At 31.6% G+C, this 72,089-nt stretch overlaps 6 protein-coding genes across 6 annotated transcripts; 3 read left to right on the top strand and 3 right to left on the bottom strand.

Moving 5' to 3' along the window:
• Nucleotides 1-13,634: 13,634 nt before the first annotated feature.
• Nucleotides 13,635-15,696, bottom strand: LOC106451691 (uncharacterized protein At4g06744-like). The gene is made up of 2 exons (XM_013893653.3): nucleotides 14,463-15,696; nucleotides 13,635-14,318 (listed from the first exon to the last, which is right to left on the bottom strand). The coding sequence occupies exons 1-2, from the start codon at nucleotides 15,569-15,571 to the stop codon at nucleotides 13,742-13,744; spliced, it is 1,686 nt and encodes a 561-aa protein (XP_013749107.2). The 5' UTR covers nucleotides 15,572-15,696; the 3' UTR covers nucleotides 13,635-13,741.
• A 13,080-nt stretch (nucleotides 15,697-28,776) lies between these two features.
• Nucleotides 28,777-31,502, top strand: LOC106455022 (transcription factor bHLH95-like). Its single transcript, XM_013897085.3, has 3 exons — nucleotides 28,777-29,657; nucleotides 30,508-31,017; nucleotides 31,107-31,502. The coding sequence occupies exons 1-3, from the start codon at nucleotides 29,331-29,333 to the stop codon at nucleotides 31,209-31,211; spliced, it is 942 nt and encodes a 313-aa protein (XP_013752539.1). The 5' UTR covers nucleotides 28,777-29,330; the 3' UTR covers nucleotides 31,212-31,502.
• A 6,452-nt stretch (nucleotides 31,503-37,954) lies between these two features.
• LOC106453789 (eukaryotic translation initiation factor 3 subunit B-like) lies at nucleotides 37,955-39,136 on the bottom strand (the record flags this gene model as incomplete). The annotated part of the gene is made up of 1 exon (XM_022720327.2): nucleotides 37,955-39,136. A coding segment is annotated over one exon (1,068 nt), but the record flags the coding sequence as incomplete, so codon positions are not given.
• Nucleotides 39,137-54,061: 14,925 nt separating this feature from the next.
• Nucleotides 54,062-55,315, top strand: LOC125608918 (probable carboxylesterase 5). The gene has a single exon (XM_048779567.1). It carries the CDS (start codon nucleotides 54,105-54,107, stop codon nucleotides 55,143-55,145), a length of 1,041 nt encoding a protein of 346 aa, XP_048635524.1. The 5' UTR covers nucleotides 54,062-54,104; the 3' UTR covers nucleotides 55,146-55,315.
• Nucleotides 55,316-56,028: 713 nt separating this feature from the next.
• On the bottom strand, nucleotides 56,029-58,212 carry LOC106455023. Its single transcript, XM_013897086.3, has one exon. The coding sequence runs from the start codon at nucleotides 58,180-58,182 to the stop codon at nucleotides 56,191-56,193; it is 1,992 nt and encodes a 663-aa protein (XP_013752540.3). The 5' UTR covers nucleotides 58,183-58,212; the 3' UTR covers nucleotides 56,029-56,190.
• A 7,134-nt stretch (nucleotides 58,213-65,346) lies between these two features.
• LOC125609228 (polyadenylate-binding protein RBP47A-like) lies at nucleotides 65,347-68,089 on the top strand. Its single transcript, XM_048780372.1, has 6 exons — nucleotides 65,347-65,893; nucleotides 66,217-66,697; nucleotides 66,769-66,836; nucleotides 66,911-67,041; nucleotides 67,130-67,223; nucleotides 67,691-68,089. The coding sequence occupies exons 1-6, from the start codon at nucleotides 65,549-65,551 to the stop codon at nucleotides 67,817-67,819; spliced, it is 1,248 nt and encodes a 415-aa protein (XP_048636329.1). The 5' UTR covers nucleotides 65,347-65,548; the 3' UTR covers nucleotides 67,820-68,089.
• Nucleotides 68,090-72,089: the final 4,000 nt, after the last annotated feature.

Here is a 72,089-nt window from a genome sequence, read left to right as displayed (position 1 = left end):
TCAAAGTTGACCATTGTTGTTATCAAGCTTCTCACAAGTGGTGGTTGTGACAAAAAAGAGGCACATCGATGACACCTCCGGAGCTTCAGAACTAGTGCCACAGTTTTGAATCTCATCTTAGAGTTTGAGACAGAGGTGTATCTATTGAAAGAGAGAGCTTTTATACACCATGATTATACCACCATCAGAGATATAACTTGACATATCTCAAAAGATATGTTGGATAATAAAGATATTGATTATGAACATATTTTCTGAAAAAAAATGTTCTGGAAAACTAACATTCATTTTACAAAAGGAAAAATAATGAACTCAAGAGGAAGAAACGAAGAAGAAGATACCTGGGGTCCATTTTGTTTTGTCTCTTAACTAAGAAAATATAGAAAAAGATATATGGGACTCATTTAGTTAGTGTATTAGATATTTATTTAGTTAAATTGTAACAGGAAGTAGGTTTTGGTTAAAGAAAACTACTTTAGTAGTGAGAACTGCTCTATTATGTTAATAAAGACTTAAAACTGCCTTTGGATGTAATATTTTCACTCCTCAATGTAATTAACTTTGGTGTGTGTTACAGAAAAAAATGATAATAATTTTGGTGTTCGGCGGTGACTTCTTTACCATCAGTCGCCACTAGAACCGATATTAGCAATTTCTTCGCTAGAAGCGTACATAAAAAAAAAAAAAATTCCTTGAGAGAGATCTAAAATAGTTTTTATCACAAATATAGATCTCAAATATCAAAATGACCAAAATGTTTTTTTTTTGACGTCAAACAGCCATTACAAAAATGTTTTATTAAGAGGTGTATTTTTGGGTTTAAAATTTAGAATTTAGAATTTATGGTTTAGAGTTTATGATTTAGGGTTTAGAGTTAAGGGGTGGGGTTTTAGAGATATGATTTCAAATTTTAAAAACTAAAAAAATATTAAAGTTTTCAAAATAAAAAAGTCTATTTTGGTCATTTTGTTTTTTGAAGTCTATTTTTGTGACATAAACTTTAAAAAAGTCTATTTGAAAGAATTGTCCATAGAAAAATGTGGCCTATAATTAAAAATTTTCCAAAAATCCTTCATTTTTTTATCAACCTCCAAAAATCCTTCGGCAGAAAATTGAACCCACAACGTTAAGCCTATATGAATAATAAACCCAAACGCTGACAAAAAAAGAAGAAGACTTATTCTTTGGTTCACCAACCAATAGGATTGTGTTATTTTATATTTGACATGTTTTGAAAAAAGAAATTAAATATTGTCAAGTTATATTATATTTTTAAAATAAAAAGATAAATAAAAAAATAAATAAAAATAGTAGTAGTTACAAAAAAAATATTTTTAACGCCGTCAGCAAAACAATAAATCCTAAACTCTAAATCTTAAATCCTAAACTCTTGGGTAAACCCTAAATCCTTAGATAAATCATAAACTCTAAATTAAAAACACTAAACACTAAAACACTCAAGGTTTAGGGTTTAGTGTTTTGGTGTTTACTGTTTTTGATTTAGGGTTTAAGATTTACCCAAGGGTTTAGGGTTTACCCAACGATTTAGGGTTTAGGATTTATGGTTTAAGGTTTAGTGTTTTACTGACGACAATAAAAAAATTTTAATTTTTTTCGTAACTAGTATTCTTTTTATTTATTTTTTTTACCTTTTGTTTTAACAAAATAATATAATTTAATAATATTTTATTTTTGTTTTTAAAAGATATTAAATATAAAATAACAAAATCCAATTTGTTTGTGAACTTATATCTTCATCCTAGGGGATGAACATGAACCCAAAAATAACTCTCGGTTGAATCAGTCAATGGAATTTTCATCTGAAAAAAATGATGAAAGTTGGGTTAGCCTATACATCTTTATAGTGCCCTATTGGACTTTTCTCATGATAATGAAAATGGACCGACAAAAAAATTAACTTCAAAACAACCGAATCTTTTGTTTGTTTATACTTTTATTAATATTTCTAATATCTTATTTTAATTTTCTTTGAAATAAAGTTATTCCATAATAAAACTAAATTTCATTTCAAATGTACTGTATTTTAAAATCCAAATGCAATAATTAATGAAAATTAAATATGTTACTTTATTTATGAAATAATCTCATTTTATTCTATTTTAGAGTTACAAATAAAATATAAATGAAATTGTTTTTATTTAAATCTCCATCTTAGTGGGAGAACCGAATAAAGATTGAAGATACTCTAATTAATGCAAGTCAAAAGTTGTCCTACGTTCAATCTTCTCACACTTACATCATAAATCGTACATTTATACTAGATTTTAACCTGCACACCCATGCGAGTAACATTTCATTTATAAATATAAAATTTTATATTATTTTTATATGATAATATATTGCTGTCATTTTAAAAATAACTAAATAGATGATATATAATTCTAAATACTAAAATTTAACATATGTGAACAATTTTATTTTTTGTAAAAATTATTACATAATTTATGAATATTAATCATTTTAAAAGGTGAATGATATTTTAGTCACTTTAAACGCTGAATGATATTTTATTTATTTATCTTAATGAAAGTATTTTTTCCAAAATATATTGGTTTACCAATTCAAAATAAATTTAATATGTTTGCGCAAAAAAATAATTTTAATATGTAATTCATTAATTACTTCTATTTTAATATAATGTAAAATATACTTATAAAATTTATAAAATTAGCAAATAATTTCATTATTTTATTTATAATAAAAATGTAATTAAAATTAATTTATAATAACATTATACTACTAATTACGAAATTAATCACTGCATTAACTAAAAACATTTTAAAATTTTTAAAAGATTTTGTTAGATTTTTTCTCAACAGATTTTGCTATTCCTAAAACTAAAATTTAAATTTATAGTTAAAATGGATTTGTTATTAATATCCTTATAATTATTTATAAATATTATACATTAAATAAACTAATGTAAACAATAAAAATATTATTTGAATATATGGACCTAGACTTCTAGTATGACTATTTTGTAGTAGATAAAAATAGTATTTCTCTTTTAATAGAGAAGATATTAAAACAACATTTTGTGCAAAAATAACACAGAAAAAAAATTCTCAAAGTAATATTTATTACAAACTATATAATATTTGAGTTTAGAGTTTAGTGATTTAAGTCAAGGAATTAGAGTAATTTAATTTTTAGTAAAATGAGTGTACTTTAGAGATTTTTTCTTGGCGATACATTTATTATAAACTTTAAAATGTGTTATTTCGGTGATTTTTCCTAAATATTTCATAATTAAAATATTAATATTGTATTATAAAGAGATAAAATAACCATTTTACTTTTAAAAGTAAACTGAAATATGTAAAGATATTTTAGAAATACCTCACAAGTTATCAAATGAAAACTATTTCTTTCTTTTTCTATTTTAAATTTTAATTAGTATTTTAATTTATATGCTAAAGAAAATTTTGGAAGTACTTTCAAAGCAACCATATCTTTTCAAATGTTTTCATTCAGAATTTTCAAAATTGTTAAAATATATTAACTGGTTGACAAAAAAAAGTTAAAATATATTAACTGACATGAATTCGCCTCTCTCTGATTTTGACTAAAAGACAAGTCAAAATAGTGATACAAACTATCTATATTATTAAAACTGAAATACCTTTTAATACTGTTTGGATATATAGATAACATCATAAATGAAAATTGTTTAAAAATATGGATAGCAATATTAAAAAAAGTATATTGTATTTTTAGTAATTTAATTAATATATTTATATTAATTATATTTCCATATTTCACTCAGTTTAACAATTTCATTAATTATATTATATTAAAAATACATCACATCATTAATTATATTACCATAATAATAATAGTGCATATTCTTATTTATTAGTCAATCAACATTAACTTTATGCCAATTATAAAATGAAATATGAAAAATAACCAGGTTTTGCATATGGTTAAACGTTTGGTTTAGTTTTTTTACTACAATTTTTTTTTAATAATTTTAGTTTCAATTGGTGAAAAATTATGTAGCCAAAAACATAATTCAAATACATGTTTTGTGAATAAAAATAATAAAATGTATTACATTTATTGTCACTTAATTTTCACTCCATTTAATTATCTTACTAAATAAAAAACTTTTTTTATTTCACTTACTTTAGGCGAAGACATATAAAGAGTCTTTTTATTAGTTTATAAAATCAGTTAGGCATGAACATTGGCTATCCATTTAGGTATAAATTGTTTTTTCGGGTATTGTTTTTTTTTTTTAAATTAGGCCCCGTTTGAATATTATATTTTGAGTTGGGTCCTTTTGGGTCAAGATGAGTTTGGTTCTGATGTATAGGAACCTAAAAATATTTAATAACAAATGTATCTGAAACGAGTTCAGATATTTGTACCAATTACCTGATTCGGTCCATGTCTTTTGAATACAATTAGTTATATTACGACTCATCTAAAATATATAACACTAATTATGAAAAATAAATATCAATGTATTAAAATGTAATAACTAATATCCGCGCGGGTGTGCGGATCAATCTCTAGCACATTATTAATAGTGCATGATTAAAAATTTAATATGATGAAAATCAATAACATGTTTAGAGATAGTTTCTTATATGGACAATGAAAATTTATCTGTAATAAAAAAAAATTATCTGTAATGTGCTCTCCACACTTTGGTTATGAATCTTTGTACGTAACGAGCTGCTTGGTTCTATAAACGAAAATAGGAGAAGTCGTTGCATGATAACGTGAAAATCATGAATTTTTAGGCCTGAAAGCTTCAAATTCGTCTCGTCTATACATCTACTAAACTTTGAAGCGTACCCATCTAGAAATTTTATTCCTTCAACCATCACAAGAATTCTTTTTTTTTCTTCCTTGGACAACCGAAATATCGGGACCGGCATCGTTCCATCATCTTTGTTATGTAACTCTTCCTTCTGCACAAATCAGGTAGATCCATCCTTGACTTTGCATTAACTAAGCACCTTGTTGATAAGATTATCAAAGATTTTTTTTCTCAACGTGTATGAAGTCCACGTTGTGGCAAAGAAAAAGGTTTTCCCAATACTGAAATTCCCATAAAATACTCTTCTTTACCCAATTGTGATCTTTTCCATACCCGTCTATGTTGCTTGCAGATTTCTCGTGTCCATTTCCTCCACATTCAACAGTTTTCTTTAGCCCTTCGATGTTGTTGAATCTTTCGTAGAGAATTTCTTCTCTCAACCATGGGGGAGGATCATCAGTTTATTGTCTTCCCCCTTCTAAACGCTTGGACATTTCTCCTGTAAAGATGCTTTTTAGGCCAAAACATTCGATGACAAACAAACCAGCTATGCTTCCTTCCATGTTGCAAAAAAAAATGACTGTGTATCATCTAGACAAGCTAAACGACCATGAGTCATCCAACCTGACATCATGCCATAAGTGGGAAAGTCATTAATTCTCCATATTAATGCGGCTCGCATCGTGAATTTTTCCTTTCTCGAGATATTGTATGTTTTTTTCCCCGTGACTCCACAAACTTTGCAAATCTTCAATTAACGGGTGCAGATAAATATCAATGCTCTTCTTTGGATGTCTTGGCCCGAGCACTAAGACTGATAAAAAGAAATATTCCCTTTTCATACACATACCGGGAGGTAAGTTATATGGAGTAACGATTACAGAACATACCGAGTGGGCTTCACCACTCATACCAACTGGATTAAAGCCATATGTTGTTAATATGATCCTAGATATATATCCCGACTTTCTTCAGCGAATTTAGGATATACCTTGTTAAAATGCTTCGAAGCTGCTCGATCAGAACGGTGAGGCATTTCTCTTTCGGGGGATTCATGTTCTGTGTGCCATCGCATTAGTGATGCAGTTACCTCCAGTTGGTACAACCGCTTCAACCTCTCTGTAATAGGCATGTAAAACATTCTTTGTTTTGGCTGCTTTTTTCCCTTTCCACGGTTCTGGTGATATATATTTTTCCCACAAAACTGACACAGAAACAACTTGTTAGCTTCATTCTAGAATAACATGCAGTTTTCCTCAAATATCAATCTTCACAACAGGGAGACCAAGCGCCTTTGTCAACTTCTTCGTCTCATAATATGATGCATGAGCTTTGTTTGGTTGTGGAAGAACATCTCAAAAGTTTTGTGATATCTCATCCAAACATGACTCCTGTAAATTATGATCGGTTTTTACTTTCATTAAACGTGACGCCAAGTATAACTGAGAAATACCTTCAACACATCCTTCATAGTTCATTAGCGGCTGCAAATGCTTGAAACATGCCTTCTTCATATTGCTCTGCATTGGGTGCTTCCATCACATCCTCCAATACATGAGTTGATCCAATCTCTCCTCCCAGTACATTCGGAAAGTTCTCCTGATATGTCTCTTCTTCTGTATGTAGTGTTACTTCTCCCATAAATTGACCTCTTGTCGATGATTCACCAACGTCATAGTAACTTTTTCCATGGCTTGACCATAAATAATAATTACTTTTGAACCCGACTTGGTAAAGATGGCGAGACATGGTTCTCGAGTGTCGTTGTTATCGATTTTGACATCTTGCACAAGAACATAACATGGATTTCCCCTCTATAAAAGAATTTTGCAATTAAATGCTATAAAAACATCAACACCTTCCTTAAACTCACGAGAAACACAATTATTGATCGGATCAGTGTGTCGATCTATCCACTCTCTTGAATAAAAATAATCAGACATTGAACTCTCAAATTTCCCCCCACCGATATCAAAATCTCTTGAATAAAAACTCTCTTAAGATTGATATCAAACTCGTTGTAATGAGAGTGCAGTGCTCGCTTGCTTTTATAGAAAATAGCTTGTCACAATTTTGGTACGTTTTGCTACTGTACTTGCTACATTTTTTTGCCATGAATTGCTACTAAAATGCTGCGAATCTTGCTACATTACGATTTGGTAGCAAGCTCCTAAATATCTTGAATTATTTTGCCTGCACATTGCCGGGCCGAAGGGATGTTACATTTAGAGCAAGCCACGAATTTTGCTACTAAAACTTGGCGTGTTTTTTTTTTGTTTTTATCCCCGACACTTGCACACGATTTGACTGGTGGGGCGTTTTTGGTGGGTTTGCTACGAATTTGATACGGTTTTCTTACCGTAGCTAAGGTTTCCATTATTTTTTTCAAAACTTAATCTACGATAGTATCGAACAAATTCGTAGCTTATTAACACACAAATTGACACATTTTTTATCGTAGCATGTTGTTGCCAAAGTTTGCCACATTTGTTTTTTTTGTAGCAAAAATGTAGCAATATTGCTACGATATAGCTTCTATTTGCTACGGTTTTCCTTTCGTAGCAAAAAGTGATAAGTTTGTAACTTTTGTTTTTGCTACAAACGTACCGTAGCACCTTCATTGCTATTTGTGTTTTTTTACTAGTGATAAATAATAAGTTCTCGTTTGAAAACCTTTAAAGTATCCACATTTTTTTAAATAACTTAAATTTTTTAAAAATTATATTAATATTTAACTTATCTATACTATTAAAACAGAAGACCCGTTTTTTAGGTACCCTTATGTTTTGAAAATATTTACAGACCACAATTTTATGCAAAACCTATGCTTTTTTTAATTATAGATATATTCAACAAACTACCATTTAATCCAAAAAATATTGTTTGATTTACATATTCCAAAACAATATTTTCTCTTAACATATCTAACAATAATTATATAGTGTGTATTTATTCAGTATTTTTTTATTTATATTTTTTATGCAAGCTAAAGTCACCTTTTCTTTTTGCCATATGTTTTTATTGAGTATAGTTTATGCTTCTCTTATAGATTATAACAAAAAAAAAATAATGCAATACATAATGTATACATATGAACTCACATATACTTTGACCAACACACTGTAATTTCATAAGATTTACATATTAAAAAGTATGGCAATCATATTGGATTAAATAAGTTATGTTTATTAAACTTTTAGATTTACTATTTAATGTTTTAGAGTTGAGGATTATGATATTCTTGAAGTATTAAAATAAAAAAATATATAATGGCCATATCGTGATTATAGACAAGTTTACACTATTTATTTAAAAATATTTAAGAATTTAAACAGTTTACAATATAAGTCCATTCAATCATAAAATATTAAAAATCTAAACTTAAGGAACAAGAAAGATTTGGGTCATATTTTTTTCCCTATTACAATCACATCTTATCCATTAAAATAGTCTGTGACAAAACAAAAATCTGTTAAAATAGAATTCATGACTTATTTCATATATGATTTTGTTTATTTGGACCATTACTGAGAAATTTTATTAAACGTAGTTTATTAAGACTAATAATATATAGAGTCTATGAAATATTTTAATCATAATATGTTTTGATATCTTTTCATTTCAAATATAAATATATTTATTTCGAAAATTCATACAAATCTGTTTTAAAAGATTTTCATAAGATCTTGATTTTCAAAATTTTTATTTAAATATTTTCACTAATTTTAAAATTAGTTTTGAAATATTATTATACATTAATATATTCAGTTATCGTTTTTAAAATGTAAAATAAAAATTATTTCCTATGTTTATCTATTGTAAAATCATAATCAATAATATTAAAAAACAATTATTATATTGAGCTAAATATTATAGACATGTATTAAATTTTTAAATTTTATTTTCATAAGTATAAAATATTTTTGTTAAAATAAAAAAAATTATACGTTGGTAAGACGGATTAACATTAGTAAACTATATAATATATGTATAAAAATTAACATGTATTTCATTAAAGCTAATATAAAAACAATGTATACTTTAATCATGGTATCTTTTTATTATAAATATAAATAAACATTTATATATATATATTATATTCTAAAAATTCTAATAAATATGTTTAAAACTATTTTAACGATATCCTAATTTTCAAAAAGTTTATGTAAAAATTTCCACTAATTTTGTAATTAGCAATGAACTATTATTATGCATTAATATATGTTAAGTTTTTGTTTATAAAATGAAAAATTAAAATTCTAGATATTTTTTATCTACTTTATAATCATAATCATCAAGTTATAATATAATTATTATATCCACCTAAATATGATAAAAGTATATTAAATTGATAAAATTTACTTTCGTAAATATAAACTATTTATGTTAACAATATATATTATTTTATGACAAAACAGCTTAAAATTAGCAAACTATATAAGATAAATTTTATGTTTACCACTTTCATGCTATCACGTTTCTTCATTAAGTGTTAAAAAAACTCTTATATCATTGTTCTTTATATATATAATAAAGAAATATTTAAATAAATAAAAAATCTAAAAAATAATTTTAATTTTTTTCGAGTTATACTATTTCGAAATTCAAAAACTTTAAAACTCAACTCTAAACCATAAACCATCAATCTTAAACCCTATTTTTTTTAAAAATGTTAACCCTAAATCCTAAACCCCATATTTTTTTTGAAATACGAACCCTGAACCCTGAAACATCAACTCTAAACCCTAAACCCCGAAACAACAACTTTAAACCCTAAACCTTCTACTCTAAACCCTAAAACATCAACTCTAAACCCTAAACTTCAACTCTAAACCCTAAACCATCAACATTAAACCCTAATTTATCAACACTAAACCCTAAACCCTAAAAAGTAAACCCTAAACCATAAATCCCAAAAAATTAACCCTAAACCCTAAAACATCAACTCTAAACCTTAAACCTTCAACTCTAAACCCTAAACCTTAAACACTAAAACCCTAGAGTTGATGTTTTAGGGTTTAGATTTGAAGGTTTAGGGTTTTAGGGTTTACGTTTAGGGTTTAGAGTTGATGTTTTACGATTTAGATTTGAAGGTTTAGGGTTTAGGGTTTGAATTTCAGAAAAATATAGGGTTTCGGGTTTACGTTTAGGGTTTAGAGTTGATGTTTTAGGGTTAGATTTAAAGTTTTAGGGTTTAGAGTTGATGTTTCATGGTTTGGGGTTTAAGATTTTATGATTTACGGTTTAGAGTTGATGTTTTAAGTTTAGATTTAGGGTTTACGTTTAGGGTTTTGAGTTGATGTTTTAGGGTTTAGATTTGAAGGTTTAGGGTTGAGAGTTGATGTTTCGGGGTTTAGAGTTTAGAGTTGATGTTTCATAGTTTAGGGTTTAGAGTTGATCATTTATGGTTTAGAGTTGATGTTTTATGTTTAGATTAGTTAACCATATGTTTTTTTTTGTCAAAGTTAATCAAAGAGTTATAAATGTCTTTTACCCTTCAATAAAGATGAGGATAAAAGTGGTTAGTGTAAATATGAAAATGACAAATACATACGGTTTTAATTTTGAAATAATTGATTAACTATAACAAGTAAATTATAAAATTATTGTATTTGAAAATAGTTGTGTAAACATTCAAGTAAATGATTAACGTTAAAAATATATACCACTAATGATGTAAAAAAAATATATGTATATAAAAATGAAATCAAATACATGCGCAGTTGCGTGGGTCAAGATCTAGTTAAAAATTAAAAAAAGTGTAATATATATATATATATATATAAGGGTTTCCTTCACTCCTAGGCCATCCACATCAGATTCCATGTCACTAAGTTGGAGTCTGTGGTGGCGACATGTGTCACGGTTAATCAAAACTCAATGTTTCATTTATTTTTGAGTTTATTGAGTTTTATGTGTCTACTACGGCTCAAATACATCTTTTCCGAAAAACTATATACGAAACCTAGGGAATGTGGCAGCCGTGAAAAAAATTCCTGCTCAGTCAACTGTCAATAGAAATCCAACTGTTTTACCAGTGACGAACAATTCCGATCAATGTCAGCTGGAAGCCATCGTTTTTGGCGAATGGACTTCTTTAATCTGGCGCTGTTACGGAAATTAACTTGGTTCATGCATCTTCATTAACATTCGCATTAATACCTATTCTCCACTTCTCACACAATCTCACATTGAATAATCCCTTCATTCATTCCTTTGTGTTATTCCTCCACTATAAATATAAAACTTCTCTTCCAAAAAAATCATCAGTTCATTTCTCTTAATAAACAACACAAAAAGGTGATAAAAAAATTATTAAGCCCATGGTTGTGCTTAACGGATTTTGACAGAAAAGTAATAAGAAACAAAAGAAATGAGATGAATAACAGAATAAGCAGAGAAGAAGAGAAAGAAGAAAAGACAATAGAAGAGGAGAGAAAACTTTTTTTTTTGTCAACATTTTCCATTTATGGAAACGCCCAAAGGCTATTACATGGCGAAGCAATATTAAAGCCTATCCAACCCGAATACAATTTAAAATTTAGCCTAATAGCCAACCCAATTTACAGATCGATGAAACGCATTCACTTCATTGCACACGAGTTTGGAAGTTGCGACACGACATATTAATTTAAATAATGCTTATGCATCTTTGTTGAATTTCACGTATTAGGTTATTTCTGTTTTGGATATTCCAATTATATGGACAATTTAAGTTTGTTTCAGACTATCTTTATTCAAGTTTATATTATAAAGTTTATTTGCATTCCGGTATAAGTTATTTTGTTTTATACAGGTATTTAAATCGTATTGGTTTAATTTAGGCGAAAATGAGTTTATGTTATAATATAACCGGCCAAATTTAGAGACTACCATTTTCTATTTAAACAACTAAATCACTTTGTGTTTGGGACATTAACGGTGAGATTATATTTCAATACTAGAATGGTCCACGTCTTAGCTGACTTGACATGCACGCAAAGCACTATGTTGGGTGTCCTATGTTCCACTAAGGACATTTAAAATGTAAAAAAATATTCTATATCACATGATCTCTAAAAAACACAGGTACTAAAAGAATATTACTACAATATTCATTATGTATAATGGAACGTTTACTGCAGTTATTTATTATTCGTTATCATGGTAACACATTCACTAAAAAAATAGACAGTAAGCTTTTTATAAAAAGTTTCATTTAGGAAAAATATACACATTGAAGGATTTTGTGAAAATTCTGGAGATTATAACTGCTTCAATGCATAAATTAATTAGTAGATATTAATAATTTCTTGCCAGAACAAAATGATGGCCAAATAATTGAATAGTCAATTTCAGATATGGATCGAACGCACCCAAAAATTACCAATACTTATGTAACGTATAAACCGGTTAACTAAAACTCGAATGATATAAACCATAAGGCCACAAAATATACCCTAAAAGAAAAAAGGGTATTCTCCTTTAGAAAAAAAATCAGGTACTAAAAAAAGATGTGCATACCGTATAACTTCTTTAAATTAATACTCTATAAATTAATATACACTAATAATCTATTTAAAATAATATAATTTTATAGTTCCAAATTGTGGTTTTGGCTCAATTAGTATATCGATAAATTAATATCTCTCTAAATTAATAAAAAGCTTATAGTTTTGGTGTAGCCCCAACATTATTAATTTATAGAGGTTTCACTGTATTTGCTTGAATCAAAATTTGGCAGCCTTTATAATAAAGATTTTAGGCATTTGACATATGGAAACTCTGTTAGTCTGTTATCTCTAATGAACTTTTTTTTTAAATACTGACTGCATCACTTTCATCGCAGGAACATCAGCCAATGTGTTCTCCAACACTTTTAAGATTCGACGGAAACATTGTTTTCAAAGCTACAAATGCTAATATTTTGAGACTCTTGACTCTGTTTTATTTTAAATTTCGTCAACAAACGACTCTCTCTTATCTTAGAGTTTTACATTTCCCATTCTGATGAAAATCATCATATTAAAACTTACACATAAGTCAAATTAGTGGTTTCAAATACAAAGTCCCTAATATGTATTTACTGTGTTCCAACGGTTTAATATATCCATGAAATATATTGTACTACCTTATTCACACAACAAATGAAATAAATATATTTCGAATAAATCAACACAACTGGTGCGTGACATAACTGCATAAAATAAAATCCATACACCATAAATTATTTTGTCATAATTACAAGCGCAAAAACATAATAGTAATAGTTTAAAAAAAACAAAATAACTAAATTGTACAGCCATAATATTGTTAAATAAAAATAATCAATCACATATTAATAAAATCCAAATAGTATATTCTTTTTAGTAATCCATAATTATTCTTAAAAATACAATGAAACTATTAAAATCAAAATTTAAATAATTAGTTAGTTTTATATGGTATATATTTTACTGTAAACGATATGCATATTAAATGCAGAGCAATTGTCCAGTCCTTATTTCTTCTTCATTGCAGATCAGATAATTTGATGATAACATTAATCTGAATGCAGTTTTTTTATTATTTTAAGATATTTTTGTGTTCTGCATATTTTAAGGTGAATGGCAAAAAAACATACAGTCCAATCTGCATCCTATTAAAACTACATTTATTCTGCATGTGTTCTGTGTTTCATTCAAACCCTAAATATACTCTCTTTACATCAGTTGGATTGATTTTCCTTGTTAATAATATTATATTGGTATTAAAATATTAGATAACCTTTGGAAAATACTCTACCATGTGGATGTTCTTAAAACTTAAAATTATTTTGAAGATATATATATATATATATATATATATCTGAAGTCATGATTCGTAACTAGTTAACAAATGCATTTATTTAGTTAATACTTAATATAGAATTTATAAACCGCAAATGGTATAAACACTTATTGTAACACGCCATAATACATCAAAAAAAGTTTATCTGTTTTGAATCCGGTCCGGGTTAAGTGCCCAGTAAGATACCGGAGAAGAAGTTTGAGCTTGTTCGTTCTCCAACTGCTCTTGATCCAGTCTGACCCTGTTTGGATTTTTACCACAAGGGATCCGAAACATGGACTTGGAATTAGGACATGTATGTTTCCGCGTGAAGAAGTTAGCACATTCCAGTGGCGTTTTCTGGTTTGGAAGATCAAGTATACAATTCATACGAACGTCGAGAATGTTTCTCTTGATGAGATTCCTACATTTTGGACCGACCTGAGTGAAGAAATTATAGGAGAGGGAGAGGTTTTTGAGACTGGAAATCTCGCATACGATCTCTGGTATGGTTCCAAAGAATTTGTTTCTGGCTAAGTTGAGTTGTTCCATCTTGTCTAAGCAACCGAAAGAATATGGTATAGGACCAGTTAGGTTGTTATACCCAACATCAAAAACAGTGGCTCGGTTTAGCTTGCCTATTTGATATGGTAAGCATCCGGTTAACTGGTTATTCAAGAAAAGTACTTCTTGTAGGTACTTAATGTTGCCTATGCTAGCAGGAATTGGACCAGTGAACCTGTCATAAAGAAAGTAGCTACTTTAATAATTTACGGTTTAAGAAACTATAGGGAGGGACCATAAATAATTTTAAAATAAATCTTTAAAATTAAAATAACTTAGCTACTTTAATTTACCCAATAACTTTAATAGGGAATCTAACCTGTTGTTGGCGAATGTGAGATAAAGAGCGGTGATGGAGCCAAGATTGTGTGGAAGTTTCTGAACAAGATTGTTGTTGTTGATGAACAAGACGTCGAGATCGAGATTAAAGACCTGACGTGGAACAGAGCCTGAGAAAGTATTGAACCTGAGATCGAGAAACGTGAGATTTGTTGCTTTTAAGACAGAAGCTGGGAACTCTCCGGTAAGTTTGTTGTTGCTTAGGTCAAGCTCGAATAAGTACTTCAAGTTGCTGACTTTAGGGACAGAGCCTAAGAAGTTGTTGGAGTTTGCGTGAAAGATGGTGACTGTGTCTAACTTGTCGAGAAAGTTATCTAATCGAAGGTTCTTGCCGGAGAAGTTAAACCCGTTAAACTGGACGCTGGCGACTGCTTGATATTTTGTTCCAGGGAACATCGCGCATTCGAGTCCGCGGTATTTGCCGCAAATGTCGGAGCCATTCCAAGAAGCAAGAATGTTCTTTGGATCGACTTCGACTAGTTTCTTGAAAGCTTGGAGGACTGGGTAGACTTTCTTTAGTAGTGGACTCGCAAAAGTTAGTTGCGGCGGCGGTGGTGATTTCGGTGGTTTAGGCGGTGAGCGTGATGGCTCCGACGGTGGAAGTGGCGGTGCTTTGGGTGGTGAATGTATCGACTCCGGCGGAGGAAGTGGTGGTGTTTTGGGGGAAGGTGTAGGAGGAGGCGATGGAGGAGGAGGCGGTGGAGGAGGAGGCGGTGGAGGAGGGCATGGAGGAGGCGGTGGAGGAGGGCATTCTTCAGGTTTTGGTTGCGGTGGAGGAGGGCATGGAGGAGGAGGTGGAGGAGGGCATTCTTCAGGTTGTGGAGGCGGTGGCCGTGGAGGAGGGCATGGAGGAGGTGGTGGAGGAGAGCATTCTTCAGGTTGTGGAGGCGGTGGCCGTGGCGGGCATGGAGGAGGGCATTCTTCAGGTTTTGGTTGCGGTGAAGGTAACGGTGGTGGAATGCCACCGACACCACTGCCGGAAATGATTTCTAAGGATTTTCTGTGGATAATATGGTTGTTCCCAGTAGATAGAGTGCACTGTAGTTGTAAAAGTGAAAGAAAAAGAAGAAGTGAATAGATTGAAGCCATTGATTAGAAAAATTATGAGGTGAATTTTGAGAAGAAGCTTGGGACTATATATAGCAAGACTTTTGTTTTAGAGGAGAAAATGAGAAGACTTCTAAGAATTTAAAAGTCTATGGACATCTTTTTGGAAATGGTGGGTGGGTCTGTTATTATTGTAGAAATTTTGGTAAAGAAAAGAAAATTTTTAAATTGCTTTGAGAAAAGAAGAGAAAATAAGATTCTGAGAAAACTATTATTATGAGCTTGCATATAGGTAAAAGGTTAACATACCATACATAGTTCATTAATTCAACTGAAAATGACATTGGCCATTGTGTCAAAAAGTTTATACGGAAGAGACGAAACTAACATTGAATGTTGTGGTTTCAGATTTGGAAGATTACAGGTTTAACCTCATAGTATTCAAAAGAAGAAAAAAAAAGTCACATATTTCTTATGCAAGGTGTTGAAATTTTCAAATCCAGTAAGGCTTTTGTTCCCATAATTTTTGTTCCCATATTTATTTTAAATGAAAGAGTATACTACCGGATCCTTCCTTGCTAGTAGATCGAGTTTCTAGATGATTGAATCAAATCAAGTCGTTTTTAGTTGTAGAGAAATATATGGTTAAATACAATATGCTTTCGATTGTGGGTTATGATATTTTGATGGTAGTTTATTAGACATCAAAAATTTCAGAATAATAAACGCACTTTCGTTTGAAGTAACATTTAATGCCTGTGGATGCCTAGTTGATCTCGCCTAAAGTGCTTTTTACAGTCGAGAAGAAAATGGCAAATAAAAATTGGGCCAAATTATGATGAGTTACACCCATGCTTTAAGGTAAAGGCGATGACTTGTCCTTATCTTAAAGTTGGAAATCTGCCAATTTCACTTCAACAGTATCTATCTAGTCAATTCAGTGATATATTAATTACATATATTTAAACATACTTTAACCTAATAAGTATTTGAATTAATGCCTTAATCATGCTTTCACATACACTAAGGGGGCCTACTGAAAATAGAATTTGCGTGGAGTTTTGAAAATTTCTAAATTTAAAAGAATTTTAAGAGTTAAGTAGATTTGATGAATTCTTGTCATACGTATTGTATAAATTGTCATTGCTTATGATTGATTATCATGTATTTTCATATATATATATATATTTTATTTCCAAATTATCTTTCTATAAAAAACTTAAATTTTTCTTTCAAGAAATATAATTATTTGATGTTAAAATAACTTTTTTTGATTTTTTAAATATTTTGACATTTTGATTTGTCTTGTTTGATTTTTGTTTAAAGTTTTCTAATTCTAGATTATGTTACTTCAATCATTTTTTATTTTTTAAATAATTTCTACTAATATTTTAAGAATACATAAACCAATAACAATAGAATTTCTAAATTTTATAACTCCTTCAAAATTTAATTTTCTTTTTTTTTACAATTATCTTTCACATGAAAATAAAAAATGTAATACAAAACTTTTTGTGTTTGTATATTTGTGTTTTTTGTTACATAGATTTTAAGAATCTTATGAGTATAGATGATATTTGTAAAGTTGAGTGTTATGAGTAAAACTAGAAAGAATTTATGTCCAGTTTACTTGAATTACAAAATTAATAAAAACTAAACTTTTTGAATAACAAAAGATTTTGTATGGAATTTAAAAATTTAACTACCAACAACCCCCCCCCCCCCCCGGCAACGTTTGTTCGGAAACCAATGTTCTTGACATGTTATATTGTTTCCAAACACACAATAGTATACAATCTCTACTAATAAAAAGAACTTTTTGAGGTTCCATAGAGCGTCCATATCAGCGAAAAAAACTTATTACAATATAAGAAATATAAACTATTACATTAAACATCTATCATAATATTATCATTTGATATAAAAGCAAGAAAAGTAAAATAAGTAAATATACAATTTAAAATGAAAAAAACTAATTAAACATCTATCTAAAAAATGTATAGTAAAATAAATAATAACTAAATACACAATATAATAAACAGAAATATTTTATTAAACATTTATTATAATATTAGAATAAGTAAATATAAAATATAAGAAGAAACTAAATAATAAGTAAATATAGTATATAAGAAATAAAAATGTTACATTAATATATATCAGAATATTATAATTGATATAAAAGAAAAAAAAGAGAATGAATAAATTTACAAAATAAGAAAAGATAAACAGTAAGTAAATACATAATATAAAAAATGAAAAAACTAAATTAAACATATCTATACTAATAAAAGAGACCTTTTGAAGTTCAATAAAGCGTCCACATCATCAATAAAACTTATTCCGAAAGGTGACACATGACATTATTATTAAAAATATATACAATAAATAATAAGTAAATATACATATAAGGAAAAATAAATAATAAGTAAATATACAATATGAGAAGTAGAAATATTACACTAACCAATAATAAATAAATATAAATTATAAGGAAAAATAAATAATAAGTAAATATACAATATACAATATAAAAAATATAAATATTACATTAAATTTCTATCATAATATTCTCATTTCATATAAAATCAAGAAAAATATAATAAGTAAATATACAATTAAAAATGGAAAAACTAATTAAACATCTATCAAAAAAATGTATAGTAAAATAAATAATAACTAAATACACAATATAATAAATCGAAATATTGTATTAAACATTTATCATAATATTAGAATAAGTAAATATAAAATATAAGAAAAATAAATAATAAGTAAATATAGTATATAAAAAATGTCACATTAAATATATATCGTAATATTATCATTGATATAAAAGCAAACAAAAATAGAATAAATAAATTTACAAAATAAGAAAAGATAAGCAGTAAGTAAATATAATATAAAAATGAAAAAAATAAAATTAAACATATATCTGAAAAATGTATAATATTAAAATATTAAATTAAACGTCTATTATAATAAGTAAATATATGAAAAATAAATAATAAGTAAATATAAAATATATGAAACAACAAAATACATAAAACATCTATCTTAAAATATAAAAAAAGTATATATATCATATATAAATAAAAATATTACATTAAAAATATACTGTAATATTGCAATTTGATATAAAAGCTAAACAATTAGATAAGAAAATATAAAATAATAAATATTTATATACAATATTAGAAAATGAAAAAACTACATTAAACATCTATCTGAAAAATGTATAGTTTTATACTTTTCTTAATTCTAAATATTTTTATAAGTAAATATACATTATAAAAAAATAAGCATACAATATAAGAAATAAAAATATTACAATAAACATCAATCATAATATTTTTATTTGATATAAAAGAAAAAAAATTATAATAACTAAATATACAATATAAGAAAAAATAAACAATAGGTAAAATACAATTAAAAATTAAAAAACTAAATTAAACATATCTCTGAAAAATGTATAGTAAAATAAGAAGAAGTAAATATACAATATAAGAAATATTATATTAAAAATCTATCGTGATATTAGAATAAGTTATACAATATAAGAAAAAATACACAATAAGTAAATATAAAATATAAGAGTTGGAAAAACTAAATTAGACATCTATTTGAAAAATGTATAGTCAAATAAGTAATAAGTAAAGATAGAGTATAAGAAACAAAAATATTACATTAAACATCCATCAAAATATTACAACAAAAATAAATAATAATTAAAATACAAAATAAGAAATCTATGAACTAAATTGAACAATTGAAAAACGTAAAGTAAAATAAATAATAAATAATATGTAAATATACAATATAAGAAATATAAATATTACATTAAACATCTATAAATAATATTACCATTTGATATAAAAGCAAAAAAAAGAAGTAAATATACACTATAAGAAATAATAATAATAAATAAATTTACAATATAAGAAATAGAAAAACTAAATTAAATATCTACCTGAAAATGTATATTTTTACATTTTTATTATTTACAAATATTCCAATAAGTAAATATATATACAATATATGAAGAAATAAATAGTAAGTAAATATAAAATATAAGAAATATAATTGTTACATATTATAATAAGTTAATATAAAATAAAATAAAAATAACTAAATAATAAGTTAATATAATATATAAGAAATAATAATATTACATTAAATATATATATCATAATATTATAATTGATATAACAAGAAATCTAGAATAAATAAATATTCAAAATAAAAAGATAAACGGTAAGTAAATATACAATATAAAAATGGAAAAACTAAATTAAATATTTATCTGAAAAATGTATAGTTAAATGGAAAATGTATAGTTAAATAAATAATAAGCAAATAAAATATTGGAAATAGAAATACTACATTAAACATCTTTCGTAATATTACCATTTGATATAAAAGCAAGAAAATTAGAATAAATTAATATAAAATACAGAGAAATTTTCTAGGATACCCTATTTTAAGTTTTTGTCGCAAAATAACACTCAATGAGAAAAATGATCAAAAGCAGTTTTATTAAAGAGTAAAAATACATTTGTACCCTATGATTAACTAATTTAAACCTAAGTTTAGAGTTAATGAGTGGAGTTTTGAAGATATAATTCAAATTATAAAAAAGAAAAAAAAATTAAAATTTTTAAATTACAAGGAACTATTTTGGTCATCTATCGTAATAGGTAAAATACAATTAAGAAATGAAAATAATAAATTAAACATCTCTCTCAAAAGTGTATAGTAAAATAAATAAGAAAAAATATACAATATAAGAAATAGAAATATTATATTAAAAATCTATAGGGAAAAATACACAATAAGTAAATATACAATATCAAAGCTGGAAAAACTAAATTAGACATCTATCTGAATAGTCCCAAATATTAATGTTGATGAAAGTTTCTTAAGCTCACTTATAATCTTTCATTAGCTATATGTTTCACCTTAAGCAGATGAGATAATTGTTCAACAAAATATTATTTATATTATTGTAGTCTATTCCTTAATATTTATTATAATAAATAAAACTTTACAAACCCATGTAAATAATCAATAAAAAATTATATATTAAATTAAAATGGTTGTTTAAATATGTTATTTCATGCATATTTTATATAACTATATGCCAATGCGAATCTACTAAGACAAATTATTAAAACTAATCTAATTGACAGTTAGATAAATAAATAAAATTACACATATAAATAAAAACTTTGGTGTATAAATGTTATATAAACAAATATTTAATACCAATGAATGTAAAAAATATACACTACCAAAAACTATAGAAAACTATTGATATATATAACTGTAAGAACAAATCCGCATGGGCGTGCGGATTATACTCTAGTAAATTTCAACCATTTTTATCACAAATTCAATAGATCTATATACTAAATCTGTAAAACATATTTTCTCAAAAACAAAAAAATCTGTAAAACATAGAGAAATTCATTAGGATAGTTTTTCTAGTTTTTGAGTATTTCAAGAAAAAACAGTTTTTTTTTCTAGTTTTTGTTTTTCACCAAAAGAACCCCATGTAGTAAAATGACTAATTTTTTTTTATTAAAAGGAAAACATACATTTATACCACTAGGATTAATTAATGAAAAAATTGGGAAAAAGATACATTATCAACTTAGATTTGTCCCAATAGGATTTGTAGAAGATTGTTTAGGTAGCTAGGATTTATATTCCTTTTAATACCATTATACCTTTCAATTAGCCTAATTAATTTTTATTAATGGTAATTTATTTAATTTTATATAAAAAGAAAAAAGAAAGGAAACAAATCGTGAAAGAGGTAAAAAAACACTTAACTGTCGTGTTTTACCCTAATTTCGGGTTTCACTCTACTCATCTTCTCCGCTGAAACCTTCAAGCCGTGTCAATGGCGATTTAGTGTGAGAATCCTTGTTTCTTCATCCGAAATCATCGATTTTTTCGTCTCTAATCGCCTATTCCGTTTTCACATAAGTTCCCACATGCCAATTCTCTCGCTCTTCGTTTTCTAGAGAACATGTTGTCTTTTGAACCCAGAGACAGGCTTACATCTGAAGAGGTATTCCTTTATTACAATATTGTAAGTGGGGTTGGATTAAAATTAAAATTATGGTTTTATGTGTTTACTTCACAGGCGCTTGCGGATCCGTACTTCAAGAATTTAGCTAAGGTTGAAAGAGAGCTCTCTTTGAGAGGCAGAGGATAACAGAAGAGGACGTGCGAGAGCTCATTTATAGGGAGTCTCTCGAGTATCAGCCAAAGATGCTTAAAAATACTTGGATGGATCAGAGCCAACGAACTTTATGTATCCTAGGTACTTTCCGAGCATAACTATTCTGTGAACATTTGATGATTTGGGATTCTTTTGGGAACAGTACAGTGAGTCTATGCTCTTATGTTTTGTACCCTGATAACAACCATGCGGTGGCACAACAGAGTTTGTGGAAGTCACTGATGGACTCTCCAAGTGTAGCATCAGAGATACAGAGCGACCGCGTGGTGCTGACAGGAGAGTTCCTATTTGCGTCCCTTAAATTATCCAAGGTCTCTTGCGCTCTCTGTTTGATATAATTAAGATGCAGAACTTATAGGGTTTCTGAACATTTAACTTTGTTTAAATAAATATATAAATAGTCATACTAATGTTTCCAATGGTTTTCATATTTTTTAATATTTTTAAAATTTAGTTTACTATTTTTTCTATTATAAAAGGGTAAAACATGTCCAAAATGTCCAAAAGTATCGAAAATCCTATTTGGACATATAAAATTGAAAGTGTCTCTTTTTCCCAATTCTCCCTTAATTAATTAAGACTTAGAGTTTTGACCATATCCAAAAGAAACACTATAACTTTAAATATAGAGTTTTTTCTATCCAAAATGGAACTCAAAACTTCAAATTTAAAGTTTTGAGAAGTGAAATTTCATATTTGAAATTTCACTACTCAAAACTTCAAATTTGAAGTTTCATTTTTTTATTTACATTTTGGTCCTTACAATTAATTACACATCACAATTATGATTTTGAAGTATTTTCTCAATTATCATATTAATTTAATTTTTTATATCTCATAAATATTTAAAATTTGTTTTTATAAATTGAATTTTTACACATAAAACTAAATAAAAATTTTAGATTAAGATTTATAATATTTGAAAATGAGAATTAGAAAACAAGAATATTACAAAATAAACTTGATAAAAATTGTTTTTAGAAAGGTACATGAAGACATAATTATTACACAAATTTAAATATCAAAACGAAAAAATAATCTGTTAATTATTTTTCAGAACCTCCAAAATCTCCAAAATATTATCCAAATTGTTTTTTTTTTTGTAACCAAAGATGGAGCATTATGGAAATAATTTTATGGAATAATGTGATATTTTGCTTGTATTTTAATAATTAATTATGTATTTCTATTTACAATTTTATATTTTAGTGTAAGATTATAGTAATTAATATTGTTGTAATATTTTTATATATGTGCTAGTTATTTATAAAAGTTATATGGATTTGATTAATTATGACAAATATAAGGATTATAGTGTAAAATACAAATAATTTTCAGGTTACGTTTGAAGTTTTGCTTTTGGAAAATAACACCTTGAATCTTCAAATATAAAGTGTTGGAAACTTCAAAAGAGAGAGTGTTTTTGGAGATGCTCTTAGAGTTAAGGGTTAGAGTTTAATATTAAAATTAAAAATTTCAAAACAAAATTTTTAAATTAGTTTCAAACATCATTTTTGGAATTTCAAAAAGAAAATTTGAAAAAGAAAAATCTTGAAAAGAAATTTTGAAATTTTATTTGAAAATAGAAAATTTATAATAAAGCTCAAATTTGAAAACATATAATTCGAAGATATAATTTATTTTAATCATTTATTTATATTTTTATAAGTAAAGCAAGAGTTATAAAGATCTTTTGCCGTTTAAATAAAAAAAAAGTTGGTCATTTTCCTCCTTGTGAGATCTTTTGGTGACAAAAAAATTAAAAATAACCATTTGAAAAAATTGCTCTAAAACATATGATAGACACACATTTCCGAGCCAAAAATCATCAAAGATTCAAGTTGTTTTTTCTATTTTCCGCGTTTTCATTCGATTTGGTTCAAAACGTCATGGCTATTCCCCTCTTATTGCATAAACGGTTAGTAAGCGCTTCTGCATCCGCGTTGTAGAACAAGGACATTAACCAACATTGACATTAATTATATAACTTAATTGTTTCATGCGCTTAGTGTGGTAAAATTGGGTCACAAGAATTTAGGCTAAATGTTTCTCGTATCATTGTCTCACATGGCTTTCAAGGGACTAACATTTTCAAAAATGGACCGTCTTATTTTTTTTATTTAATATTTAAATTTAAGTAAGTAAAACAACCAAAAACTTAAGTAATTAAATTTAGTAAATTTTAAGGGACCAAAAAAATATTCACATGGTTGTATAGTACATTATAAGGCTTGAAGGGATTGATGGGTGCAAGGAATACGGAACCAACTCTACCACCTTTACACTCTTAGGTAGAAGCTCTCATATGGACAATGTAATGTACGAGAAACTTAATTGAATCTATTTATGTTGATGACAAAAAAACTTAAAGTAATTAAATTTATTTACAACCTCATGCAACTTCCATCCTACACCAACATGGATCAATCCATCATCATTCTCAATTCAGTTTTATTTCATATAAAACTGAATCTTATCTTCAGTGTACAAGATTCACGACAACAATGAACACAAAATATTACTAGTACAACTACATAGAGTATAACTAGTACAACTAGAACGCATATAACTAGCATAACATTTACAATTAAAACACATATAATTACTATAACTGATACAACTAGAACACAAATAATTAGTATAGCTGGTACAACTAGAAAATGTATAATTAATACAACTTTGCAACTTTGTTCAGGCAACTTATAAGCATAGCTTTTATTCTGTTAAATCACTGTTTGATTAATGGTCATTTGAGATTATGTGTTATAAGTTTTCATGTTATTTTTGAGTACAACCTCTTCGGATCTACTCATAATTGAAATTTGTTAGGGTTTCAAACTTTTTGGGATTTTCTATAATATTCGATTGATGATTTGTTTTACTAGTTGTATTAGCAGTATTAGTTGTGATAAATCCATCAAAATGAACAGAGAAAAAAAAAAGTTACATCTTCTGATAAAAAATTATGGATTTTTTTTCTTTGGAGATTTTATAGAAAGGGTAATCAACGATATATGTATGGAGAGCGTGAGTTGTAGAAAATAGGAATAGTGGAGAACGGAGATTGTTGATTTGTTTTTGTGTAGAGATTTTTGGAAAAACAATATTACTCGAAAAATATTAAGAATTATTTTTTTGGAAAAAATCCAATAAAAGTTAATTTTTTAAATCACTGTTTGATTAGTGGTCATTTGAGATTATGTGTTATAAGTTTTCATGTTATCTTTTAGTACAACCTCTTCGGATCTACTCATAATATTATGTTTAATATTTGAAATTTCTTGGGATTTCAAATGAAATTTGTTGGGGTAAACTTGTTAGGATTTTTCTATAATATTCAATTGATGTTTTCTTTTACTAGTAGTACTAGTATTAGTTGTGATAAATCCATGTAAACGAACATAGAAAAAAAGTTATATCTTCTGATAAAAATTGATGGATTTTTTTCTTTGGAGATTTTATTAAAATGGTAATCAACGATAAATGTATGGAGAAAGTGAGTGGTAGAAAATAGGGATAGCGGAGAACGGAGATTGTTGATTTGTTTTCGTGTAGAGATTTTTGGAAAAAAAAATTACTTGAGATAAATTAAGATATAGTTGACTTATTGTATGTAATCTTTAAATTTGTATAAATCATATTATAAGAAACATTAAATGTTAAGAATAATAAACATAGTTTTGTAAAACATAATTTATAACATATGCAGCCATTATCTGGTTAGTAGGTCTGATTCATTTGTTTATCACCCCGTAACAGGTGTGAATTTTAAAGGATCTGTCCCAAGACTATTGGTAAATTTGATTATTACCTTCCTCCCAACGGGGGAGAATGGGAGATCTTCATCATCTTACTCTCCGGTCAAAAAGAAAAATTCCCACCATCTCTTCTCTCTGTGAGAGATAGCTGCAATACCAGAAAGTTTCCCAACTGCTTCATTGTTTTGATATTTGTATAGTGTTCTATACGAGACCAAAAATGTAATTGGATTCTTCTTATCGATGAATTCATGAGGTAAAGGTGGTCCTCAACATCACATCATATTTATCAAAAACACACAAGTGATTAATTATGTTTTCTGAATGCAGTTACACCGTGAGTCTGTTATCCATGCATTTAAATAGTTACATGTTCGCTATCATTTTCTTCAGGAGAAAATATGTACATAACTTATGTTGTTTTAAAATTTCATTGTTGTAATAAAAGAAGATGTATAATTTCTCTCAATCTACTGTATGTTTGAAGATTAAGATTATGAAATGCTAGGTTACCCAGAAAACTATGAACACGTAATGTTAATATTTTTCTATCAACAAGTTGTTGGCCTAGTGATAAAAGAGTGTCTAGTATGCACTCCACCACTCGAATTCAATCTTCGTTGAAAAAAATATATTACATTATTTGGATTATCAGCAAAAAGGTGAAATCATCTTCTTTTTAGAAAATAAATTTTAATTTTTAATTTATTATTTTGTTTGTGTAGATTTCTGTACATAAGAAATAATGGAAACATAGAAAATGTGAAACTTTTCTGAACCATAAAAGTGTGGAAAATTAATAATAATAATAATGTGTTTGAGTTTCTTAATAGTTTTTTCCCCTTTTCTATCGCTCAGATATTGGACTCGAGAATTGTGATGTGTGAATGATTGCCACGTTACATAACACAAGACTTACCAAAATTTTGCTTATACATGTAAAAGTGTATCGAAATCTAGTCCGTTTAAACTTGCAACTTCACAAGTGAATATGAGCATACTAGGGTTGGCCCGCCCTACGGGCGGGATATTAGTTAATTTGATATTCACTAAATGCTCGAGTTGAAATTTGTTTTAAGATTCAAGAATTTGGTTATTTGTTATGTCTTACTTATTAGTATGCGGTGGTATAGTTATTTTTCGATTATTCTTGCTTTGGTATTGTATCAAATTAACTAATTGTCCAACTCATAATTATAGATGTACAAATATGGATTTGTGATAAAGTTTGATGACAATACTGTTTTTTTTTAATTCTTATTCATAGTGGAGTGTGCATGTGTCAGAAAGAGGCATATAACAACTTTTATGTTTTTATGTATGGATTTTAAATATATATTATTTTGTATAATGCATACTTGCTCTACAACATTTGCTTGTAGACTAAAAAAATTGTTTTCTATATTTTTAAAAGAGAAAATATTTAGTCTAGAATATAACATGGACATATGTATTGACTATATATAGAAGTTGGGTGTTATTTTGAAATGACATATGTATAGAGATTTTTCAACCATTACTTCACTGGCACAAAACATTTATAACTGTAAATACCTTCTTTTAAAAGCAAAACTAATAAAAGCGTGTACAACAAATGTATTTTGATATATATTATATGCATCAAGTTATAAAGGTTGGAAACATTGCAAAACTATTTGGAGCAAAGTTTTTAACTTCACGATCTTAATCTTGATGTCAGTTCAGTGTCGGTCCTGGACACAAGTAGAAGAAGCATGGGCTTCCAGCTGACACGATAATAAGTATTTTCGCGGCCACGTATTTATAAAAAGTGACTTTAGCCTAGTGGTTCTAAGAAAAATTACCAGTGCTAGAGGTGTTGGGTTCAATTACCCTTAACTGCATTCATTTATTTTGGTCTTAAATATAAAATGGGACACGTGTCATTCCCAGAACGCACGAATTGATGACGTGGCTTCACGGGAGAGAGGCGAACATTTCTTTATATATATAGATTCAGACAATTTAAAGTTAAATGTAAAAGGTGTTTTTTATATATTAACTTCAAAAGAAAATCAGAAAAAGACAATTGAATCTCTGGATATCAATGATTACATGCACTGAAAACCATGAAGATAACGCTCGCTTTTACCACCACATAATTATTAGACAGTTAACATAATCACAAGTTAATTAAGGATCTTAAGTTTAGCTTTTCATCTTTTTAAAATCAGAGTAACAACTTTTTCAATTAAGAGTAACTTCTTTCATTTATGTTGCTTTGTTTTTGAGTTAGCGCGTAGTATTAATCAAATGAAATATCAGATAAAATATTTGACTAGTGAGTTGTGCATGACATATTAGAAATTTTCTTTAATCATTGGCATTTTATTATTTTAAATATATTCTATAATATATTACCATCAAATAATTAAGTATTCAATTTTTTTCTCTAGTGGTTTCCAATTTATTTAGAACTAGGTACATGAGCCCTTTGCTTCTCAGATAAAATAAACTGGTAAATGAATAGCGAAAAATCTTGAAAAATTCGTTGAAATACTTAGTACTCTAATGATATTTCTAGTTTAATAAATTAAATTTTCTAAATTAGTCTTTGATAGAGAAATTATATTTTTGAAAATTGGTCATAATTAGAGTGTTTTTTATATTTTTTTTATTTTTTATTTATTTAAATAATGATTTATTATATATAAATAACAAAGATATAAGAGTATTTTGTTACTTAATGAAGAAGAGATTTTTGAAAATGAGTGATGGTAAAGATAAAAAATGGTTCCATGATCCCCAAGAGAAATTTTCTGATTAAGCATTGTATATCTTTTGTATTTAAAATGTACTTATTTTATAATAGTATATCATGTGTGAAATAGATTTTAAATATTAAATGACTAAAATTTTAAAATTTGCATGTCGATTAATTTCCTCAAATGCCTAAATTTAAATTTTCAAAAAATAAATTATAGAAATATTTTAAAATGAAATAAAATTAATGATATATCGTAATAAACTAAATATCAGTAAAATAAGGAAATCAGCTATTCTTTAAGGAATGCGTTTTAAAAATATTCAATAACAATTTTAATTTATTTGAATATATATCTTCTGTATTTTTGGAAAAGAAATGTGTGTCTATGTCATAATTATAACTAAATTTCAAACTTTTATATAGATTTATTTAAAGTAGTACTGACACAGATTGGAAATTTTGAGTAAAGTAAAAAAAAAAATATGTTTTGGAACCTATTTTCGGCATTTCCAAAGAACAATAAAAACAAATAATTTATACAATATACGTTATTTGATTTGAACGTTTTACAAAATACACTTCATGTACAACTGTTATTCTGATTAACTTCACTGTTCCACACAATAATTCGAACGTTGAGAACCAAAATATGCTAAAGACAAATCAGGGTGTTGTGGCATAATGATGAGTTAACTCGTAAATCAATATTCTGGTAAATTTTTGTTTCCTTCATAGAAACGCATTTTCCATATTATGTAATATATGGGCAAGTGCATTGAACGTTATAACGTAGGATCGTGGTAGACTAATGGTACACTACGTATCATATTTTAGTACTATCAGGTTAAAACTACACAACTGCTTCGAATAAAAACTTTTACATCGTTTTTATTTTGATGCCTTAGTAACGGTTTCGATAATATTTTGGACTTTTCCTAATAGTTCACTTATCTTTTTATTTATATCTCCTCCTATTTCTCTTTCTTTCACCATCTTTAAACGTCTCTCTCTTTTATATAAGACATTCATAGAAGCATAATAAATACAACAAAGCAAAAAGGTAAAATGAGCATTCAGTTCAATATGACTAATGCTCAAGAGTTGGGGCAAGAGACTATTGTGTGGGGCATATCCAATTCTGATGATTCTCAAGGTGGCTGCAAGAGAATCGACAAGCAACCGCCTCTAGTGCGTCCTTCTCATCCGTCTGAAATTCCGACATCCGATAAGAAAGCTTCAAAAGGAAAAAAGAGGACCCAAAGAAATGAGAAAAATCATGTAGAAGAATCACCCGATCATGAAATACATATATGGACTGAAAGAGAAAGGAGGAAGAAGATGAGAGATATGTTTGCTAAACTACATGCTTTGCTTCCCCAACTTCCTCCTAAGGTATACCTGATTAAATAATAAACGACTTATCAATGCTTTTTTAGTCTTCATATTTTTTTTCGTATTAAGTTCAGTTTTCGATAGGTAATTTGCATGTGGATCAGGTTACTGTGTTTTATAAAGAAATTATGCGTATGAACACTAATCATATAATACTGTGGAGATGGTTCAGTCTTATCCAACTCTTCAAAAGAGGAATTTTTGTGAAATGAAATTATATACTCATCCATCTTTTTTTTTGTCAACCTCATCCATCTTATTTAGTTCTGCAAATCTTACCTTTAAAAAAGTTCATTCTTTTTATTACATCATGAAAGATAGTTAGTATCAACTTAGATACGGTTCTCATTCTTATATATTATATTAGTTACAAACGATTTCTCAAACAACTAACATAAGATTATGTTTTAGAACAATTTATCTAAATCGTTTGTGGTCTTTTTTTCATCTAGAACAATTGTTTAAGGCGCAGATGATGTGATCGCACATAAATCAAAATGTCAAATCTTCATTGGTTTGAGGAATTTTAATTTATGTTAATTTTAGTAGCAAGAAAAAGTTATGTTTAGCCATTTTCTCAAAAAAAAAACAAAATTATGTTTTAGATTTCGATTTATTCAACTATTTATGCTTCTTCCTTTTCAAGTTAAGTTTCGTATCCTTTCGCTTTATATAAACACACACATATATATATATGTCACTTAGATTTGGTGTAATTTGGCAAACCTGCCAGGCTTTCGATTCCTTGGTTCCTTTTTGTTATACTTTATTTGTGGGGATGTTAATGTGTCGGATATCTTACGTTACGCAAAATCATGTATTAAATACTATTTTAATTCATGATTCACAGGCAGACAAATCAACAATCGTAGACGAGGCAGTGAGCTCCATCAAATCCCTTGAACAAACTTTACATAATCTCCAGATGAGAAAACTCGAGAAACTTCAATATTCTTCGGCTTCAAACACAACAACTACTACTGCTTTCCCTTATGATCCATCTTCTTCTCCTACAGTTCTCCTCACACCAATATCAAACCAGCCCCATATCCTTCCCGTAGGTGCCGCCTCAGCAGATTCTTACTCCCGTGAAGCTTTATTGGCCAATCAGATATCTTCTTCCAGCATGAACCTGCCCTACCCTTGTGATGACCCGACTGCTGAGTTTGATACTTGGTCCACACGTAACGCCGTGCTGAATATTTGTGGAAATGAAGCTTTCTTCAGTTTGTGTTGCCCTAAAGACAAATCAGGGGTTTTCACTAATATGTGTTACTTGTTTGAGAAGTATAACATTGACGTTATATTTGCTAGTGTCTCCTCTAATGTTTTCCGGAGCACCTACATGATCCAAGCACAAGTATAATATATATTATGGTCATAACATGTTCATGTTATATGTTGTAGTTTTTGTTATTTATGATGGTTCTTTTCTTTGTAATGGTACAGGTAAAGCCGAGCTATGAGAATCAGTTATTGGGAGATGGGTTTGGAGCTGCGGAAATTTTCAAGCAAGCTGCTCAAGAAATGGCCTTATGTTTTTCATCTTCTTGAATCAAATATGGCTTCGGTTTAAATTTATTTTCAGGTCATAAAATGAATTTTCAGTTTTAAGTACTTTAGGGTCTTTTGCAAAGTCCTTTTTTTTATGTGCATGCAGAGATTAGTTTGGACTTTGAACTTTAACACCCATTATAAGAAAGCAAAACAAGAATAAAGAGAAGTGATATCTTCTTGGAACATTGTTGTCTTAGTGCTTGTTCCCGGAAATTTTAGTTTATTTTTCCTTAATCAATGTATATTGGCAAACATTGTCCAATAGAATATAGAATGCATTGTTCTGTATGATGAAGATGCATTTATATTTACCCTATTTTTTATTTGTCCAATACATGTTTCCAACATACGTAATAAATTTAAAACAACAATATGGTGTATTTTATTTTGGAAAAATGATTGATAACTACCTGATGTACATACTGACTATCACATCACATGGCTAACCATGCAAAATAAACTAATGTATATATACCTACATGAAATATATGTTATACATGCTAACATCCTTCAAATTTATGATGTCATATAATGAACATCACAAGCTTAATTACATTAATCAGAAGTCGTCACATGGACGCCGAAGACATTAAAACCGTCAGTTTTTCGGTCGGTCTGCTAAGTGATTTCTCTGACCCATCCGACCCAATTAAATAAAAATATGACCCAACACGATTGCTTCAACTCTATATTGTCTCTTTCGAAGAATAGAGAGTCGAAGAACCTATACACCAAAATCGAACAAAATCGAAGTCGAGGAACGCATTTCCACATACCGAAACAGGTAATAATCGTTAAACACTGTATAGAGATATTTCCTTTTTGTTCGATTGTTAGGGTGTTATTGATTTGTTCGATAGATGGATCTAAGATCGTGGTCATCAAGCAACATTAGTTACATAGGTTGTGGTGGTAGCAAAAATGTGTGCTTGTCGTATGCCATCAAAGGTGTTCACGTCTTGGACATAAGAATCTTGGCCGCTGGTTTTTTGGGTGTGAATTGTACATTACCACCTTCTGCTCTTCATGATTCTCTTTCTCTTTTTCATGTAAGCTCGTCTCTTTATCCTCTTTAGAAACAGATTTTTCAATGTATATGTCAACTTCTTTATATCATCGAGCTGCTGTTTCCAAATTCTTCTTTTTAAGCTCCACTTTTCCGCACAAAGGCTTACACGTCAAAACTTTCAGAAGGGAGCTTGAACCACATTTTCCCAACAACGATCCTTCTCTCAAACAGCTTTAACACCAAAGCTGTGAAGACAAAAGCTAAATCCACCGTGAACAAAACGAGTTCTCCATCAACGAAAGTCAAGACCCCTTCTTCCTTTTTAAATTGTCCACCATTGACTTTCACTGAATTCTCGTCAATATAGAATATCAAAAAAAAAATTAACCTTACATAAAATCAAGGCCTAAAATCAATAAATAATCCCGACAATAACCCCACATGAGACCCACCACTCGACAATAAATAATCCTCACACAAGCCTGAAAATAGTGTGACCTCCACAACAACCCAAAAAATAAACAATAAACTACAACAATTTCATTAACTCTAATAAGAGTTAGGCAACATCTATCAAGACTTCTTCAGCAGCTAAAATATACTTGCTATACAATCGGTATCTAAGTTTCTCTCACACAAGATCCACACAAAAGAAACAAACTCAAAACAACAAAGAGATTTTATCAGCTACAAAACTGTACATTTTCATGATTGAGTTACCATTTTTTATCGTTTTTGTGAGGTCTGGCTCATGCATAGCCCATCAGTACTTCTGGCCTACTGTCGATGATATTATATGGGCAAGATAGAGTTGGGTTTAGTCGGCGAAGCCCACCACCGGATCATCTATATGATACAAGCATTAGGTCTAGTACTCTCTACGGTTCATTATCATCAAGCTGGCCCACCAACATTGAGCTTAACTTGGTAAAAAAAAAAAATTCTTATCAGGCCAAAAGTCCAAGCCAGCTAGACGGCGGCAGCGGCGCGCATGGTGAGCCTTCTCTCCCCTTGAGCTGTTTAACCTCTCATAGCATGAAGCCATATATATAACTCAACATTGAGTCTCCCAACCGATGTGAGACTTTACTCAGTTTCTTCATTAAAGCCAAAAGGCTTTTTATTAACCCGTAGGCCCATTTCTCTTCAATTCTTGCCTTATATTATTTTACCCATTTGGTTTGATAATTTAGGCCCAACAGATCTGATGAGATCGCGATGAAGCCAACGTCCCGAGACTGAGGAAGCCGACATCTCGCTCGAGACCAGTGCAAAAAAACTTCTCGCTGGAGACAACTGAACTGATTCCTCGCTCAAGACTGACGAAAACTGCCAGCATGGTACGATTGATCAAAGATCAAACCCAACCGGGGTAGACTTGATCCACGATGATGAAACCAGGAGCCACAGGTCGCTGCCACCCTGGTCACTAAGACGCATAAAACAAACGATCTAACCATCAGATCTGATGGGAACCGACGGAACAACAGACCAAGCGGAGACAATCCTATAGTTCAATCTACTACTTCAGGCAGGTATCTCCCTTGCCGACAGCACACTCCTTAAAGAGGAGAAGGAGCTGTAATGCGCACGCGCCACTCCCATCGCCAAACCACCGAGAATCTCCAGGTGCTCCTAAATTTTCCATCTCACGATCTGTATATTTCTAGACCGAAGAGACGACTCACTTGGTTCCGGATCCAACCACCAAACCTGAGTTTAAGAGGACCAGACGAAGTTCGGACCGGGAACTTAAACAGGAAAACCCCTCGAGCCTTCGAGCTCCAGATAACGGGACCAAGTAAGCTTAATAGGATGTTTCCAACAATTTCGTTAACCCGAGCCCATAAGCGACCAACTTGCGAAATAGTACCAATGTAAAACAATTTCATAGGTTACATTGAAAAGAGTGAACACTGAAGGACGATATCCTCCACTAATGACCTAAAGAGGTGGATATGATGTTTATAAAACACATAACTCAACAAATTCAACAGCTCGCAAGACTCCTGCCTCATCTTCTGATAAAGAAAAAAAATGATATCTCTATTTTATCCTAGAACTCGAATTCGTTGGAGGAAGGCTAAAACTGATTCCTCAAAACGAAATGACCTCTTTTCACGAGATTCGAACTTGAAAAAAGCATAGTAGACGAAGGACGTGTTCCATGGACGAACCTAACCATGAAGTTACTTTCTTTGAAAGCAAACGACGAATCTAGACAAATCATAATGATACGCATATTTCTAAACGAAAACAAGACCACAATAAAGAAAAAGCTTTATATCTCAAGTCCTCAAACGTGACCTGGCTCCGTAAACGGCATTCCGAGCATGAGAGCTCGAGACCTAAGGAGAGCTCGGGCTGAGCAAGAGAGGGACCAAAAAGATTACTTGCTTTCTATGTAATTAAATCATTTACGTTTGCGAAACGACCAAAAGATTCCTCCACCATCTGATTATGGAACGAGAAGAACACGAAGAGTATTTCTTTATGTTTATTTCATTAAATAAACACAAATTGGCTAAAAGTCCAGAATCGTACACACAACAAAAATGAACCTAGCTCATGCCAATCACATGAGCTCGTCTCCATACGATGCAGTTTACACTAATCAGACGTCTCCTTGAGACAATTATAATCAAACTACGTCTAGACTTACAAGTGACAGGACGCTCGATATGATCTGAAATGGACGAGTTGTATGCGAACCAAATAAATAATTCATATCCCGGACGCCTCGCCCTCTCATCAGCTACACGAGGAACACATGATCAAACGTCCAACACATTTACTTCTCAGTTAGCTCAAAGTTACCAGGACCAAAAGACATCCATGCGGTAAAAAATTCTTTATAATCTATTTATGCATATCAATATAGTGCATAAGATAATACATATTCTTGCATAGCTATTGTGATCTTCTAAGTCATCAGATTCATATTGATTCATTATTTTGCATCACAACTTCATAAATAAACTTATTCAACTGCAAAATGTTTAATACACTCTTCTTGCACAAGCTTGAATTCTTAGCGAGTTTACCATGCGGTCTCAGACGACCCAAGCTCGCATCGACCTAATCACCTAAAATACCATCCATATAATAAAAGAAAAAACAATATCGATAAACCACGTCCTTAGGCCATCACTGGCCCGCGAGTTAGATTCCTGATCAGCTTCTATCTCGCAAAACACCTCGAGGACGAGCGATATAAATTGCTCCAGTAACCGAACCAAAGTAAGAACTCAAATGTCGAACGTGTAGCCGATCATTTTGCATTGACTTAATGATTCATTAATGGGATTATATTTCTAGTTCCATACCTTTACACAAACACAAAATATTTACACAAACGGCATGAAATAAACGACTAGATTCATATCAAAAAGCTCATAAAATAAAACAAGCTTAATAAACATATTTATTATGCAAGTCCAATCTACCACGAGAGATCAAGGTAACTCCTCATCAGCAACCCTGTGCACAAGCTCGGCCCACTACCTTTACAGCCACAAGCTCCATCCAACTTTCATCTCACCAGCAGGATCCACATTTTATTACATCGAAATCTTGTCCGGACCCGTGTACATAAACGAAATCGGTCACCTGATGATCAAAAGAACCTCAGATGACTCGGTGTAATGCATCTAGTAGCTTAGGTCGGACTCATATTTTGATCACGACAAAGGAGCCAAGACCAAATGCTTCATGCGACCTCTTGTGAGCGACCTCACTAAGTAATGGCAAACGACTTTGTAAACTCCCTAGAAGAAAATCAACTTGGAATTGTATTATTGTTCCGGATGCTTTACTGCCCTCCAACCTCGCCACCTTGCTTGAAGAACTGGGGGACAAATGTTGCACCATAATTGGGCACCAAGTTTCATGTGATTAATAAAACGTCAAAAGACGACGTCAAAAGTTAGTTAGCAAGCTCCCCATATCTCGGACTCACATGGACCTAAGAAGAGGTCAAAGATTTGATCAAATATTAAGGAGCACGTGCAACTAACTTACGAACTGACGGAGGCTGATTGCTCCTATAAAAGACGAAGTTATTACTCTTGTAAAGAGGGGGCTTCTTCTGGAGATGGACGAGACACAAAGCTTGTAAAAAAAGGAATAAAGACCCACGAACATGAAAAGAGACTTCGGTCTCGGCAAGATCGCCATCTTCCTCCACCAACACATGATGGAATCCTTATATCTATTTAATGATTAAACAAGTCATCCATTTTTTGATGATTTAAGAAGAACGAGAGAGATGAGATTCCCAATAATAAACACATCTTCGTAATTGTGAAAACAAGAATCCATAACGATAGCGACCCTAAAGAGATCATATGCAGTTCGAGAACTTATCAATCGTACACTAACTACTAGTTATTCAAGACAAGAGATCTCGAAGCAAACATCGAGCTCGAGACTGAGAATCCGAGGTCTCTCCCGAGACCGAAGAAACCGACATCTCTTGACGGGTACGTAGGAAACTTGATCCCGAATCCCTTGACGGGTACGTAGGCAACTTGATCCCGAATCCAGTCACGATCTTTCTTTTCCTGATATTTATATGCTATTCGGCATACGAATAGGATCCATTTTTGTCGATTCATACTTGATTAATTCATTGCGTTCTAAAGATATCGTTGCCCATGTTATTTTTTCCCCAGATTAAACTCTCGATCACTACAAAATACTTAATGTAGGATCTACATGTAGGAAAAAAAATGGGTGTTGAACAAATTATACCAATGTACATAGTCTAAGGAATATTTATGTGATGTGTATATTAGAGTTTGGCTTCTCCACAAACTTACTCGCATTGTTCTGACTTGTTTAATTTGTGAACCATCCAATGCATGTTGTCATCAAAGTTGGCACATCAGCTTCATTCCCACAGCTTTTGCCATCATTAATGGATTAAATGTATCAATGTTTCCCAAATCATACTTGTTTTAGTTAATTTTGGTACGGATTGGCTTCTACCAAACATTAACCTAACAAATGTCTTCTATACTCCCGTTTGTTTCTCATGAAAAGGGTGATGAGTCATATCTTTTTGGGGAGTTCAACATCGCCTATAAAACCATAGTGTAAGTAGTTTTGGTTTTACGTAGATACTTAAGAGCATTTCCAATGTAAAACTTAATTTTTTCGTCCAAAATGGAGTAAAATTAAGTATGGAACAAAAAAAATGTTCCAATCCAACACTATTTTTTATTTCATAATAGAGGAATGAACAAACAAAAATATATTACTCCATTTATGGAATAAATTTTATTATGAAGTAAAAAGTAAAGTAAGGTTAGAGTACTTTTTATTACATACTTATTTTTTACTCCATTTTAGAGGAAAAATGATATTGGGTTGGAAATGCTCTAATAACAAAGAGAAGGGTGTACAATAAAGAACAAAGAGAAGAAAACGTTAGGCCATGGATAAAAGAAAGAAAAAAAATTATAAAAGAAACTATTAGAAGAAGAGTTGAGCATATTTTCTGTTTAAGAAAAGCTACAAAGGAAATAGTTAATAAAAATCATTTTTATAAATTTTTGGTTATGGGGCAAAAAAGCCCAAATTTCTTCTTTTTCTTTTTAACAACAATGATACTCGAATACTAAAACAAAAGCAGCGTACACGTGTTAAACATTCAAAGGCATAATCTTCCTACCTCTATTGGACCAAACAGTAGCTTTATAACAAGTTACTGGAGTGATGACAAAAAAAAAAGAAAAAACAAGTTATGTATTCTACCAAAGAGAATAGTTGCAGAGAAGTTGACAAATAACATAAGAAGTTTAAATACTTGCATAAATTTATATAAAGAGTAAAGCATTCTTCTTCATTGCTTCTTAAGCATGTCATCATCTATGATTCCTCCGTGAGTGCGCCAATCCAGCTGGATTATAGGAAATTGACACTGATGAACAAAAAGACGCTTTCCATCGGAGGACCAGATAGTCAAACTCTCACGAGGATCATCTGGTTCACTGTGACAATCACTATCAATTTTCTCTTGTGGAGATGTAAACACTGTGGCAACATATTTCCCACTCTGATTCCAAGCAACCTGGTTGGCCACCACGTTTGCAACTGGGGAAATTTGAGCAAGCTGGTCCACATCAAAAAACTCAAGGTTGCCCTCTTTCAATCCAGCAAGGACAATGCGATTGCCTTTGGGCGACCAAAAGAGAGCATCTGCTTGCCTGTTGCTCAAAGTAGTAAGCTCTGTGACCTTTCCAGGTGTCTTCATCGAGTAGAAACTGACAGACAGATTTGGTTCGTCTCCGTAAATCACAGCAAATCGGTGACCGCTAGGCTCCCACGCAAAAGCCAGGATCTTCTTGTCCACCTTGAGAGAATCTGTGGGTATGCCTTCCTCTTTGATGCGGAAAAACTCAAATCCCCCGCAAGTATTGACAGCGAGGTAATCACCATTGCTCTGCCAGTGCATCTTGCAGTCGCCAAGAATAGCGGTAAGATCCTTCTCGGCCAGCTTAACGTTGTTGGGGAATTGCAGAAGAACAACCTTGACAGGCTGCTTGCCACTTGCTTTCAACAGTATTGCAAGTACAGCTTGAGTTGGAGACCAGGAAATATCTATAACATCATCAAGGAGCAGTGGGGCGTTGCCCAACAGGTTGAATTTCTTGGTCTCGAAGACAGATACAGTCTTGTTTTTGCTAAGAATGGCAAAGAATTCATCATCTTTACCCCCAGCCCATCTTATAATAAGAGGCCACTGTGGGGAATCAGCAACATCAACATTATTTAGTCCAACGATTGCTGTCCCAGTTCTCACATCGAAGATCTTAAGCCAGAGTCCATTTGGATCCCTTGGTTTTGGTTTGCTATAGGTGACCAGGTATTTTTCACCTGGGGAAATATCAAACTCTTCTACCTGATAATGTCAAAAACGCAAGAGTTGCCCAAAGTCCGTACAATATCTTGAACCCCAAATAATGACCATGTTGTGGTCAGCTGCTGTGACAAAGAACGTGCCTTGAGGAGACCACCGCGAAGGTACCCTCTTATCAGCAGGAAACATGAAAAAAGATGCGGTGCCATCAGCAACAGACCAATTATCATTCCATATAAGCTTGTCATTTCTGCCAACACGGACAAATAATTCATCCCAGGCTCCAACATTAAAGCACTTGGAGTCCAAGGGTTTGTCATAAAACTTCCTGGTCACAGAAGAAGAGCATGGAAGATCAAAGAGAGTATTTTTGTTTTCGATCTGGATAAACTGCAAGTAAGAGCGTTCTGTCTGAATGTTTGATTCCTCTTGGGATCGACTAGATCCAGCTTTGCTCCCAACCGTCTTCCAGGTAGGGATGTTAACATAGGTAATTATCCATGGGTTTACCCAAACCCACTAATAATGGGTTGGGTTTTTGCCCGTCTAAGATTTATTGGGTCGATTATGGGTATTAATTTTGAAACTCATATTTATATTGGGTAAATATAAAAGGGTAATGGTGTACCCATGGGTTTTCAGTTATATTATTACATTTTCACCATTTTAATTAAATTATATAAAATTTGCAAAAAACGTTTTTTCCGCCAAAACCGTAAAAATAAATTATCTCACAGAAACCAAAATATGAGTTTTCCCGCTGAAACCGAAAAATCGAGTTTTCCTGCCGAAATTGCAAAACCAAGTTTTTCCGCCAAAATCATAAAACCAAGTTTTTCCGTCAAAACCGCAAAACCGAGTGTTCTCGGAAAACCGCAAAACCGAATTTTCCCGCCAAAACCCCAAAACCGAGTTTTCCGCCAAAACTTTAAAATTGAGTTTTCCGACTGAAAACCACAAAACCGAGTTTTCCGACTGAAAACTGCAAAACCGAGTTTTCCCGCCAAAACCGCAAACCCGAGTTTTCTCGCCAAAACCGAAAACCCGCAAAACCGAGTTTTTCCGCCAAAACCTTAAAATCGAGTTTTCCGACTAAAAACCGCAAAACCGAGTTTTCCCGCCAAAACCGCAAACCCGAGTTTTCTCGCCAAACCCGAAAACCCGCAAAACCGAGTTTTTCCGCCAAAACCTTAAAATCAAGTTTTCCGACTGAAAACCCGCAAAACCGAGTTTTTCCGCCAAAACCTTAAAATCGAGTTTTCCGACTGAAAACCGCAAAACCGAGTTTTCCCGCCAAAACCGTAAAACTGAGTTTTCTTGCCAAAACCGCAAAAACAAGTTTTTCCGCCAAAACCGCAAAACCCAAATTTTCCGCCAAAACCGCAAAACCCAAATTTCCTGCCAAAACCACAAAATGAGTTTTCCTGCCGAAACCAAAAAACCAAGTTTTCCCGCCGAATCCGAAAAAATGAGTTTTCCCGCCAAAAACGCAAAATCGAGTTTTCCCGCCAAAATCACAAAATGAGTTTTCCCGCCAAAACCGGAAAATCGAATTTTCCTGCCGAAACCGCAAAACCGATTTTTTTCGTCAAAATCGAAAACGGGTTTTCCCGCCAAAATCGTAAACGATATTTTGCGCCAAAACAAGTTTTTCTATAAAATTGTGAAATCTTGTTTATATATTAAAACTGACATTAATGATATTAATATTTTATATGATATTTTTAGAATAAATAAGATAATACTTTGGATACCCATGGGTAAACCTATACCCTATTGGGTTGTTTTTTGGGTTTGGATTTCAACTTTGATGTTTCTGGGTTTTTACAGGTTGGGTATAAACTGGGTTAGGTTATTTGTGGGTTGGGCTGGACTGGGTTATTTTACCCTAAGTTAACATCCCTACTTCCAGGTATCTACGCCTTGATTCGCCATGATTTGGATTGAATCGATCTGAGAGATAAAAGAGCGGCCAAGTACAAACGCAGAGTGGCTAGGTTTTTAAAGCCCAAATTTCTAAAACGCTGATAGACGCCACCAAAAAAGATACACCACATCCACCTAGTGGGAATAGAAAGGTGGTATGACCCATTTTACAAGTTAAGTGAAAATGCAATAAGATCATATTGATATGAAATGACTAGGTATAGCTGAAAGCAGATCTCCATTTGAAATTGCGGTTTAAATTTTACAATTATTTTCTTGAGATATATATATATATATAGGTCGAATCCACGAACATCCAAACTCGAAAGTATTTTCTTGTCTGTCTAAAAAAAGAGAATATTACACTCTAAGGCAGTTTCCAAGTTTCTAATAACACAATGGGTCACATTTAGCTACTAGGACAGTTTCTTCTAAATAATCCCCTTTTCTCCACTTGTACCTAACCAATATAGTTCATCCGTAACTACTCATAGGAAAAGCCGAACTAGTTTATTGGCGGGAACCTATATCCACCGCACATCTCCCCCCCCCCTCATCCAACGTCCCATAATAAATATGTCATATATGACAAGACATATATCTGTCTAAATTCTCACCCTTTAGATTTACTTTTTATCTTTTACTTTTTACGGCCCAGATTTAATTTGTTATTCTACCTTCTTCATCTTCATCGTTTTGTTTCAAACCTTTTTTTTAGAAATAACAGACACTGTAATCTACAGCTTTGTTTATATTTGGCCACAAATTAACTTCCGCTAAACTTGTGGTTAGTTTTCTAACATCCAATTATCAAAATTAATTCATTTTCACTGTTATATTAATTAATCCAATTATGAACATGTATGAGCTGTTTTAAAGACAATTTTATCATTTATGCCAATCTCTACTGATATTCAATAAGTTCAGGTCCGCTTATCCAAATCTGAGTTTTTGACATCAGCCACGAGTAATTAGTACACATTATCTTTTAGCATGTGTACATCTTAGTTACGTCCACATGTACACATCTACACATTTTTCACAACGTCCGGGGTTGTACATTTGTGCCTGTTTATATGTACAACTTTGTTTCACAGGCTGAATTGTAATTTGAGAGAACAAGTATGAACATGTATAAACTGGTTTGAAGACGCTTTAACATTTTATGTCCACCTTAACTGATACCCAATATGTTCGGTTACTATGTGTATTACTTTATCACGTCCACATGTACATGCATTTATCTACCTCGTGGTTGTACATGTATTTAACATAGGTTGGTTTTAGTGTACAATACCTCTTGATTTGTACTTACACATGTTCTTTAGTCACACACACATTTATCTAAGGGTGCTTTCCTTGAACAAAAGCTGTTTCGTCCAAACAACACAAATACTACAATATCCGTCCTTACACAATATGTTCTTTAAACACAAATACTACAAAAGGCAAAATACGTCCTCCCGTTCTATAATATCCCAACAACACAAAATACACCCTCCCTTTTAAACCAAAACAACGCATAGATGTCTACAATCATCACAAGTACAAAGGCACAACCCAATCTTTGTAAATCTCCATCGCATACTACTTCCTAAATATATCCACCAAGTCATTGGTCAAGTGAAGACATTATTAACCGACGATGTTTATTAATTTGTTGACAAGTTTGAGTGAACGCGAGTACATGGTTGATTAGAAACTGTGTACAATCAGTAGGCAATGTACGTAAATGTATCAGTATACATGACGCATACTCATGAACAAGTCCACGGGTACATGTATCATTTAACATGGTTGTGATGACCAATGTAATGAACATATAATAGAATCGAAGAATGGTTTCATGGGAAATGGTGTGCATTTGTTGTGTAAGATACATAATTGTGTACGTATATTTCTCCGTCGTTGATTTATACCATAGAAATAAGACCATCCACAACGATTTGAAGCTTGAGAATATGTATAGTTTCATACGTGCACACATGTACAACTCAGATAATGTACACATGAAATTTTGTTAGACAATGTATATATATATGTTAGACGCTGTACACATGAAGTATTGTACATGTGGATAGTAAATTTTATGTGTACAGATGAACGTTATAAAAATCAAACTAAAACTATGTCTTCAAAAGCCAACAACAAGAAAACATCAACAAACAAACAAAGAATATGCAAAGGGATAAACATGGAGAAAGTATACATAGATTGATGATTCAATTTCTTAGTCATTGATGTATACCATAGGAATAAGACCATCCACAATGTTTTGAAGCTTGAAAATATGTATAGCTTCATACGTGTACACATATACAACTCAGATAGTGTATACAGCCAATTTTCTCAGTACACATAATTAAAGAAAATTGCTAGACACCACAGAATACGTGTTCACAGCGCTCATTCATTCACATGTCCATATGTACAGCCAAACACACATTCGTTTACAAGTCCACATGTACATATATACAGAACCAGCCTAGTATGTTGTGTAAGCTTCTCACCAACATAATTCAACAGCTTCTACTCATTGTCACCACCTAAACGCTTAAGCAAAGCTGGGATAGCTTAAAACGCCCAAAACTGAAGGCTTCCAAAGCAAGACCTCAACAATAGGGCCATCTCCTTCGTGTCGTTTAGTGCGTCTCTAACGCACGTAGATTATCAATCGCCGAGTACATATTGATCCTCTCGCATGGGTACTGATCCGTTGCAAAGAGCCTTTCTGGGAGACTTCCCTTTACATCTTCTACCACCACTGTTTCTATCAAACAAAGAGAATCAGGCTAAAAAAAACAACATCAAAATTAACCAATCTAGCCATCAAAGCAACACTGAAGTTAACTCACCGTCAGCTATCTCTTTTCCCCGCAGACTCCGCCGCCGAGACATGCTTTTAACGTCATTACGCCTCACCATTTTTTCTTCGTCCTCACCATCTCTTTACCCCGCAGATCTTGTTTCTCATCGCCGAACTTCGCCGTCGATTTTTAGACACGTTATCACCTTTTCAGTTTCTCCCTCTGGTCTCGATAAAAGCAAAGGTGAAAGTGAATAATTTCCCTTACAAATCCGTCTTTAATATTTAAAATAATTGAAAGTGGAATTTATTACGCTTGTGGGCCCATCACACCGATTTTGAATTTTGAAAATCCAACAAACAAACTAAGAAACGAGAAAAGGAGAAAACTGGTTAGGTCTTACTAAGGGCAAGTTGGGTCTTTTCACATAGAAACTACCTCAGTAGCGGAAAGTGCCTTTTTATGACATGGAAACATGGAAACTGTCCTAGAGTGAAAATAACTCAATTCTTATCTTCTTATCACAATTACCAAGGCAAAGAATGTAAACGCAGTTATCGGCCGGAAACAAAAGTACGACGACAGAGACGTTGTTTGATAATAACATCTCGTCTACGTGATTCCTCTCTCGTCTACGCAATAGCTCCTCCACGCCAAGCTCTATGGTCTTCAATTCTTGGTTACACTTGTTGTATACACCACAGCTCCTACTCGTCGTGCTGTCTGACCCTCCTCCGTGACCTGCTTCTCACCGCCGACTCACGTCTGCGCCAATCTGCCATGGCAAGCTTCTCCACCATGGGATCTCCTAGTCGCTGCCTCATCCGCCATACAAGAAATACCTCCACGTCGTTCCACCGCGCGCAGCTCCACCGCCGTTGCCATCCAGAGTCGTCGTCACTCGGGTTCTCTGGATCGAGTCAGCGACAATGGATAATTTTCTCATAATTTAACCATTAGTCCTTCAAGTTCTTCTTTTTTTTTGTTTTGTCCCCTAAGTTTTATCATGTGCAGAGTTTTGTCCTCGTTTTTTTTTGGGTGGGTCTTCCTTATGTAATTCTTTGGTCAAAAACACTCTTGGTAGTTGTTGTTATCAACTAAGGTAGAAGAAGTCAGTTATTGGTTTTTCGTTGGTTCTATAACTCGTAGTCTCTTAGCATAAAAGAGTTCAATTTCCTTTGGTGTTGTTGCAATTGTAAAGTGACTGTTGTATTATTGTTTTTTTAATATTCAAATTATAGTGTCTGCGCGATGGTGTACATATTTAGTAGCGTCTGCGTGTACACATGTAGAAAACTTAGTATGTAGGCATGCATGTTTGAGTGTGGATATGTAAAAAATATACTAGAGTTTGTATGTGTGCGTGTACACATGTAAAAAACTTGGTGTGTAGACATTTTTGAGTGTTGATATGTACCATGATGTTTTAGCAAGCGACATTACTTTTGTGTGAAATCTTTGTCTCATAAGTATATGTGAAAATAGATGTACAACCATATAATAATATCCACTGTACACGGTTATAATGATATCCACATGTACAACTGTTGTATTTTTTTTTTTTTTTTTTTTTGTAACAGTACAACTGTTGTATTATAGTTATACTGTACACAATTTTATTAGTGTAACATGTACACGATTATATATTGAAATATATATTCTTGGTGTACACATACAAATTTATTTTTACACATACAAATGTATTTTTAAACATGTTCACACGATTAAGCAACGAGGGATTTAACTTTGATCTGAGCAAAACACAAGTCCAACTCTTTCTTGTGAAGATCTTCCATACACTATCCCCGTAAGCATAGACTGTTAAGTTTTCGGTGTTGTTGACTACTTGGCTGTAGCCTTTAGCTTCCACAAGTGGAGAGACGGCGTCTATGACGGTAAATAATTTGGTGACGATGAGACTTCTTTGCTGCAGCGTCGTTGTTATATTACTACACATCTAGTCTAGAAACAATTATCTAAGAGATTATGGACAAGAATATAAAATTTTGGATTCTTCTGTAAAAAAAAAGTAACGACGAAGAAGATGAATCAAGAGTAATTAACTAAATATCATTGGATTTATCTTGACCATTCATACTAAAAAAACAAAAGTAAATCTGATGGTTGAAAAATTAGACAGATATATGTCTTGTCAAGATGTGGAACGGATGATCTTAGCCGTTAAGAGGTATGAGAGATGTGTGGCTGAGGTTAAGTCCCGCCACATGTGTAGTTAGGTTAGTCAACTATGTCTTTAAGATTAAACTGAATCAGTTAACAATGAAGAGTTATTTTCATCCTAGGGCAGTTTCAAGTTTTTTATTACAAGATAGAGCAGTTATTACTCCCAAGGTAGTTTTTTACAACTAAAAGCTAACTAAATTTATTCTTGCAACTAAATGGGTCCCACAATTCTTTACCCATATTCTTTCTCTTTCTCTAATAGAGAAATAATTCTAAAAGTAACAAAATGAAGAAGTTGATAGATCGTAATAAGAACAAGATGTTGAAGAACAAAACGAAAAAAATCCTGAAAAAAGAGAAAATCTAGAAAACAAAAGGAAGAATACGATCTCTTCATATCTGCCACCGGAAACAAAATGAAGAACACGATTGTGGTTCCTCTGTTTCTTCGCCATGAAACAACACGACCAAGCTTTTTCTTCCACGCCGTGCTCTGCAACTCATCCGCCTCGCGTTGTGACAGTAATAAAAAAAAAGAAACAAAATTTACGTTTTAGAAACAGTGTAATTTTGAACTTGAAATAGTATCATAAACCATATTTCTACAGGTTTAAAGGTATAATAAGCAAGAAAAATGGAAAAAACTGATGATTCAGGTGAGAATAATGGTTGGCGGCTATAGAGAGAAATTGCAGAAAACCCTAATCGATTTTGGGGAAGATGAAGTTAAAATTACGAAAATGCCACTAATTAAAAAACATGGAAAAAATGATTCATATGTACATGATATGTTGTACATACAATTACACTATCCACATGTACAACGGTCCATATGTACACTATTTTGAAATATTACAAGTAGCTCAACAATAAATTCAATTAGACATTTACGAATTTGTAATATAGATTTACAAGTTTCAACATTGTATGTTCATATGTACAAAAGATTTATATAATATGACAAAGCAGAACCCATGGGTGGTAGATGACAAGGTGTGTAGATGGTGCTAAACTTTTAGATGTTTTGTAATACTTACAAATATGTACAAGTCCAGAAATCGTACATATGGACAAGGTGAAACCATTGTACATGGGACATAAAGTTTAAATTGCAGATGTTTCATGTTTTTAACGTGTTGTGTTTAATGTGGACACGGTGATGTAGACACGGTAGACAATGTACACTGTGATGTGTACATAGTATATTGATAAAAGGAGTCCATGTGGACATGTTAAATACCAGTGTACACGTTGCGATATCTTAAAAGAAGTAATCAATATTGATTGGCATTCAACTCTGTACATGTGTAGATGGTGTTAAGTGTTTAGATGTTTAGTAATGCTTGTATATATGTACATGTCCAGAAAGCATATATATGGGGACATAGTTTTGCAGATGGTTTTAACGTGGGTGGATGTACATTAAATATGTGAACATGCGGACATGAAACATGTTTGCTCTCGAGATTTCGTGATAGCTGGAAGCGCGTCGGAGATGAACAAAGGCCACAACGAAGATAAATTCCGACGATTAAGGAGGAGCTGAGACAAGGCTGTGGTGAAGGAACCTTAATCTCTTTGTGGTGTCCCATGTGAAGGCGCGGCGGTGGTCCTGGTGGATGAATTTATTGATTCTCATAGTCTGATCCATGGTGGATGATGGGTCTTATGCATCATCTTCGCCGTTGTCTACATCTCCACCGTCATCTATGTCTCTGTCGTCGATATGTCAAAGTCGATAACGTCTATGCCGTTGATGTTGTTATCATATATGTTACTATTACACCATCATCAGAACTGTACCTTGACATATCTTAAAAGATAGATTGAGAAACAGAGATTATAATTATATGCAAATTCTTTTGAAATAATAATCTGAAGAATCAAATTTTAATTTAGAAAAAAATAGAAAGTTTAGGAGGAAGTTAACGAAGAAGAAAGATAGAGGGACCCATTTCATCTATGATTTGTTTGACCCTTGGATTATCTATAAAATGAAGGGCTGTGATGAAATTTTGTCAATAAAAAAATATATATGTAACTTAGTTAGAGTATATAGTTGAGTGAAAGCTTATTTAGTTAGGTTGGTTAGATAAAACTACCTTAGTAGTAGAAACTGTCCTAGAGTATAATAATAAACTTAAAACTGCCCTATGGTGTAATATTCTCAACAATCATTTACACTGCAGGGCAGTTTCCAAGTTTTATTTACACAATAAGGTAGTTTCAGCTACTGAAGCAGTTTATTGTGACTAGAAACCAAACCATTATAACTAAAGTTATTTATCTAACTAAAGTGGTCCTACCATGTTCTTAAGTTAATTATTTTTTTTTCTTTTTTTCTCTGGAACGGAGAAGCAAAAATTTAAAACTAAAAAGCTTCTTCTTCCCATTTTAATCTTTGGTATCTCAATCCTTGGTGCATCATATCATCTATGTTGCAGTTTCTCTTCACCGTACTTTTTGGCCCTCCTCCGTCATCGTCGACGAATTCGAGCGCAAGCCGTCGCAGTTTGTCTTCTCCTCCACCACAAAATCATCCTTCCTCCTCCACGTCGTTCTCTCTGCAACTCATATCCATTGCACTCTGACAGTAGCGCGTGGTGGTCGTTATGGTCGGACTCGGCTACGGTGGTCGTCGCTTCAGTTACATGATGAAGCTCGAACAACAATGGCCAAATCTCACAAAAATTTCAAAATTTAAAGTTGGAAATCAGTTTAAAAGTGATAAAGCAGAAATCTTGAAGTGTAATCTACACTTAAAACGCAAAAGAATGAAAAATAAATGAAAGAAATCAATGGCGGCCGCAATAATTGTTGCAGGAAACCCTAAAAAAATCTGGGAAATACGAAGATATATTTACTAAAATGCCACTCCTTAAATAAAATTGAAAAAAAATGTACAACATGATTTTATGTACATGTGTACATGGTTACAACACATGTACATCTTTACATGTGTACATGATTACATGTGTACAAAGACAATATGTGTACATTGTATATTACTAAAGCAATGTATCGTAAAATCGTGTATTCTCTTTAAAATCTTAAACTCATGTTTTAATTCTTAAATGCATTGGAAAATAAATTAAATGAACTAAAATCAAAGCTAATATGAGTAAAACACAAAATTATGTGTGCACCTATTGTCATGAACACCATTTTCAGTTTGACTTGATCTATTTATTATGTATTTTGGTATTGTTTTAGTAAGCAACCACCAATCCACCTATATGTGTACAACTTGTTCACATATATTGGTTCATTTTTTATGTACACGTGTACTCGTCACAAAGTGTACACAAAATAACCTGTCCAATTTGTCTCAAACTTCTAATATGTTCAAGTTTCTTCACGAATTTTCCCCGAGACTTTTAAATATGCAATCTAGATCAAGCAAAGATTTTGTTTTTGCATCTCTTATGTGTACCCTCCTTCTTTCGATTCACAGCCACAACCAAGCTTAATTCTCAACTATGCATTCTCTGCTGTGAAGCTTCTTCGTCGACATGAATCCGCCGTGTAGCCGTTGAGAATGTAGTTGGGTGAATGAAGCGATAAGAAGCGTAAGAGTGTATACATATGGCTACAATTACACTTCAAAGAAGAATAATTTTACCTCTTTAAGCCAAACAACGGTACAGATTTTGAATCATGTCATATATTACTCAAATCTTATATAGAAGAGATGTTATTCATTTTAATTTGGTTGTTGCGGAGATGAGAAGATTATAAGCTAGTAAAAGTACAAATCTCATTTAAAATTTCTACATGTATAATGTTTTAGTGCTATATATGTGTACATCGCTTTACATATCCACATGTACAATAGGGTGTGTACCATAACCATACACGCACCTCTATACCAAAATATTTGGGTTCAGTCAAATTTGTACACGCACGGTCAGACATCTTTTAAATAAAGAGGCGTACATGTGTACGCTAAATATGATAGTGTACATATGTAAAACAACCAGAAAATAATCAAGCTAAGACCTACCATGAAGCTACCATGAAAACACACACACTAATCAGAAGCTCTTAAATAAAATGTGAAGGATGATATTTGGGTTCAGTCAGATTTCAAAGATGTCTGACCTGCGTGTACATGAGGAAGAAGGAAAAAAATTAACATGTACATTGTGTTAACCTTATTTGAGTTCATGAAGTCGTAGATGCTTAGTTATTGAGATAGAAAACTTACAAAAAGAGAAAATTGTGTACACAAATCCCTTTGATGTATAACATAAAATTAGGTGTACACATGTACAGTTTGAAGTAATGTACATACGAACTTTTTATTTTGATTTTTTTTTTCATTAATGATGGAAAATTACGAAAATAACCTCGTCTTCTCTCTTGGTCACTGTCGACCAGAAACCCTAATCTCCGCCTCTCTCACCTAATTTTCACGATTCTTTACGAATTTCTCCACTTTTTTATGTATTTTGTCTAGATCTGATAGATTTCAATCTTAATTCATGGTTTTACATTCAAAAGGTTGAACAAAACTGGTTTTTTTTTTGTTTCTGATTTGTTTAACATTGTATTCTAAATCTCCATGGCTGAGTGCGACATTCTTGATGACGCTGCCCGACTCCTGCGTATCACGACATCCAAGGACCTCACGACGATCTGTTGAAAAAGAATTGAAAAAGAAAAAGAGAATGATGAAAATTTCAAAACGTTAAAAAAAGATAAAAGTCAATCATTAAAAAAAAGAGAGAGTTCAGAATGAAGAAAATAAGAGAGAGATGATAGTGGGTCCTACTGATTAGTATATAGTTCTGTTTTAACTTGAAAAACTAAACGAAATGTGATGAAGTTAGGAAAAAATACCTCAGTAGCTGAAACTGTCTTATTTTGTTATAAATAACTTAAAACTGCCTTCCAATGTAATTCTTTCATAAGAATTTGTGGTTAAAATAAAAAAGAAATAAAATGTCGTGAAAGTTAAAAAGTTTATTGTTGTTTTGGTTTCACCATTTTAAACAAATTCAAAATTCAAATTATTCTAACTGGAAAAAAAAGTAAACCGAAAGTCACCATCTAGTTTCGCTTAGTTGAGGGCAAGAGGTACAATAACCACTAAAAACTACCTAAGTAGTAATAAGTGTCTTAGAATGTAATAAAAAGACATAAAGTGTCTTAGAATGAAAATAACTCTTTTGAATTTCGAAACGAAAGTGGTGGGGTCGTGTTATTAATTACTTTCACCTTTACCTTTTGACAAAGAGAGTAAACCTTTTTTTTTTGGTAACTACCGAGAGTAAATCTCGAAACTTTGTTTGAGAGGAATAGGAGGCGATTTCCGGCCGGTGAGAGTTTAACAGCGTACGTTGAAGATTCCGGCGACGATATCGAGGAGACGGAGTCTGCGGCTGAAAACGAACGTAGGAGATTAGGGTGATAATTGCTTTGATTTTTTATTGTTTTGCCCTTTCAAAATAAATATGTTTGTGTTTCCGAAGGTGGAGAAGCGGTGGAGGATATCGAGGGGGGGGGGGGGGGGGCGGAGCGGCGCAAAGGCGCATGGCCTTGATGATTTTAAAGAACTTTTGGCTGGGAGGCTTTTTGCGACAAACCGATTCCCAAGCGAGAGACATAATCTGAAATCTGGGAATCTCGGGAACGTTGGATAGGATGAAATGGGAGGCGAGAGAAAGAAAGAAGTTCAATACATACAGGTTGCATACGGTTTTGATCCAAACAAAATATATATTTTGTGTTTTGTGTATGTACATTTTTTCGTGTACATGAGTACATTGGGTGAGCACGATGATATATGTTACATGTACACATGTGTATGTACATTTGTCGTGTACACTACCATATGTATTGTACACGTATATGCTATCAACATTTAATGTATACATGGACACATGTACAGTAACGAATGTACATAACTTTACAATATGTTGGACATCTAACATCTATCTTAAACATATGTGTACATGTAAAAATCTGATAAAATATGATATGTATATTGTACACATTAGCCCTTATCGATAGTGAAAACATGTGTACATATAAATTTCTTTTGAAAGTATATATGTTAAACATGCAAACATATTTAGAAGTGTTAAAAATAATAAAAGCCCTCCAAGATCTAGCTTTCAATGCATAACCATCAGTGCCTGTGAAATATTTTCCGCAAATTTCGTCCCATCGATTTGTTCTAATATGGGAGCATGCTTCCATGTAGAAAGATTATTGTTTGCTGTACAATGTGATTGTGTATATCTATGTCGTATACAAATTGATTTTGTACATTCCATGTCGTGTACACGTGTACATCCTACGTATCCCATGTTTTGTACAATGTGATTTTGGGGACTAATCTGCACATTTTAATACGCTGGGGCCATAATGAAAATAATCAAAAGCCAGCGGACTATTTCTAAAAAATTATTGTTTTCTATACAATGTGATTTTGTACATCCCATATCGTGTACAAGTGTACATAATCTAAAAATACTACGTCATGTACAGTGATGTTGTACATCCCATGTCGTGTACTCGTGTACATCTCATGTCATGTACAATGTGATTTTGGGGACTAATCTGCACATTTTAATATTTTGGGGGTATAATAAAAATAATTAAAAGCGAAGGACTATTTCTGAAAATATACGGAATGCCATATTGCTACATTGAAAGTATTGGGGTAAATTTATGAAGCAAATTGATCAGATTGGAAATAGAGGCATATTGTGAAACAAGCAGAAAACTAAAGGACCAAAGATGAAAAAGATGAAACTCATCCATTGATGTCGCTCGGTCTATATTTTTGTCGGATCTCGTTGACGAAGATGGCGAGCAAGCAACGACGGAGCAGAGACACGATGGTGAAAATTAATTCCTACAACAGCGAAGGATGAAAGCACGACCCGAGATGGAGTGGTCATGGGCTTGAGACGTGGAGAAGCCGATGTTAACAAGACGCGACGAAGAGCAACGACCACCGGTGAACGAGACCTAACATGGACGCCATCTTGGACAGAGGAGCTGAGGACGGAGAGGAGGTGATGAATTAGAGCTCTCCGGCTGTAACCCGTTTATTGACCCGTCAACTCCAAGCACCAAAAGAATCAACTTTTCTTTAGCTTTCATCATCTAGGATTCCGCAATTGGTAACATATATGTGTATAATACATATGGTAGTGTACACGAAAAATGTACATACACATGTGTACATGTAACATATATCATCGTGTTCACCCAATGTACTCGTGTACACGAAAAAATGTACATACACAAAACACAAAATATATGTTTTGTTTGGATCAAAACCGTATGCCACCTGTATGTATTGAACTTCTTTCTTTCTCTCGCCTCCCATTTCATCCTCTCCAACATTCCCGAGATTCCCAGATTTCAGATTATGTCTCTCGTTTGGGAATCGGTCTGTCGTAAAAAGCCTCCCAGCCAGAAGTTCTTTAAAATCATCAAGGCCATGCGCCTCTTTGCCGCTCCCCCCCCCCCTCGATATCCTCCACCGCTTCTCTACCTTCGAAAACACAAAGATATTTATTTAGAAAGGGAAAAACAATAAAAAAAATCAAAGCAATTATCACCCTAATCTCCTACGTTCGCTTTCAGCCGCAGACTTCGTCTCCTCGATATCATCGCCGGAATCTTCAACGTACGCTGTTAAACTCTCACCGGCCAAAAATCGCCTTCTATTCTTCTCAAACAAAGTTTTGAAATTTACTCTCGGTAGTTACAAAAAAAAAAAATTTACTCTTAGTAAGTGATGTTTGTCAAAAAGTAAAGGTGAAAGTAATTATAACACGACTCCACCACTCCCGTTTCGAAATTCAAAAATCGAACCAAAAAATGTAATAAAATAATTAACCTAACTAAATGAAATGACCAGTTACGCTTTTTGGAGTCTTTCCATTGAAAACTACCTCTGTAGCAGGAACTGCTCTATTGTGTAATAATCTCTAAAAACAATCCATTTACCTCGATACTTTGTCATGTTCGTTAGATATAAAAATAAAAATATAAAAATATAAAAGATATGTGTCTTGTATCAGTGCTACGTGTTCGTATGAAAACAGCATAGATTTATTTTTTGTTTAAATGATTTTGATATGACAAGCCAAGCAAGTCACCAACCACTCTTTTCATTACATTACTTCTTCAAATTTCATTCACATTCCAAAGATCCAAAAATGGAATCTGATCTCGTCTCCGAGCATCCTCCCTTCATCAGGATTTACAAAGACGGTCGCGTCGAGCGTCTCACCGGCACCGAAATCATTCCAACATCACTAGACAAAACAAACGACGTCGTTTCAAAAGACGTACAATACTCACCGGAGCATAACCTCTCCGTCCGTCTCTTCCTCCCTCACAAAGCCACCGCCGGTACCAACAGTAAGAAACTACCTCTTCTCATCTACATCCACGGCGGAGCTTGGATCATCGAGTCACCTTTCTCTCCCATCTACCACAACTACGTAGCCGACGTCGTCAAATCTGCTAACTGCCTCGCCGTATCGATCCAGTACCGCCGCGCGCCGGAGCATCCGGTTCCGGCGTCGTATGAGGATTCATGGTCGGCGATTGAGTGGATTTTCTCACATTCCGATGGATCTGGTCCTGAAGATTGGATCAACGAACACGCCGACTTCGGTAGAGTTTTCATCGGCGGAGACAGCGCCGGCGCTAACATGACTCATCACATGGCGATGAGAGCCGGTAAGGAGAAGCTTGATCCCAAGATCAAAGGTATTGCGGTTGTTCATCCCGCTTTCTGGGGAACAGATCCGGTCGACGAGCACGATGTTCAAGACAGAGAGATGAGAAGCGGAATCGCTCAACTCTGGGAGAAGGTCGTGAGCCCTAACAGTGTTAATGGGACGGATGATCCTTTGTTTAACGTGGTTGGATCCGACTCGGATCTTTCCGGGTTGGGATGTGAGAAGGTTTTGGTTGCGGTGGCGGGGAAAGATGTTTTTGTGCGGCAAGGTTTGGCGTACGCGGCGAAGCTGAAGAAGAGTGGGTGGAAAGGAGATGTGGAGGTGGTTGAGGAAGAAGAGGAGGGACATGTGTTTCATCTCCAAAACCCTAATTCGGACAATGCTTCCAAGTTCTTCGAGAGATTTGTCAAATTTATAACCACTCCTTGAACAATGTTCTTGATGATGATGTTGATTAAGGGGGTGTTAGTGGGAATAAGATTTATATAGAGTTTGTTGATTTTAAAAGTTGAAAGATTTGTTAAATTTGAAAAGAGTTGTAGAGAGTTTTGTATATTGTGAAATTCTATGAAAATACATTGATATAATGATTTTAAGAATCTAAGGTATATAAGTAGTATTCTCAAAATCTTGTGTTATGAGTTAAATGGTGAAGAATACAACTCCCAATAACACCAATTTTAATAGATTTAAAGAATCATTAAAATCTACACTTTTTGAATAACAAAAGATTGTGTACAGAATTACTAAATCATAAAACTAATAACACTAGATTTTAATGAGAATGTGAGAATGTATAAACCAATAACACTAGATTCTATAAATTCTAACAATCATCATAAATCTAACTCCCATTAACACCCCCTAAGTATGAGTACACGTATAATTTGGTTAAGTCATTATGTTTGCAAGAAATAAAATTCATTCACATGATCTGCTTTCAGCAACAAAAAAAAAAGAAATAAAATTCATAGCTCCATTTCATGTGTTCCGACCAGGTCAAGATTTAGATGAGGTATTGTTGCCCACATTAAGCAAGCAATCCTTGTCGGAGAATATATTCCGATAGCCACCATGCTCCGTAGAAAAGCCCTCACTAGTATCTTTTTTTTTTCCTTTACTTTAGATCATTCCCTTGGCTTTGAGCAGTTAGTGTTGCAGGTCCGAACGACACACTTTGATCTGGTTTCTGCACTCTAGATAACTGTTACTACAGAAATTTTTATCCTCATTGTGATCACTGCAGCAATGTCATTCAGAAGACCTTTAGGTTCTTTTATCTTGATAATCTCCTTCATCACTCTCTTCAATCTATTAAAGAATTGATAAAGCACCAATCCTCCTTTATTAATTTATATCAGAAGAATTACAAAAGCAATATTCGACTCTCACACAATAAAACTGCATAGCTAATGAACAATTCAACTCAATGTATACAGACTCGGACTTTGACTCTGACTCTCAGCTTATTCTTTTATTCGTTAGCTAGTTCCACCTCAGCCTCTTCTTCTAATTTTTCTGTTTCCCTTATCCTCATGATTCTTCTTGTAATGTAGTAGTGGTATCCCAAGGGCAAACCAGGCTGGAAGAAACAAGTCAGACTACAGAATATTTCATTTTCACACTTGTATACCAATGTGTATATGCAACGAAGTCCACATTTTGTACACACTGGTCTTGTGTTGCCATTGTTATATTCAATATCAACATTTTTGCCATTTATTTTGATGATATGGTTCGGCTTCATGTAGTAGACCTCCTTTCCCAATAAACATTTAACGTGAAGAGTGACTCTACAAGATTCACATGTGTAAAACCACTTGGTTGCATCTAATTTATTTTCACAGATCTCACACCAATATTTGAGATCTGTTGTTTCTTCTTCTCCGTAGCAAAGAGTGACTGGATGCTTATCGTGCTTGTAGTGAGCCACGCAAGGCAAAGTAGCGCAATGAAGACACAAAAAGGAGGATTCACACTGAATACATTCTAAGTACTCACTATGGTCGCATGCAACAGACTCGAAACCCATGCAGGATCCACTGGTGAAATTGAAGAAGAGAGGGTGATCACGTGGATGGCAGTCATGGATTGAAGGATCAGGAAGAGAAGCGCATCTTACATCTAGCTGATACTCACAATCCTTTTCGCTGCATCTGTATATGAAGCCACAGCAATTACGAGTACAACCATCACACGTGAAGAAACCGTCTCTGCAGTACTTCCTTTCAACCTTGCGAGGATTAGAAGAGGTTGGATGGAAGAGGGTGAGCGGGTGTTTGTGTACGGGATGGTGTTTTCTCCGAGGAAGGGATGCACATGTTTCATGTAGGACAAACTCGCACTTTATACAACTATAGAAGCGATCTGAAACTGTCATGGGAAGGGTGCAGGCTTCACAAAACTTATTTTCATGGCTGCCACCATTCTGACGAAGCTTTAGATGGTGATGATCATGACTGAAATGTTGTATCGTCTCTTCATCAATCCACAAGAAGGGCTCAAGTATTTCTTCTTCTTCTTCAGGAACTCCTTCAAGATCTTTCCCATCCCAAACTTTTTTGTTTGTTGCACACTTGGAATGGAGGGCGTAGTGACATCCCTTGTTGCAAGAGTATGATCCGTAGTTGACGTCAACGGTTTTGCGGCAAACTCCACAAGCTAGCTCGCGAGAAGGTACAATGGAGGAAGTGTAAGAAAGACGGTGTGGGTGACGGGTAATCTTAATGACGCGAGGTAAGTAAATACATGTTCTATGGACCATGTAGTTACAAAGCAAACAAGAGTAAACATGATCAAAGAATGGAGTGTCAAGAGAGAAGCCACAAGCATCACAAGGCGAAGGGACTCGTCTAGGAAATAGGGTAAGAGTATGGTCATGGCATTTAAGGTTTTTAATAGTGAGAGGTGGTCTAATATACGCGCAAATCCTGTGTAAACTGAAATTGCAGGTAGAGCAATGATAGTATGCCATTCCAAACTCTTCTGGTTGAAACTTTTTCCGACAATAATTGCATTTAACAATATGGCCTTCATATGATCCAGAGTTTTCTTCATATGAATCATAGTCATCTGACTCAGAGGATGAATCAGGCCAGTCAATGGGGATTCTAGAGCTTTGAAAATTAGGATCTAAGAAGATGAGAGTGAGAGGGTGGAGAAGGTGAAAAGGGTGTTTGATTTCGGGGGGAAACAAGTGACAACCTCTGTGAAATTCCAAATCACAAGTAGCACAGTAGTAATAGTACCTTCTATTCTCTAAGTGTTGGCCTTTGCAGCTGAAGCACACCGAGAGTGGTGGATCAAATCGCCGGCAAAGGTTGTGAGGGTTATCTGGATATGACAAACGACATACGGGTTTAGAAACAGGAACAATTCTGCTTAGTTTCATTGAGACTTTTTTTTTTTGAAACACCATTCCATTGATTATTAGTATATTATATAATGAATGGAGTAAATGAACCATATGACCGGAGAGTAGCAACCACTTGTTTCAACCTATATTTTAAGACCAACAGCCTAACTTAAAACAAACATGTTTTTAATGTGAAAAATCTCATGACCGACATTTTTCCCTTCTGGTTTGGTTTATTTTGTTGGGCTAAAGTATTAAAGTTGGCTATTGCATTGCTATATGTAACTAGATTTTGATCACCATTGTCAAAACGCGATATTGGTTTTGTTTATAAATTATAATTGCTTTCACAATTTATTAGTTTATATACTTAAATTTGTGAATATTATTTATTTTAATTCAGTTCTGAATTTTTCTAAAAAATCATAATAACTTTTTTATATAGATTTTATTTTTCTTTTTGTCATATATATACTTTCTTAATTTAAGTATTTAAAAGTTAGATGAAAATAACTAATAAGAAATGTTTTTTAGTTTTACTAAATTTGTATAAGAGTAGATTTCATTCATAAATTTGTGAAATAAAGCGAAAGCATTAACTTGATATATGTTAATATATTCATGTTATAGATGTGAGAAGAGTAATTTTCAATACAATCTTTTTAAAAAATATTGATAGTTATTCTATTGATTAACACGAACTATAACACAATATCATAGTTTTAAAATTTAACATCTACTTTTAATAAAAATAATCATTGTTAAGTTTGATATGTATTGCATTAAGTTATAGTATTTTGTTTTACGAAATAACATATGTTCATAAAAACATTTTATGTCTTTAATAGTATATCATCAAATTAAAAAAGTATATAAATTTACCTATATAATAATCAAATATTCAAAATAGACTAACTCATTTATTTAGTGTGTTTTGCATTTATTTTATTTATTTTTAACAAATTAAGAGTAATACATCTTTTATAATTTTTCATATAATTTAAATGAGTTAATTTGTTTGTTAAAATATCTGTTATTTGATTAATATATTACATGATTAATGAAATAAACCATAAATTTTTATAATATCAAATGTAGCCCATTCCACTATATTATAAAATAATATAATATAAACTAATGTTATAGAAATTAATGTACCTTTTTTTTTAGAACAAAAAAACGTACCATGAGTTACCTCCCACAAAGCACTTGTTTTAAGTCATTAGCTCAAATTTTTAGAAATCAAATTCAGTCAAATGAGAATGAAGACTTGTTCCAAAAACAAGCCCCAATGTCCAATATTTTAAGCTTCAGCACACTGCTCATGAACCTTTTCACAACTTCATGTCCTTTGTCTTTCAACTCTCGAGGTGAGAACAGTTCGAACTTTTGCAAAAGGTTGTGAGATACCTTTGCTCACACCTATACTCAATTACATAATTAGATTTGCTTTCAAAATAATGTAATTTTGATAATATATAAAAAATCCTAATTACTATAAATATAGTAATTGGCCACTAAAATAATGAAATAATTATATACTATATATAATGTTATAGTAATTAAGATTAAAAGTATTATTTAACTTACACGTTTTTTTGTAGAGAGGTATGAATTTATCTCAATATCTAGGTCTGGGCATTTTACCCGATACCTGAATCCAAACCCGAAAAATTCAAACCGAAGTAATAAAGTACCCAAACAGGTATTGAGTTAGGAGAGATTGGATATCCGAATCGGAAAGGGTAATACCTGAACTCGAATGGATATTTGAAAATAACCGAACATATGTATACCTAAACTATATTTCTAGTTTACCTCTGCTTTTATTCAAAATATTTATATTGATTTTATATATCATCAAGATCAGATAATGTACATATAGTTGTAGACAAAATGATTTGCTGTTCATTTAAAATACACTAGATGATAATCCGCACCATGTGCGGAGTAAATTTAAAAAAAATATATTGTAAATATTATAAACAATATACATTTTGTTATCAATAAATTTTTTACATTTGATTAGAGGTGGGCATTCGAGTACCATTTGGTTCGGTTTGGATCTTTGCAAGTTTGGTTCAGTTTCGATCTTTACCTGTCTGGTTCGGGTTTGGGTTCAAATAACCTATTTATTTATTTTTTTCAAAAAATAAAGTTCATATATATTTTTTATTTTTCAAAAACTAAAAATAAAATAATATATAACATATAAATTTGAATAATGTATGTCGTAATACTTAAATTTGACATAAAATTTGGTTTAGCTTAAGCATTTGGATATGAAATCAATAGATATTTTAAGTATTTTTAAGTGTTTTACGTATCAATTAGCTATTTTAAACATGTACTTATAACTATTTGTATATATTTCCAAGTATTTTGGACAACTTAAAAACATTTTATATATTTTGTATATTCTTTTAGATATTAAATTTAAAAATAATTAATATAAGTAAGTATATAAATCTGGTTCAGATATATTCGGATATCCAAAATATTTCGGTTTGGATCGGATTCGGTTTTGGTTCTCTAGATACTAAAATTTTGAACCTATTCGGATATCTAACCAGTTTTGCTTAAAGTTCAGTACTATTTTTTGGACCGGTTTTGGTTTTTTTTTTTGATTTAGATATTTTGCCCAACCCTATATTTTATTATGACAAAATTTTAACCGAAAATGATGATGGTTCATATTGATTTTGGGTATGCAATAAATTTTAAACCAAAACACATTTTACTATGTACATGGTCCATTTAGTTAATCATTAAAAATTGTTTTAGGCCCATTTAAAGAAAATAATGGGCTGAACTTAAGAAAGTTTCATTTCAGATTGTCAATCGACACTTCCAATATTCTCTGTCAGTGTTGTGACGAATATAAAGGGGGTAAGGGTTAGGAAAGTAAATTTGTTGTGCAATCCATGTTCTCGCTAAATGATTTCAATAGCTAAATAAATCTTAGTTGTAACGATCTCTTGTAAGATTTTCGAATAATATTAACTAATAAATCTTACACATGATGAATTGTTTCTCAATTAATATATAGGAGATTAAGTGGAGTTTATTGGTTTTGATATTTTAATGGATTTACAAATCTTAGGAATCTTTGATAAATCCATGATTTTAAAATCAAACAAGTGGATTTAAGAATAATTTGTAAGAATTTCAAAATCAAAATAGGTGAATTTTTATAAATCAAACAAATGGATTTGTAATTAGACATAAACACTGACTTTACGAGTTTATGTGAGAAAATGTCTGGGTTTAGAGAAATTGTTCATTGGTTGGTGTGGGAAGGTAACAAGGTAATAGTTAGGAGGGTCCAAAACTGGTTAATTCAAGTAAAGCTCAAAACTTTGAAATATCGCCGGTGCCTATAGGTGAGAATTTATTTGTTACCCAGAGAGAGAGGTAATGATGAACATGATATGAGATATTTACCAAATAAATAATTTCAGATATTGGGAAGTAGAAAACGTATGTGTTTATTGTAGAAAATCAAACAAGCACTAATATTTGAAAATTTGTTTGACGTAAAAAAACTGGAAAAACTGTATTACAAATCCAATAAAAATAACAAGGTTGAAGTCAATATTTGCTCCTTTGTATTTTTGCCCTAAAAACATTTATAAGTCCACTCAAATCTAATTCCAAATCAAATCTTTAAAGAAATCTATGCTATTGAATAACACTTGATTTTAAAATCTATTTTAAAATTATATAACTGATAACACTAGATTTGTGTATGGATTTTAAAATCATATAACCAATAACACTGAATTAGACTTGGATTTTCAAATCCACTAAAATACATAAACCAATAAGTAATCACATAAATCACCATAATACCTCTTGTTTATTTCTAACTAGATGATAACCCGCGCTCTGCGCGGAATAATTTTTTAAAAATATGTTGTATTTAAATATTATAAATAGTATACTTTGCTATGAATAACTTGTTTTTTTACATTTGAATCTTAGGAGTGGACACTCGGGTACCATTTGGTTCGGTTCGATTTGGCTCGGTTCGGTTTGTTCTGATCTTTCCGAGTTCGATTTAATTCGAATCTTTGCGGGTTTGGTTTGAGTTTTGATTCTGATAACTACTTTAACTTTAAAAACAAAATAAAATTCATATATACTTTAAATATCTCAAAATCTAAAAATAAAAATAATATATAACATATAAATTTGAATAATGTATGCCAAAATACTTAAACTTAAAATATAATTTGGTTTACCTTAAATATTTGGATATGAAATAAATAGATATTTTAAGTAATTTTGGTATTTTGAGTATCCTTTAACTATTTTAAACATGTACTTTTAACTATTTATATATATTTTTAAGTACTTTGGACAACTTAAAAACATCTTATATATTTTGTATATTCTTTAAATATTAAATGTAAAAATAATTAATATATTTAAGTATATAAATATGGTTCGAATATATTCGGATACCCGAAATATTTTGTTTCGGATCCGGTTCCATTTTGGTTCTCTAGATACCAAAATTTTGAACCCGTTCGGATATCTAACCAATTTTGATTAAAGTTCATTACTACCTTTCGGATTATATTTGGTACGATTTTTTGGATTCAGATTTTTTGCCCAAACCTATATTTTTTATTGTAACAAAATTTTAAACGAAATTGATGATGATTCGTATTGATTTTGGGTATGCAATCATTTTTAGGCCAAAATACATTCTTCTATGTACGTGGCCCATCTAGTTAAGGAAAACAATGGACTGAACTAAAGAAAACATTACCATTTCATATTTTTAATTGACACTTTCAAATTATTCATTTTCGGTATTGTGACGAAGAGAAAGGGGGTAAAGGTTACGAAAGCAAATTTGTTGTGCAATCCATATTCTCGCTAGGTGATTTCAATAGCTTCTAAATAAATCTTTGTTGTATCGACCGAGATTTAGTAATTTATAGACGTTTTAAAAAATTCAAAATATAACATATAAGAAAAAAAAAATCTAGTTTTTTATTATATGGTTAATGTGATTGTTTAATTTATTTTAAAAATATAAACTTTCAAATATGAGAGAATCTCGTAATAAATAAATTGTATTAAGTTGTTATCGATTATTTGGTGTGCAAGTCAAGTTAGTATGAATAATATCTTGTTAAGAATCTTGTAGATAAGGATTATATTTTTGAAATATTTGCTGAATAATATCTTTGTAATTTTCTTGTAGATAAGGATTATATTTTCGAAATTAGTAGTTACAAATATTTTTTAAATAAATAATACATGTAATTCCTAACTTATACTCTATTTTTTTTAAATAGATTTTTATAAATAGATATCATATTTTGGCACTTTTGAATTATATTATTGAAGTTTATATAATGACATGTATCTCTAAGTCTCTAAGTCATGTGTTCATAATGGCATGTATCTCTAAGCCTAATACAAAATCAATCAACTTAGAGCCAAGTAACATATATACAAAATGAGGTGTAAAAAAAGTTATCATATCTAATCTATTATAGAAGCAAAGAGGAACCAAACATATACATGTTCGGTATAGAGAAAATTATATGATGTTGATAAGAGAAAATTATAAATCAACTTAGAGCAAAGTTTAATCTATAGTAAAAATGGTCCAAGTGAGAGTTATTGAATTGCTAATATAATTGTAAATATACAATCGGTATAGTTTAATAGAGTAGATAGAACATAATTCAATAGAACATAATTCGTTTGGTTGTTATAATATAATAGATTGTTGGTTTAATTTAAGTTATCTAGTTTTAATTTTATTGTATAATTAATTGTAACTAACAGAATATGGTTCATAAATTATGTAACACACTAACAAACTTGAAACAGTCCAAAATTTAAATGACAACTTCAATGGTAGATAAATTTAGGACTCTATTTTAATAGAGTAGATATATTTATGGTAAATAAATCAAAATAATTATTTTATTTATTTTATATGGTATATAATTATATTTTAATGATATTTACATAAATATATAGTATATTTTAATATAAATATTTATTATTTCGACTTCTTACTCATATGGTTTTATTAACATTTGTATATTTGATGTAACAAAAAAATTTAAATCATTAATCCCAAAATTTTCGATGTGATATTTTTTGGTCTAAATTTCAAAATTAAAATATTAAGGTTTCAATACTCCTTTAATGCAAATTTCAAAATTAACATATTTATGTATTTTTAAATGGCACATAGTTTAATTTAAACAATATTAAAATGGATATATATATATATACATATATATTATATATATAATATGAATATCTATTAAATAAAAATTCATATTAATACGATTTATAATCATTGTATCTTGTTATAACAAAAAAAATTAAGCCACTGATCACAAAATTTTCAATGAGATTTTTAACATTTTTTGTAATTTAAAGTCGTTTAAAATTTTTAAAATATAACATAAAAGAAAAAGCTATTTTTTATTATATTGTTAATGTGATTGTTTAATTTCTTTTAATAATATAAAATTAAACAAAAATGAGGAAGTATACAAAAATTGTTATCGAATCTTTATTATTCATAATAATTAATTATTATATATATGTTAATCATATTAGGTAATACCGTAGCTTTTATTTAAGGAAATAATACACACTTCTTATATTTTGGATTAATATAATATTTCTTACCAATTGGATGTTGGACCTACAAATTATTCAATTGATTCTTATGCTACCACATAAGACAAATTAACTTTCTAATTAAAGGACACATCATCAACTCTTTTGTAACTAATACAAAATATATGTTACAACTTTTTGTTTCATGCATCAACTTGCATCCAAATTCTCAAAATAACAACTAGATTAGTTTTTTTTTATATTTTCAAATTTTTGTTTCCAACCTATTAATCGTCTAATCTATTAAAATTTTAAAAATTAATCGTAAATTTTTAGGCATAAGAAACTTTAACAATAAAGAATAAATTGTTTTTTCAACATCTAAAATATACAAACCTGACCTGAAATAACCGAACCGACCTGATATACAAAAATAACCGAACGCGTTCTGTACCTTAATACCAAAATATCCGATAATCTAAAATATTATTGGATCTGAATCTAAACGGCTACCCGGCCGGAGCTATCAATAAGGTTGAATTATTTTGTATTTAGCCGGTTTGGCACTTGGATCATGATCAACTGTCATCAGTTGATGTCAAACCTAAAACTACGGTAGAATGAGAACCGTTAGATCAAAGTAGACCCCACGTTAATCCCACCACTTCTCTCTCTCGTCAGCCTTAAACCCTCCGAAACTACTCAACTCTCTCTCTCTCTCTCTCTCTCCGCCTCCAACATCTTCGAAAGACCAAATCTAGTCCTCTCTCTCTATACCCGTGTCCGCCATTAACAGAGAGCTCCCACAAGCTTGAGAGAGAGATATTTTGAGTTTCTGAGAGTTTCCAGATCGGATCGGACATTTTCAAAGATGCAGACTGCAAACAACGGTCAAGATTCGTCGTCGGCTACAGCAGCCGGGACAACGCCACCGTCGCAGCAACCTCCTCCGCAACAACAACAACAACAGTGGCAACAACATCAACAATGGATGGCGGCTATGGCTATGATGCAGCAGCAACAGATGATGATGTATCCTCACCAATACGCTCCTTATCATCATCCTCCGCAGTTTCAATACGCTCCTCCTTCTTATCATCACAAGAATCAGCAGCAGCGTGGTGGTGGAGACGATGTGAAGACTCTCTGGATTGGTGATCTTCTTCATTGGATGGACGAGACTTATCTCCACACCTGTTTCTCTCACACCAACCAGGTTGTCTTCTTACTTTCTTTTATGTAAAATTAGCAACGTATTGTTTGCTTCTTACATCTTCAATTGTGATTATGTAGAAGCCAAGTGGTTTACTATTAAGGGTAATAATGGTTGACCTTAACTTTAAATGCTCCTAAATAAATTAAAACTACCTTTCTTGTTATGGGGAGACAAATAAAAAAAAACATGTCACCAATTGGGTAATAAGATCAGTTACAGAAGATCGTCTTTTAACGGTTATGTTTAGCTTATTCTCTCTCTATCATAAACTTGTTGTTTTCTTTTTTCCTTTTTTAGCTTATACTCTTTTTATGGTTTCTTAGGTTTCCTCTGTGAAAGTCATACGAAACAAGCAAACTTGTCAGTCAGAAGGGTATGGTTTTGTCGAGTTCCTTTCACGTTCCGCAGCTGAGGAAGTTCTTCAGAGCTATAGCGGCGTAACAATGCCCAACGCAGAGCAGCCCTTCCGTTTGAACTGGGCATCTTTCAGTACTGGTGAGAAGAGAGCATCGGAAAACGGTCCAGACCTCTCCATATTCGTAGGAGACTTGGCTCCGGATGTGACTGATACTGTGCTGTTGGAGACTTTTGCTGCATACCAATCTGTCAAAGGTGCAAAAGTTGTGATTGATTCCAACACTGGACGTTCCAAAGGTTATGGCTTTGTCAGGTTTGGCGATGAGAATGAGAGATCAAAGGCCTTGACTGAGATGAATGGTGCCTTCTGCTCAAGCAGGCAAATGCGCGTTGGTGTTGCAACCCCCAAAAGAGCCGCTGCTTACGGCCAACTAAATGGCTCACAAGGTAAGTGATGGTATATGTTATGCTTTTAACTTAGCATTTGAAGTGATATGTGATGTTTTTTATTGAACTAGCTCTGACATTGGCTGGTGGACATGGAGGAAATGGTTCTATGGTTGATGGGGAATCAAATAACTCAACAGTGAGTTTCTTCTTGCTTTTTCTTATGTTAACTACAGTATGACTCACTGCTTATTGTCTTTTATTACATTGCAGATATTTGTTGGGGGCCTTGACGCTGATGTTACTGAAGAAGACCTCATGCAACGTTTCTCCCAGTTTGGGGAGGTTGTTTCGGTGAAGATCCCAGTAGGAAAAGGATGCGGTTTTGTTCAATTTGGTAACAGGTACTAACATGCTTTGTGCTTGTCATTCATGATGAGCAATCCCCTATATTCTCATTTTAACAATGAAGGATGCCATTTGTTTTGGCAGGCAGAGTGCTGAAGAAGCCATCGGGAGCTTGAACGGGACCGTTATTGGGAAGAACACTGTCCGGCTTTCTTGGGGAAGAAGCCCAAACAAACAGGTACAAGAAAGTGTGTTTTATCTTAATGGGAATCTTTATGCATTTCTACAAGTATGGTCGGGTCAAACTTAGTTTTAGTGTTCTTTTTTTTTTTTTGGTCTTAATGGGGTGGATAAAGTTATAGAAACACTTAAAAGCCAAAGTCAGTGGTTGACAATGGATAGTAGGTGTATTGTGGGCTAGAAAGACCAAGTGGAACCTTCTCGCGTGTTTCGTTGACTATTTTGATTGTCAGCTTGTCTCCTTGGCCCACATGTCATCTCCATGAACATTATCAAATTTCTGAAGCAGTTGTGGTGATCTTGTGTTTCTTACAACTGAATGAATATATTTACAGCTATGAAGATCAGCTGTGAAACTAAGAGAACTGTTGAAATCAGTGGACTAGTTAACTGAGTCTCTCATAGTCCCTTAATGTTTTTGATCCGTTTCCTAATATTGGTCAACTTCGAATCTTCAAATGACAGTGGAGAAGTGACTCGGGCAACCAATGGAACGGAGGATACTCAAGAGGACAGGGGTACAACAACGGATATGCAAATCAGGACTCAAACATGTATGCTACTGCAGCCGCTGCTGTCCCTGGAGCTTCTTGAAAGTGTTGGTATGTCACGTCACCATCATGGAAAATCCCGTGAGTCCTGGACTTGCGGGGCATTGGTTTACTAAAACAAACCATCGGAAATGTCCAAATGATCCGATGATCAGTTGTTGGTTAAGGGGTTAGCTCTCAACAACGAAACTAAAAGCCTCTAGTCTATCCAAAGATGGTCTTGTATCCTGGATTTGAATTTCTAATTATCTTGCTATATCTGTCAAAAAATTTGGGGTTGCTTAGACTTGAATTTTTGTTCTCAGTTTCCTAATTTTATTTGTCATGTTACCAATAATTTAGTTTGCCAAATGGTGGAGAGTTTCCATCTCTGTGACTAGAAAATCAATTAGGTTTCTGCACAACAAAGAGAAACTGATTCGTAACAACGGTTAAAAAGAACATAGGACCAATCCTCCGAGGAAAAAGAGTTTTTGGAATAAATCTTTGTACTAATAACCGAAATAACCGCCAGAATGTGATTTCAATAACCGAAAAAGAGTTAGAGACCATCAAGCAAAGATTTCAATAAAACGGTCTATTGTAAAGACCGAGCAACGGTTTTTCTAGCAGCTTTCTCTTCTGCAGATACATTCTTGGGTTTCTCATCTCGTCTCTCTTGTTGTTGTTGCCAACATCAACAGATGAAGCAGCTCCTTTCATAGTTCTTTTCGGGTTCAACAAGCCCAAGTGGTGTCACCATACTTGGTCCAGCTTCTGAAGAAGGCACAGGCTTTTCAATGATACTTTTCCTTTATCTGATGAAGTTTTGACCGCTGTGTGTGCATCGTCTTGTATAACCCAACTTCCCGTTGCATCACCGGCCCAAGTAAGCCCACACAAGTAAACTGTACACAAACTATGTTTGAAAACAAGCTCAACAATTAATACATAGCTATTGAGTCACTGAAAGAATCAGACTTTGAGTCATAGTGCAGACCGTTGATCTGGTTGTAAAAATATCCAGAAGCACTGTCAAGCATCAAATCTGCCATAATAATATCAGTACTACATCAGATCATTAAAAACACATTTATGCAAAAGAAAAGACTTGAGAAAAATTCCAACTCAACATGCATGGAAGAATCATGCTTCTTTTTATTTCATATAAAAGGAGAGAAACAGCTAGGCTTCACACCAACTCAACAAGGACGGATCCTACAGTGACCATTAAAGACATTCAGCAGACTCTTCTCCCAATCTGGTTCCAAATTTATCAAATCCCCAGACAATAACTAGTTTCTTGAGCTTGAATGATATAATTAACCACCAAGTTTAAATACTTCCCTTCAAGTGTGCAATATCAAGATTCTTATGTATTATAGAAAAAAAAGATTCTTATGTATAGAGGGTCTGATCATATTCAAATGATGAATTAAGTAATTGTCACTTCATAAACCATTCGAACCAATGTAACTAATTCATTGTTTCAAAAAAAAAGAAAACTAATTCATATTTTCGTTTAAAGAAAAAGATAAAAAAGGTATGAAACAAACACTAAAACAATATTGAGAAATTGGTGTGGATACACCCAAAAACTCACATAACTTGCCATATACCTTTGTTCTTTTAAAATATTTTTCATGACCATAATATCTTTGTGTCTCTAGATCTCTCTTCTATCTTCTCTCTTCTCTATGTTCTAATCTCTTTATCTCTCATAAATCTCTTCTTTATGCAAGCTTAAATTAAATCACAAAACTCTATTTTTTTACTCTGATTCGATTGATACCCATAATGCTAATTTTATTATTTCACCACCAATTCCACTGTTTCCAATTTCGAATTACAATCAACTTTTATAAGCTTCCAATCCCAATAATAATTATGTGTCCTGGCATTTTCCTGAGGTAGTTGAGTGACTTGCTGACCTTGACGAGTTCATCATCTCATCGAATAATCTGTTATCTTTGTTGTGGATTCATGGAGAAAAGGATCGGGAAGAAGAAAGCTTGAAATCTACATTATTTTCTTTAGATAACATATACGTTAGTAGGTATTTCATTACTTACCTGCTCTTATTTATATTTTAATGGATTCTTAATCGATATATGGAGTGTTAGTTGTTTGGGGCTATTTGATAGATAACTGATTAGGTGTTTAATGGTTTCATTAACCGATATATGATTTGCTAGTCGATACATTTTGTTTGATACATAGATTGTTAGATGATACGTAAATTATTAGCTGATATGTTAGTTGGTATGTAGATTGTTACCTGATATGTAAATATTTAGTTGATACATTATTTGATATCAAATAATAAATATTCATTATTAAGTAATTGATTCTTTTAATATTGATAAATTTTTTCTTAGTGGTCAATGGTCGTCCAATTGTTATATATTTCTTAAAGAATCGATAATTTATCCAACTGATATGATCCTTAACAGATAACCATTAAGTAATTTATTTACTATATTAACAAACCGATAAATGTGATATTAAGAACTGAGAAGAGTTCGTCAAAGGATTAGATGAAAAAATAGAATTGGCGGTGATTGAGAAATTCAGAGATTGTGTGAAAAATTGATAAATATCTTTTAGTGTTCAGTTAACATAATATGTACCCGCTAAATTTACAGTTACATGTTTTTGATAAAGCAAAAGGACATTTTTGTCTGCACAGTGTCAAAAAATTACTTATTTTTGGATTATCCATAACTACTAGGATAAGACCCGCGCCTTGCGCGGACTTAAGTTATTATTTTTATTATATTTTGGAGAATGAAACAATAGTTTGGCTTCATTTGGATTACGGGTGTTCAACCCGGATATCGGGTTGGTTTCGGTTCGGTTCGGTTTTTTTCGGTATTTGGTTAGTAAAATATAACTACTATTCTAAATCCATATTTACTTTGACTTTAGTTTTTCACATACTTTTGAAAGATTTCAACTGGACGACTAAATTGATCAGCCAATCTTGTTGCTTTAAATCATTAGTGTTTATATATATATATATATATATATATTATTTAGTTTGAATATTTATTAAATAAAAATTCATATGCGTTATATTTTATGATCATTTGTAACTTATTATAACAAAAAAATAATCTATTGATCACAAAATTTTCAGAGTGAGAATATTCAAATTTCTAATAATATATAGACGTTTTGAAAAATTCAAATATAACATATAAGAAAAAATATAAATGTTTTTATTATATATTTAATGTGATTTTTTAATATCTTTCAATAATATAAAATTAAAAAAAAAAGAACTAAGATACCAAAATTGTTATCAAATATTTATTATTCATAATAATTAATTTTCATATATACGTTAATCATATTAGGTAATTTCGTAGCTTCTAATTAAGGAAAGTGCAAAAAAAAATTTGGTAGATTATTTATCAATTCGATAGTTAGTTTAATAAAAAATATAATGTAAGTCAAGATGGACCAACCTATTTTTCTAAGAATAGTATATTTTATATAGTCATTTATTAAATGAGAATTTATAATCATACAGTTCTATGATCATTCATATCATTTTATAACTGAATATTTAAATCATCGATAACAAAATTTTCAATGTGAAATCTTTAATAAGTTTATAATTTATAAATGTTTTTGAAAATTCATTGAAAGTTTTAATATTAAAATATTTATGTAATCTTATGGTATATAGTGTTTATATATATATATATATATATATATATATATATATATTTATTTATTTATTTTATTATTAAATGATATTTTTTACTCATATGGTTTTAAAATCATGTGTATCTTCTTATAATAAAAATGTTAAACCATTGATCATTAATTTTTAACATAATAATTTTAATAGTTTTAGTCATTTATTGTCGTTTTTAAAAATTCAAAATATAACATATACGAAAAAATCTAAATTTTATTTTTATAGCTAATTTGATTGTTTAATTTATTTTAATAATATAAAATTAAACAAAAAATGATGGAGGAGATATACATTGTTATCAAATCTTTATTATTAAACTCATTAATTGTCATATATATATTAGTCATTTATGGTAATTCCGTAGGTTTTATTTAAGGAAAGAAAATATCATATCATATCATTATATCATATAGTTTGACCAACTTATGTATCTAACAACATATAAAAATCGAATGTGGACCTACTTATTTTTCAATTGAATGTAATTGACTACCTAATTGAGTGCCACCTATGCATTGGGGCCTCTTTTAATTAATACAAAATTGAGGTTACATCTTTTCAAATGTTCCTCAATTAATAAATAAGGGATGGGTATTCTGTCAATTTGGATTTTTGCCGGGTATAT

This window comes from Brassica napus, chromosome A5 (assembly GCF_020379485.1).
Source record: "Brassica napus cultivar Da-Ae chromosome A5, Da-Ae, whole genome shotgun sequence".
Classification (NCBI taxonomy): Eukaryota; Viridiplantae; Streptophyta; class Magnoliopsida; order Brassicales; family Brassicaceae; genus Brassica; species Brassica napus.
The sequence above is the reverse complement of the archived record's forward strand: the minus strand, read 5'-3'. Positions and strand labels throughout refer to the sequence as shown.

Excerpts from the sequence above, each read along its gene's own strand:
- LOC106451691 (XM_013893653.3), bottom strand. The coding sequence starts at position 15,571 with ATGGCTTCAATCTATTCACTTCTTCTTTTTCTTTCACTTTTACAACTA. Across the intron at positions 14,319-14,462 it reads CTCACATTCGCCAACAACAG|GTTCACTGGTCCAATTCCTG; the intron begins GTTAGATTCCCT and ends TCTTTATGACAG.
- LOC106455022 (XM_013897085.3), top strand. The coding sequence starts at position 29,331 with ATGAGCATTCAGTTCAATATGACTAATGCTCAAGAGTTGGGGCAAGAG. Across the intron at positions 29,658-30,507 it reads TTCCCCAACTTCCTCCTAAG|GCAGACAAATCAACAATCGT; the intron begins GTATACCTGATT and ends CATGATTCACAG. Across the intron at positions 31,018-31,106 it reads CCTACATGATCCAAGCACAA|GTAAAGCCGAGCTATGAGAA; the intron begins GTATAATATATA and ends GTAATGGTACAG.
- LOC125608918 (XM_048779567.1), top strand. The coding sequence starts at position 54,105 with ATGACAAGCCAAGCAAGTCACCAACCACTCTTTTCATTACATTACTTC.
- LOC106455023 (XM_013897086.3), bottom strand. The coding sequence starts at position 58,182 with ATGGTTCATTTACTCCATTCATTATATAATATACTAATAATCAATGGA.
- LOC125609228 (XM_048780372.1), top strand. The coding sequence starts at position 65,549 with ATGCAGACTGCAAACAACGGTCAAGATTCGTCGTCGGCTACAGCAGCC. Across the intron at positions 65,894-66,216 it reads GTTTCTCTCACACCAACCAG|GTTTCCTCTGTGAAAGTCAT; the intron begins GTTGTCTTCTTA and ends ATGGTTTCTTAG. Across the intron at positions 66,837-66,910 it reads GGGAATCAAATAACTCAACA|ATATTTGTTGGGGGCCTTGA; the intron begins GTGAGTTTCTTC and ends ATTACATTGCAG.